This window comes from Pholis gunnellus, assembly GCF_910591455.1.
Source record: "Pholis gunnellus genome assembly, chromosome: 15".
Classification (NCBI taxonomy): Eukaryota; Metazoa; Chordata; class Actinopteri; order Perciformes; family Pholidae; genus Pholis; species Pholis gunnellus.
The window spans coordinates 1,331,198-1,403,286 of NC_136542.1; the positions used below are offsets into that span (position 1 = coordinate 1,331,198).

At 43.0% G+C, this 72,089-nt stretch overlaps 1 protein-coding gene across 1 annotated transcript; it reads right to left on the bottom strand.

The window, feature by feature from the left end:
* Positions 1–13,221: 13,221 nt before the first annotated feature.
* arhgap5 (Rho GTPase activating protein 5) lies at positions 13,222–49,226 on the bottom strand (the record flags this gene model as incomplete). Its single annotated transcript, XM_079174436.1, has 7 exons — positions 48,995–49,226; positions 40,700–44,633; positions 38,742–38,895; positions 19,831–19,908; positions 17,453–17,584; positions 14,466–14,571; positions 13,222–13,540 (listed from the first exon to the last, which is right to left on the bottom strand). The coding sequence occupies exons 2-7, from the start codon at positions 44,519–44,521 to the stop codon at positions 13,222–13,224; spliced, it is 4,611 nt and encodes a 1,536-aa protein (XP_079030562.1). The 5' UTR covers positions 44,522–44,633; positions 48,995–49,226.
* Positions 49,227–72,089: the final 22,863 nt, after the last annotated feature.

Here is a 72,089-nt window from a genome sequence, read left to right on the forward strand (position 1 = left end):
AAGACTTGAAACTAGAGATTGAGACCATAAACTCATGTTTACAATGTTTACTGAGGTAATAAATCAAGAGAGAAGTAGAGTCATTTTCTCATAGACTTCTATACAACCAGAGGAGTCGCCCCCTGGTGGACACTAGAGAGAATGCAGCTTTAACACATGAAGCTCTGACTTCAGTCGGTAGAACCGGAGGTTGCCTCCTGACACTAACGCTGGAGAAGCAGGGCGTCGTCTCTGCAGGGAGGCTACAGAGCGGACCAGCATGCACTTCACCAGGTCAGCTGTTACAGTGAAATGAGCTCTGGTTCTGAAGATTGCACACGAACAGACGCTGCACTTCCGTCACAGCGAGTCGAAAGACAACATCGACGTCAGGAGAACAAACACAGACGGAGGAATGTCAGTAAACAAGAGAACAAGTACAGACTTTGCTCAAGAAGAGATGCTTGTTTAAATAAAGCAAATTGTTAGAATCAGCCACAAACAAACATATTTATGAACCACTCTGCAAGAACTGACATTCAACAGAGAGAATTATGACTCGTCTGGCAGCAAAATGATGAAGCATTTTAGTCTGAAACGCCTCCAGATGTGTTTACCGAGCGCTTCACGAATGAACTGGACCGTCAGTAAACACTTAAACACTGTACATATATACAGTAAACACTATAAACACTGTACATATATACAGTAAACACTGTAAACACTGTACATATATACAGTAAACACTGTAAACACTGTACATATATACAGTAAACACTGTAAACACTGTACATATATACAGTAAACACTGTACATATATACAGTAAACACTGTAAACACTGTACATATATACAGTAAACACTGTACATATATACAGTAAACACTGTAAACACTGTACATATATACAGTAAACACAGTAAACACTGTACATATATACAGTAAACACTGTAAACACTGTACATATATACAGTAAACACTGTACATATATACAGTAAACACGATAAACACTGTACATATATACAGTAAACACAGTAAACACTGTACATATATACAGTAAACACAGTAAACACTGTACATATATACAGTAAACACTGTAAACACTGTACATATATACAGTAAACACTGTAAACACTGTACATATATACAGTAAACACTGTAAACACTGTACATATATACAGTAAACACTGTAAACACTGTACATATATACAGTAAACACTGTAAACACTGTACATATATACAGTAAACACTGTACATATATACAGTAAACACTGTAAACACTGTACATATATACAGTAAACACTGTACATATATACAGTAAACACTGTAAACACTGTACATATATACAGTAAACACTATAAACACTGTACATATATACAGTAAACACTGTAAACACTGTACATATATACAGTAAACACTATAAACACTGTACATATATACAGTAAACACTGTAAACACTGTACATATATACAGTAAACACTGTAAACACTGTACATATATACAGTAAACACTATAAACACTGTACATATATACAGTAAACACTATAAACACTGTACATATATACAGTAAACACTGTAAACACTGTACATATATACAGTAAACACTATAAACACTGTACATATATACAGTAAACACTATAAACACTGTACATATATACAGTAAACACTGTAAACACTGTACATATATACAGTAAACACTGTAAACACTGTACATATATACAGTAAACACTGTACTGCTGGCTGATTACAGACGGTCCTGAGGGATTATGGAGGAGCAGCTCCAGTCTCACTGGTTCCTCTAAACCAGCTCTAAAGTAGGAAAGAGGAGGCAGGAGACGAGGGAACAAGTGCTGGAGGTTACAGATTCAGATCTCGGGGCGAGTCAGCAAGAAAACAGCTTTCTTTAGAAATATAAACTGCTGAAAATGCATAAAAATAGTTCAGGAACAATAGAAACTAAGAACGGAAAAAGTGTAAATCTCAGCAGGTGGGTCCAGAGTCTGCAGGAGAAGGTCTCTGCTTGAGACCTGCAGGTCTAGAGACCTGGTTCTAGTGTGGGCCGAGTCGTCCGGTCCCGTTTCATCGGCTGTGTTCAGATCAGTTCCTACAATCGTATATATTATAATGAGAGTGAGTCCATCCGGCTTCTTCTGCTCACACACAGACGTCAACGATCCGACTTCAGCCATGAAATCATGTTAAAAATAATCTGAATGTGAACAAGGAGCAGAGACTGAATCCTTCAACACCACTAACACACACACTGTGATGTTTAATCTGCCTCCAGCCGAACCAAAAGACTCCAATCAGATTTAACATCAGCTCAAACACAAAGAGTGAGAGCGATACATGAAGGTCAGCATCAGTTCGTCCACTTTAGTCGTGTTTCTTTGTCTCCGTGAGGCTTCGGTCTGTAACGGGAGACGTCTGCACTCTCACCCTCCCTGCTGTGTGAGAGTGACATCACTTCCTGTGGATCTGGGCCGTGATGACCTCACACTGACCGGAAACAACTTCCTGTTCTTCATCGTCACCATGTTAATGATGTCATCAACGTATTCCCCTTTGAAACACGTGTCTTCTTCTGTCTTAGGTCCTTCTTTCCTTGCCTACATCCTTCTTGTCCTCCCTATGTCCTTCTTTTCTCCCCCAAATCCTCTTTTTCTTCTCTACGTCCTTCTTTCCTTCCCTACATTTGTGTCTCTTTCCTTACATCCTACTTTCCATCCCTAAGTCCTTGTTTCCTGAACCACATCTTCTTTTTCTTCTCAACATCCTTCCTTCCTGCCCTGTGTTCTTCTTTAGATCTTACATCCTTCTGTCAGGCTCTACGTCCTTATTTCCTCTCCTACATTTGTCTTTCTTTCCTCACATCTTTCTCTCCTTCTCTATGTCCTTCTTGCCTTCCCTATTTCCTTCCCTACATCCTTCTTGCCCTGCCGATATCTTTCTTTCTGTCTTCACTACGGTGTTCTTTTTGACCTACATCTTTTTCCTTACATCCTTCTTAACTTCCCTATGTCCTTCTTTCCCTCCCTCCGTCCTTCATTCTGGCCTCACATTTGTCTCTCGGTCCTTATGTCCTTCTTCCCTTCCCAACATCCTACTTTCCTTGCACATATCTTCCTTTCCTTCCCCACATCCTTCTTCCCTTCATCCTTCTTCCCTTCCCCACATCCTTCTTCCCTTCCCCACATCCTTCTTCCCTTCCCCACATCCTTCTTCCCTTCACTACATCCTTCTTCCCTTCCCCACATCCTTCTTCCCTTCACTACATCCTTCTTTCCTTCCCCACATCCTTCTTCCCTTCCCTACATCCTTCTTCCCTTCCCCACATCCTTCTTCCCTTCCCTACATCCTTCTTCCCTTCACTACATCCTTCTTCCCTTCCCCACATCCTTCTTTCCTTCACTAAATCCTTCTTTCCTTCCCTACATCCTTCTTCCCTTCCCCACATCCTTCTTCCCTTCCCCACATCCTTCTTCCCTTCCCTACATCCTTCTTCCCTTCACTACATCCTTCTTCCCTTCCCCACATCCTTCTTTCCTTCCCTACATCCTTCTTTCCTTCCCTCTGTCCTGTTAAACTGGAGCATATTTGTACCAGTTGGTCTGTAACTGAAGGAAGCGATTAGAGTCGCATCCTTTAAGGAAACATAAGAGCCACCTGAGTCCATCTGAGGACACTTCACTGAGACCTTCGTGAAGTGTCCTCGTTTAACAGAAACACTTCCTCCATATTAATCTCTGAATGTAAAAGAATATAACGTTGTGGTTCTATGACGTCATACATCACAACATCAGCTGCTCGATCCTCCTGCAGCTTTAAAAATAAACATTAATGCTTCCTTCCATTCCTTACTGTCATCCCCTTCCTTTCACACTTCCTTTCCTTACTTCCTCTAAGTCACCTCCAATGGGAGAGGAAACGAGGAAGGAAATCCTCGAGGACAATCCCTTCAGGAGACGACATGAGAAATATCCTTTAAGACTTTAAATACTTTAAATGAATCTGCACAACACAAAGCTGTCAAACGTTGGGAAGGAGACGAGAAGGATAAAAGATGAACTTCAGGAAACGAGAGCAGATGATCACATGTTCAACACGAGTGAGCTCACCGTTAACGTTACTCAATAGTAACTAAACGGATTTAAATGGACAGAAAGATCACATCGTGATTAATCAGAGCAGCAGGTTCTACATGAGGACGAGTCTCAATGAACAGCTGAGGATTTGAGGGAGAAACACAAACAGGAAGCAGCGGAGGAAACATTTCAGGTGTGCTCACTAAATAAAACTTTTCTTTTCAACTTGTCTGCTCGTTTCAAGGCAGACATTTCTGCAAAGTCATCGCAGAAGAAGCAGGTTCACCGTGAAACATGACACTTTACTCTTTCCTTACACCCTTCTCTCCTTCCCTATGTCCTTCTTTCCTTCTCTACGTCCTTCTTGCCCTACAGATATCTTTCTCTCCTTCCTTACATCCTTCTTAACTTCCCTAAGTTATTTTTCATCTACGTTTTGGCCCCTTCGTCCACACGCAGACAGAGCTTTAGGACACGATAACGGATGTTATTCCAGTATCTGTGAGGACGTGTGTCAGGGTGACGATGACGTCATTTCCTGCAGGCCCATTTCCTCACCTCCTCAGAGTCTTCCTCGACACGATGCTGTTCCTAAACGGCCACTGAGATGTCTGAATACTACGTATATATGACGTATAAACTCCCAATAACCATCGTCGTATATTTCAACATGAAGCAGCAACTAAAGAAAACTCTGCCAGAGGTAATAAAGCTCACCGAGCACGCTCACAGTCTTCTTCTGTGGTATTTGACGTATTGTTGACGGAGCCTTTATTGCCACCTACAGGCCCGGTGAGTCGTCATTGCGTTGTAGCGTGGACGGAGATATCGTTGAAGACGAAGGTCGCGTGAACAGAATTATACTTTAACTCGTAGAGCCACTTCCCTTTGGTCGTACTGAGCTGATGTCCCCGAGTCCCCGAGTCCCCGAGTCATCGCTGAACAAAGCAGTCAGAAAGGTGTGACGTGGGAAAGGTGTATCGGACAGTCAGCATGTCTCGACTTTAATTACTCGAGTTCTCCTCGTTCACACGACTGATTCTGTCACTTTCTTGTCTGAACAAACACGCCACGTTGGAACTGTGTGAAAGCTCCGTGATCTCCATTAATACAACAAACAGAACGCTGTTCACCTTCAAGTGTTACCTCTAGACCTACGTTTGCTTCAAGAACAGAAGAAGTTAAAGCTGCGCTCATTCCTCAAAGTTTAAACTTTAAAAAAGCAGAGTTCAGGTTCAGAAACAGTGAGAAACAGAGCAGGATTCGCTTCACCTGCACGAGGTTTGAAAGACTCTTAAAGCAGGTGAGCCAGCGTGGAGCAGGGAGCAGGGAGGTGTTGGCCTCTCTCTGTATGCAGCAGGCAGAGCGAGCTCTTCTGCAGAGCAAGGCCTCCATAACAAAAGCTCAGAGACACACTGGGAGTCTCCTCCCTCTGCCGCCGTCTCCCCGCTTCTCATCCTCTCTTTACTCGCATCGTTCTGCCGGCGTTAGCTTCAGACGGCTCATTAAATCTGCATTCCATGCAGGATTAGGTTTAACACACACACACACACACACACACACACACACTTTCCTCCTTCATATACACATAACACAGGAGGGAGGTGACAGAGAGCAGCTTCAGCAGTACGTACCACATCTCTTCTTCTTCTTCTTCTTCTTCTTCTTGTTATTATGTTCAGTCCATCTCGTTCCCTTCTTCTCTTCCCGAGTGTCGGATGTTGGGAGGATGCAGAGAGAGAGAGACGAGGGAGGGGGGGAGAGAGAGAGAGAGGAGGGAGGGAGGTGCTTTTGATGTTGTGGCAATCCCACTGCAGAGAGAGAGCGAGAGAGCGAGAGAGATGGCGCTTACAGAGAGGACAGCTAACGCTAACGTAGCCACCAGCTCAGTGTGGGACGGTGCGATGGACGGATGGGAGGGTGATGGTGGTGATGATGCGGCACCTTTCAGTATGGAAACAGAGAGGGGGGGGGCTGTTACCTTGGAAACTGAGATGATGTGATGGAGAAGGTGGAGCTGAGCTGTGATTGGCTGACAGGGTGTGGTGCTCCCCTTCCTGAGGGAGGAGGGGGAGGAGGGGGGGGAGGGATGACAGAGCAAAGGCTTCGGTGGTGAGAAGCAGCTGCTCTCTCTTTCTCTGTGCCGGGGGAGGAAAAACAACGCTGCACAGAGACGACAGGAAGTCATCGACGCCACCGACTGGTGACTCCTGGAAGTGCAGAAGAAGAAGAAGAAGAAGAAGAAGAAGAAGAAGAAGAAGAAGAAGAAGAAGAAGAAGAAGCTGCAGGAGAAACAAGAGAGAAGAAAAACTATTTATTTTCATCTTTTAATTTATCAGGAACGAATGATGTGAAGAGACGATATCCAGTGAAAATGATAATTGTGTTACGTGCAAATACGTCCACCCACAATGCATCAAGACTTCCTAAAAATATGTAAACATTATATCAGTTTGGTCCAACGTTTGAATTTGACACTTTTAAAAATGCATCACAAACTAAATGTGTTACACTTATACATTAATGTAAAATATAAAATGATTTGTGTTCCAATAAAACTTTTACTTTTTAGACGATTTAGGAAACGAAGGAAAACACTTGAACAGTAATTAAGAAAACAAACAAATGTGCAGATATTGATGTGCAGTTTGTTAATATTTATTTAAAAAATGTATTATTATTTATATGTTCATTACTAAATATGCAACAAACAAAACAAAGACAAAAAACATCTTCAGGTAGTATTTCTTTCACTCCATGGTGACAGGGTGAATGTGGTTTGGTCAGATTTAACAGCACTTGCCATCAGTTTGTGACAGTAGAAGTATTGAGATCATTTACTTTAGTGAAAGTACTAATACCACACTAGTACTAGTACTAATACCACACTATAAGTCCTGTATTGAAAGGTTACTTAAGTAAAAGTATTCAAAGTAAAACAACTTAATGCAGAACAATCTAAAATAAATATATATTACAAATATTAAAAGAAAAATGCAGCAAATGTTCACATCTGTGAAGCTGAAAGAATGAAATGTTTTACATAATAAAACAGCCAAAATAGTTTAATTCATTTTCTGTAAACTGTTTAATTAAAGAAAGTACAGCATCATATTCTATTATTATCTTAATTATTAAAGTAACTAAAGCAGGCAGATAATGTTTTGAAGTAAAAAGGTAAAATATTTCATGAGAAGTACAAGTACCTCAACCTTGTACTGAAGTACAGTACTCGAGTAAATAGTTACATTCCACTAGTTTAAATAAATATAATACTGATTCATACACTTGTATTTAAAGTGTCTAAACTAAACCACAGCGCCACCTGCTGACAGACTCCACAGTGAAACCAGTTCTGTGTGTCAAACACATAAAACCAGTAAAGACCAGTTTCCTCCACCACAGGCGGAACTAATCTCATTAATGACGACCTGTGTCACTGAGTCGAGCCCTTTAGACAGACACACCGTCATTACGGCGATTCGTTCATGACTTTTACTTGTTCAAAGTATTTCTAGAGTGTGATATTAGTACATTTACTGAAGTAAAACATCTGAATACTTCCTCCACTAATGAGTACTTCACACTAACGTGCAGAAAAACGGTAATTTAGCAACCGGATATGACGATTTGGCTCATTTAACTAACGCTAGTTAACTACAGTAGTTAGCGGTAATTAGGTTACTACATTAAAGATAGTAAATTATTTTTTTTAATATATTTTGATATAGAATAAATTAATTGTAAATCACCGTGTTTTGGTCCGTTGCCATGTCCCTCCACACTGAGGCTCTGACCCACACACGTGTTTATTGTTTTATAACGTTTTTAAAAGGTTTGTAAAAGTACAGATTTATGTTTTTAGGTTCTCAACTTGAAGTAAAAACTCAAACTAGACTCAGAGGTAGTAGGCCTGATTTATATGAACCCAATATAGAGCAGCTTACATCACCATTCAATAGACAGCTTGACTACATTGACTACTGGTTGTTTTTCATATCAGCATTCTTTAAAGTGTACACACACACACACACACACACACAGGTAAACTACACGTTTGATTGCACCAGGAGCGTGTGATCTGCTCGCGGGCGCCACACGCGAAAATCGCGAGATCCCGCGATAATCTGTAAGAACCAGGGATTTATAAAGACAACAACAAACACATAAAAGGGTACTTTACCGGTCCGACGTTGAATTGCTGTTGATTTGGTCACATTTCCCTGTTTTTTGAGAAATGTTAAAGCTTAGATATTTAATCTTCAATGTTTGCGATCAAAGCAAAATATAAGAAGAAGAAGAGAAGTGTAGAAGAAGAGTAACGGAACTACAAGTATGAACCCGACCCGTGGGCTCTCGCGCGCCCCCTTCAGTGAGGCAGAGGTACTGTTTGCTCCGCTCTGTGCTTCTTCACTGCGGTTTAATATCAGATCAGCAAGACTGAATATGTTCTACACACACGTGAAATACAATACATGACCCATTCTATGAAAGAAAGGACTTATAATACAAGTGTCAACAAATATTACAGTGGTGACAAACAATGAGAAAGCAAAAGGCACGCGCTCAACCCGGTTTGTTAGGGATTGCGCAATCTGAGGTGCTGTGCCTCTCGTGTCTCCTCTGTTTGAACAGGACATGAGCAAATTCAGCGATTTTGACTATAAAAATGCTTAAAAAATGATTGAAATCATACAGCAATTACATTTATAGCACAGATCAGTAGATAAATATTATTTATTTTATCATTATTAGTTTTTTACTTTTCATGATGACAGGTGAGGCTCTGCCTCCCCTCACCCACACCCCTGCAGCAGACTGAGCAGAATATTCTATCATTCTGTTTAACAGTTATTTATAAGAGAAGATCATCAAAACCACAAAATAATTAGGAAACGCTTCCGCTCACAGAACAGTTATAAACTGAAGTCTATACAGCCTTGGAAGAAGATGATGATTATTACTTTGTGTAAAGTTTAGGTGACATATTAATAAAACACTTACCTTCTGTGGGTCAGAGTTCTAGGTCAATGCTGCAAACCAAACACTGCTCATCTTTTCTAAACTCTTTTATCTGCAAATATACGAACCTCAAAGATTATGACAACGTTTAGTATCTGCTCACATCGATTAACTCCTCTGATAAAACACATCAATACTTCATAATTAAAGTTTTAATCCGCCTCCATCATCTAAATATGGAGATCTCCACCAGGTGGAGCACTTTACCTTCTCATCACCTGAGTCTGAACCTCCTGAAACACAAAACAACTCACAACACCTATTAACACTATAATACTATCATCAATATAATCAGTAACTGATAACTGTGAATCCTTTGTTTTGGACTTTTATGACTACGGTGCAGCTCAACCTGGGGGTCGGGCTCCTCTGAAGGGCCACAGGACTAATCTGAGGGCCGAGAGACTAGCTGCTCAATCAACACAGAGGAGTAAAAAGTACTGTATTATACTACTGATATGTAGTGAAGCAAGTATAAAGTACCACAAATATTCTACATACTACTTCAAACAGTACTACCTAAAGTAGTATATATAAATATATAAACTAATATAAGGCGTATTTACAAACGTTATAAACCCATAAAGTTCAGCTAAAGGAAGATTTTAATAATACATATTCACAGCAGAGTTTTTGGAAAAAAAGAAACTTTATTTTGGAAACATGATGGAGAGAAAACAGAGTTTTAGAGTTTGTTTCATTTCTGAAAATCATTTTATTTACTATAATACACAGCGATGACGTTAAGAGTCAGATGGTTTGTACACCGGAGTGACTGAGAGCAGATCGACAGAATAAAAGATAAAAAGTTGACTGATTGATGAGAATACTGCAGACGAACAGCTTCTTCTTTATTACCCAGCAGCTGCTGACCCCCCCCCCCCCCCCCCCCCCCCCCCCATCAGGACGCTCTCATAGAGCCTGAAACTGTTGTGTTGTTGGCTGCGTTCCATTCTGAATGTGTGTCTCCTCGAACACACTTTGCTCGTCTCACTCACACCTTTCAAGGAGAACGACGTCTCTCATCCGTCTGCGGCGCGTCCCATTCCAGACGCGTGTCTCCTTCAAAGTGTCCTAACTCTCACGTCTGGCTCCGTTCCATTTCTCTTCAGCTCAACCTTTTCACTCAAATTAAACATAATAAAGAAAGATAATCTACGTTGGCTTGATTCCATCTCTGCTCTTTAAACTTTGTGTCCTCTGACGTTGTTGTGATTACTGTTTTTAAATCTTTTACTTTCAGGTCTAATTATTTCCATCATTGTTTAATCTGTTGATTAAGTTTTGATTTAGCAAAATAAAAGTCTTCAAATATCTTATTTTGTCCGATTAACAATCCAAAACCCCAAAATAATACATTTAGAAGAATAAAGAATTAGATTGTTGAGCTGGAGCCGAACTTCTGGCATTGCTGCTGAATAAATTACATTATTAATCTCTGTTTTATTATTAAAAATAAAAACAATAAAAAAGTGTTTCAGCACTCGTGAGAAGATGAATTAGGTTTTAAAAAATTAAACTAGTTCGTTAAAATAGAGAAATATCTGCAAAATTTGCCAGAAAAACTGAAAAGGAAAAGCTTAAACTGCCTCGTGATGTCATCTGACTCCAAATATCAGCTGGACAGGAAACAGCTGACCGGTTTGAGGAGACACGCGTCTGAAATGGGACACACCCCGGCTCGATACCATTGGATTCGTCCCTCGTCGCTTCATCGAGACTCTTTGCTATAAAGCGGCTGAGTTTTAACCGTAGAGCAGAGCAATGCATTCTGGGTATAAACCGGTTATTGTGTATTAATATGTTAAATACTTAAAGTAGCATTAATATAAACAACTGTCAGTAAAAGTATTTATATAATAAGAACATTAACTGGGAAGAACTGTCATTTGGTGCCAATTAAAAAGAAATAAATAAATATTCATTCTTTGCTCAAACTTTATTCTGGTGCGTCGCTCTCTACACGAGCTGGAGGAAGTATTCAGATACTTTACTACGAGTAGAAATACTACGATGTAGAAAAATACTACAGAGACGTAGGAGCGACTACATGCGGCTCAATAAACGTGTGTTTAGAAGTAGAAGTACAGTAAGTAGCATCGGATGGAAGTACTCGGGTAGAAGTACCTCGATATTAAACTTTCCACCGCTGCAAATAAACGTACTAAATTTAAACCTTTTGTTGTTTGTCATCGATGAAGGAAGCGACGAGCGACGAGGGATTCCCTCTTCTAGGACGAGCCAGAGGATTAAAACCCACAGATCTATCAAACCCCCTCCACACACACACACACACACACACACACACACTCACACACACACACACGATGGGTTTCAGTGACACCATCAGAACCACAGAGAAATATGATTATATCTTCTGACAGATTATAGTCCAGTACCCGGTGGTATTTCACTACATCAGCAACCTCTGCTGCTGATACATTTATATATATATATTTATATATATATATATACTTATATATATTTAAAACTATTCGACATATAACCAAAAATATGATATTAAGAGTTAATTTCTTGCATGACTGAAAATAATAAAAAATATCTTTTCAGTGGAAATGTTCCCTCGAAACCCAAAAACACGTTCAGATAAAATGATGCAGATCTGAACACGAGCTCCTTTACAGCTTCAAAGCGTTTCTTTTTTTTTTACTTTAAACTTTAAACTTTTCTCACTAAGTGGCAAAAAACAGAGACATGCACATTTTTTTTTTAGTTTCCAACAAACCAACAGAACAAAGAAACGGAGATGAAGAAGAGGGAGGCGTCGAAAACTACGAACCGATCGGACCCTGAACGCATCGCGACAAAGTGGCTTTAAAGAGACGAGAACATCGTGAAGAGTCTCTAGTCGAGTCCACGGTTTCTATTCCCTCCTGAATCCCCCTCTTCCCTCTGAAGGGAAGGTACAAACTGACCTCAGGTCAGTTCACACACACACACACACACACACACACACACACACACACACACACACACACACACACACACACACACACACACACACACACACACACACACACACACACACACACACACATAAAGTGGGTAGAAATCAGACGCTACAAAAACAAAATATTAGAAAAAAAACACGTAAACAGACATGAAAATCGTCATGTGGGAGCTTTGACACAAACCGTGCATGTGCTGTCCTTTTGGGGAGGGGGGGGCAAAGTTCATGGAGTGGGGGGGTGAGGATTCATTTAGTCCTTGTCTCCCCCCCCCATCCCCCCAAACATCCCAGAGACTAAAAGATAATCCACAATGTGTTATGTTCCTGTGAGGAGTTCACAGGTTAGTTCTGGTATGAAGTCACGTTCTCCTCGTCTCCTCCTACTGACCGCCTTCTGGGTCAAAGGGCAACAGAAGAAGAAGAAGAGGAGGAAGAAGAAGAGGAAGAGGAAGAAGAAGAATATTTTCCTTTTGCTGAAATGTCAAAAAACAGTCAGTGAGTCAGTCAAACATCTAATAAGTGTTTCCATATTTGAGTTGCAGTCGTGGGGACTCTTTGAGTTTTTACTTCCCTTTTCTGTAGTCTCGGACCAGGACCAGGGGGACAGGGTTTTAAGGGGGACAGGGTTTTACAGGGGGACAGGGTTTTACAGGGGGACAGGGTTTTACAGGGGGACAGGGTTTTACAGGGGGACAGGGTCTTAAGGGAGGGCAGGGTCTTATGCTCAGGACCCCAGTGTGCTCTATCATGAGGGTAAAGGGGGAGGAGGGGAGGAGGGGGGGAGACCCTGCTAGACGATCAAATCAGTTCCATCATCGACTCATTTCAGTCTCACAAAAAGGGGCCGTCGGATCCAAAACATTAGTTCCCAAAAAAAGAAAAGAAAGGTGACATCCGTTTGTAAATTCTCTAATCCGGGGTTTAGCGGCGCAGGACGAGCCGATCTCACGGATTAGTTTAATCCAACAAACGGTGGATGTGTCTCTAAGCTCCTTCACCTCCAAACAGCAGCTGCACCGACGGGTTATTTCATTATTTATTCTAACAGCAGACCGCCGTTTGGAGACGACCTCCGGGGTTAGAACAACCCCCTAGGCTTTTTTTTTGTTGTATTTCCCAGCATGCCTTTTCCCCCACACGACCCCCCCCCCCCCCCCCCACACACCTCCTAGATGAGCGGGTCGTGGTGCAGCGTGTGCTGGATCTGCTGCGGCTGCAGCGGCGGCGGCAGCTGCAGCGGCAGCAGAGCCTCCACCATGCTGTGGCAGTGCGGCGGCGGCGTGCCCTCGCTGCCGGAGCTCTCGGCCATCTCGCCGCCGTGGAAGAAGTAGTCGCTCTGCAGGATGAAGGACTCGATGACGGCCTGGTTCAGCTTGGTGGAGGACAGCGTGTCCTTGTTCTCGAAGTCGGGCCTCATCAGCGTCGGCCAGAAGCAGATGGACAGGTTGTCGGCCGTCATCAGGGTGGTCTTGCTGTGCTGGCTCACCCTGAGGAGCAGAGAACGCTTAGAACGTCACAAACCGAAGCTAACGCTCCACAGACGTCTCGCGTTTCATGTTTCACGTCCTCTGATGTGACGGCTGAGGCTGATTAACTCGTTATGTTTGTGTCCGCTGACGTCTGACAGCAGGAAAAGTCTTCTGCAAGTTCACGACTTTATAATCTCTGAGAATATCAACTTTACCACAAGATATTTGTTGATAAATACTTTCTGCACACTTAACTCTTTCTGGAAACATTCAAAGCAGAGCAGGAAGCTTCAGATGGAAATCTGTAGTGAATTATTATCTCAAATAAGCCACAAACTACAACAAGTTTAGTAAATCCCACTTGGAACACTTCTACAAATAAACCTCCCATAAAAAGAGAGTTATAGGATTATATAGTTACATATGTAACGTTGTTTGTTGTTGCATGAGGCCCAATGAGACACCATGCAGCTGTCTGAACATCGTTCTTTAAACAAAGAGTCAATCTCAGAAACAAATGAAGACTAAAGAGGAACAAGAGGAACATTTCCCTCCTGTGTCCGTCGTCCTGCTCTGATGTTCAGCCTCATCAGAATGCTGCACGTTTACGAGAGACACTGAAGGAATAACCTCAGGAATAACCCCACATGCACTCAGAATCAAAGTGCACGTGAAGAACAAAGAAACGGTTCAGACTCTCAGAACGAGTCGTTTACAGAGTCAGCTTCTAGTTCTGACGCTTCCTGCTGCGATATGTTCACTGTCCACACACACGTACGTTCATTAGAGCGCCGAGGCATTTAGGAGAGTGTGTGTGTGTGTGTGTGTGTGTGTATCTGACTGTGTGTGTGTGTGTGTGTATCTGACTGTGTGTGTGTGTGTGTCTCTGAGTGTGTGTGTGTGTGTGTCTCTGAGTGTGTGTGTGTGTGTGTGCGTGTCTTACCTGTTGAGGTGTGTGATGATGTATTTAAAGACCTGGTAGTTGACGGAAGGAAACTTCTTCACAATCTCACGCAAGACCTGCAGACGCTCGATGTAGTCCACGATTTCTAACACACAACCACACACACAAACACACACACACACACACACACACACACACACACACACACACACACACACACACACACAGGGAGAGAAGACAGAAGGTGTTTAACATTTTACACACACTCTCTCTTGGGAAACGGAAATTATTCTCTCTGGAAAAACAAAAGGCCGAGACGCTGCCAAGAGCAACTCCCACGCTGTGCGCACGCACACGCACACACACACACACACACACACACACACACACACACACACACACACACTCTCACACTCTCACACTCACACACACACACACACAGCTCTATCCTGCATCACGTCTCGCTGGGTGAAATCAAAGGAGGTCCGTTGAGGTTTTTTTGCAGAGTGAGAAAATAAACAGACGACTTCATGAAGTCAGAACCAAACAGCTGATTCAAGACTAGAAATAAAACATAAAACACTTCATATCTGTAGTTTACAGTGTTTCACTGCCTGTGATGTGCAACACTTTAATGTTTCTTGAACTGTTTCTCATATATTATATTATTATTGTCTGTGTTTATGATTATTAACACATTATTTAAAGCCGTAACTCAACAGAGGAACGCAGCAGATCCTCACATTTGAGACGATTTATTCTTATTTATGAAAACGTTTGATCTCCTAAATGATGACTCGGGTATTTAAACAATGAGACTGACGTCAGATTAATAATATTTATCAGATCAAATGAATTAACATTAAAAAGGTCCAGAGCTCATCTTTGATATTATTGATGTTCAAATGAACTGACTCATTATTCGGGATCCTCTCCGGCCCTTTAAGAAGCTGTATTAGTATATTTTAATGCATACAAAGTATTTTAAATATCGCGTATTTTGATTGTGAATCATTTTATTTTGATTGTGAATTATTCGGCTCTTAGTTGAGTGTAAAACGTGAATTAAGCTGCAGAAAAACATGATGTAATATTTAAGAGATATGGTACAGATAATGATATATTATATATATTATATATCATTATATGACCTGATAAAACGTGAAGCTGTGTAAGACAATAACATTGTAAAATGAAGCGGTTGTATATTCCTGGAGAGCGTCTCCGTCTCCTCTCCAGAGATTCCATCACTTTCCCGGAGCTCGTTGGAGCTGAAACTCGCTGATGAAATATTTAAGGAGCAGATGTGAAATAAGAGCTTCTTCCTCCGGATGTCACAACAAAGCTGCTTCTACACGGCTCTGAAGATCCACACGCTCCTGGAGCAAAGTCATGAATCCCTGCTGCCGTGTATCGGCATGAAGAAGAGTTTACCCTCCGCACTGACTTAATCATCCACAGGATGCACCTCACACCGTGTACCCACAATGCAATGCGTTCTGTGCGGCGATAAAAACCGCAGAAGGTTGAGTTTGAGTCACGCTTTCATGAAACTTTAATGATTCCTGCGGAAAGAAACGAGGTCTGGAGGGAAAAATAAAATATAGATATGAAGTGAGCGCATGAATGAAAACATGAATAGAAACAGAGAAAGGACACGAGGATCAGTGAATGAGTGAAGGAGTGAATGAATGAATGATGTGAGGAGTTCTAACAGGAAAGAAAGTCTGTCACTATAAGTCCGTCCAACATCATGTTCTTCCTTTTAATGACGACTAAACGTGACGTGAACTGACGGCTTCTGGCCACATTCAAAGCTCAAATGATCGCAATTCAGAGCAACAGGTGTTTCAGGTTAAAGAGCAACCGTGTTAGCTGGTGACTCTCAGCTGAATGGTTGCTCGTAGTAACTTAGATAAATGGATGATCGATAATAAACACAGATATTTAAAATGTCTTTAACGAGGACTCCTTCGTGTTCTGTTGGTGTTTTAAACAGCTGAGAGTGTCACCAGGTAACACGGTCACTGGATAAACCGATACACCGGCTACGGCTGCGAGCTGTTAAACGTGTCGACTCCTACGGTCCGTCTGGTGACTCGGAGCTCGTAACGTCTCTCTACACGCCGGGTTTATCCACCAGATACACGTTTATGTCTGGACTCCAGGTCTGGAAAGTCACTTTAAGTTTAAGTTGCAAACGTCATCTTGTTTGAATCTGTAAACGCTTGTGAACGCAGCTTCTCTTCTTCTACACGGACACACAGCAGCAGCCCAAAATAAAACACTAATTTCCTGTCCAGGTTCAGGAGGTCAAGAGTCAAACAGTCGATGTCGTCTGAGAGGTGACAGGAGAGAGAGAGAGAGAGAGAGAGAAGGGGAAGAGGGGAGGGAAAGAAAGAAAGAGGGAGAAAGGTATCAAAATAAAAAAAGAAAGAAGTAGAGAGGAACATTTTCCAGAGAAGAAGAACCAGCGGAGTCTGAGTATTTTTGGCTCATTAATCTGCTGTCGTCAGCCTCAGTATCACCAACACACAACCAGGAAACACACACACACACACACACACACACACACACACACACACACACACACACACACACACACACTCATACACACACACACACACACACACACACACACACACACACACACACACACACACAGAGTGAAGATGTGTGACAGCCTGCTGCTGAGGACACAAAGCCTCTTAGAGAGAGTGTGATGTGACAGAGAGCTGTGTGACTTAACTACACTTCTACAGACAGAGAGGTGAAAATAACACGTGTGGTTTTAATCTGTATTTATATATTTTAACAGGAACAAAGTCAACGTCTAAGAGATTAAAAGTAGTTTTGTAAAATGTCATTTTATGTTATTAACTTCATGTCAAAAGTGTATTTTCATGCATATTTATATCAAAGTTCACAGCTTTCCCATCAGTATTTCTTCTTCACTACTTGTTAATTCATGACTCAGCTTGTTTGTGTGTGTATGTGTGTGTGTGTGTGTGTTTGTGTGTTCTTACTTGCGGCCTCCACCAGCTCCGGGTGCAGACTGTAAGGGATCAGCGGGTCGGGCAGGTCAGCGAAGAAAGCCTTCAGAGCTCCGGCAGCAGCGTTCACCGCCACGTCCATCACCACGAAGTCAATACAGGGATCTATAGAGGGGGGGGAGAGAGAGAGAGAGAGAGAGAGAGCGAGAGAGAGAGAGAGACTTAGTTTTTAATAATAGTTCATCTTTACATGGCAACAGAATATGTACAATTGTGCAGAATATGAACAATTGTGAGTATGAATAATTGTATATTATAAACCATAATTAAAACCGTTCTTTAGGGTTCTCATTCATTATTATGAATGTTATTAAATGTGCAGCATGAAAATAATCGACAAACACTGTGCTCATTGACTATAGAGTTCACCTCTGAAGACCGTTTAGGACCACGTGAAACTCAGACCTGGGTCAGATAATCCACGTTGACCCATTCATGACTTCACTGGCTCGGTGCTTCAGTTTGAGAGGATATGAAGGAGCTGGTGAGCAGCTCACAGCTGAGCTTTGTGTCTGAGCCGCTCTCTGCTCTCAGCTAACAGAGGTTAGCGTCCGTCTGTCCGGAGGCACAGAGGCCCGAGTGTGTCTCTGATGCAGCAGCAGGAGCTGGAACCCGAAACACGTCGGATCAGAACAAGAGATCTTCTGCTCTGTTGTTCCAGAGAGGGAAAGCTGTCGCCGTCAGGACGAGTCACACGACCGGTGGCAGCTTTCTAGTGAACCCTGAGTAAAAATATACTGTGTACCAGCCAGCAACCTCCGGTTCCACCGCGTGAAGCTGATGCTTCACGTGTTAAAGCTGCATTCTCTCTAGTGTCCACCAGGGGGCGACTCCTCTGGTTGTATAGAAGTCTATGAGAAAATGACTCTACTTCTCTCTTGATTTATTGATTTATTACCTCAGTAAACATTGTCAACATGAGTTCACGATGACTACGTCCACTTCTTATGTACATCTGTGGTAATGAATGCTGGTAAACACCAGAGATACAGGAGGACAAATTCATCTCACTTCCTGTTCTGACGCGGTCAAATGGTGACGGGAAGGAGGAGGAAAAAAATAAAAGGAGGGGAGGAAAGGGAGTGAGAAGGAGGACAGAGCGCTGAGGAGACACGACAGCTGTCACACTGAATCTGAAGACTGCACGCACGCACACACACACACACACACACACACACACACACACACACACACACACACACACGGAAATAAAAAGATATTAAAAACAGGAAATGAAACAGAAGACATAAACTACACGATGTGTTGATAGTTTGTGTGCACGAGCACACACACGTGCACATCTGTGAGTGAGTTCAGACTACAGTGAAGGAGCATTCAGTCGTAGTTCTGTCAAAAATAAAACGTCAATCTTCATTTATGTCTCCTCCTGTTTTCTGAAATCCTTCTGAGATGCACATGTTTTAGGTTTCACCACAAACTTCCCATCGAGGTGTAAAGAGGAGACAGAACGTGTCCAGAGGGAAACTGTTGGGCAGCAGCAGCACAAGTCCAATAAAAGAGATAAAAGAGGAGAACACACGAAGCACGAACACAAACACCAGATCAACCGCTCTCACGGGTCAGAGAGACGAGGACGGAGTCTTTACGACACAAATACTGTTCAAGTATTTCACTAACAGTGATGAAGTCTCACAGTCTCTTTTAATTTACTCTCAGCGAGTCCGTAAAAAGTGAAGCCGACTTTATATTCATGTGATAAACACACAAACGTCAATCAGAAGATACAGAAAGAAAGAGAAACTAATAAATAGATTTGGTTATAATATTGTGACAGACGTGACCTCTGAACATTCATTATTATCTTCCTCATCAGACGGATTCTTGCTGCTGTGAAGCCTTTTAAAGGTGTTTCTCTGTGTTCCTGTGATGATTTAACACATTATTATGTGAAGGTCGGTGCTCTTCATGTATAATCTGTCACAGCGACACCAGAGATAGTAAATAAAGTGATCGTAATGACGGCGGGGCTATTAAACGGTGGGCCCGCGGTGACTTTATTTATTCTAACAGTGGGTTTGCTCAGCAGCTCAGCGGCACCTCGTGTGCAGGTTCCACTCTGCTCCACCATGTGTTTGTGTTTAAGCACTTCTGGTCAGCTTCTCTCTCTGCCGGCTGAATTTATTGCACACATCACTCGAAGCGCTACTCGATTGGTAACATGCGAGCTCCAGAGAACGTTCATGGGAAAATAATTTAGAAATGTGAAGGAGAACTATAACGAGGACCATCTGTGCTTTGAAACTGGGGTTCCCCGTGTGCTTCCTTGTGAAGGGTTCTAGGTCTCTGAAGGTGTATTTATGAGGTTCTGCAGGTTGTTCTGAGGTTCTTACCTTGATCAAACTGCTTCTGGATGTTGTCCTGGTCCGTCTTGTTGCCGCTGACGCGATACAGACCTTCTGTGGTCAGACCTGCGGACACAAGACGCCACACGGCTTCAGTTACAGACTTCATGGACCGTTACAGGGAAGATGAGTTCAAACAGATGGAACAACAGGAGCAGCAGTCCAGGCTTCTCTGGAACCACATGCTGAGATTGTTTTGGATCGAGTCTGAAAACATTCAAGCCATCGAGTTTCCTCAGGACTTTCCTCTTCCGAGGTGTCAACAGGAACCACACTCGCTGGTTATCCGGACTCATTTGGGCTTTTTTTCCCCTCATTAAATCTTGAGAACGCACGACACTCCAACGAGTATCGGACCCGACCACCAGCTGATCCACATGCTGCAGTGATCAAAACACAAACACACAAATACACAAACACACATGCGTGCGTTCTTTTCTGAGCCTCGAGGCATTGGGTCGAATTATTGAGCAATAAAAAACAGGCAACGACGCATCAACGAGTCACATCGTGAGTCGCTCATAAATACTTTGTTATTTCTACATCATGTAAAATGTCCCGACTCTGGAGCTTCTTAATGATCGTATTGTGAGCTCTCTCAGCTTTCTGCTCGTTGCTGTAATCATTATTTTGTGCCTGTTTCAGGTGCATTGCTAAAGATCGATATTTTCATTTCTTTCCATATAAGACATCACACAGCTGTGGTTTCTCCAGCACGTGTGGACAGATGTATTCATAATTTAACGTCTGGAGAGATGTCGAACAAGACAAGCAGCCGTTACTTATTTACAAGAGAGAGAAACGTCAACGCGAGGCAAACATTCATCCTGATGATGTCATCGATATCCACAGAGAATCTGACGACAGCAGCGAGAATCATCAGATAAACGGAGAATAAAGCGTTCGGTGTGTCTGAGCCTTCAGCAGCATGTGCACACATATGGAGACAGAGTGTCTTAATTAGAGCTATAATGTGGCTGCACACACACACACACACACACACACACAATCCATACAGGTTGTAGTTCTGCTCTGTCGCTGCTGCAAGGTCATCCACACTGCAGTATGCATGTCTGTGTGTGTGTGTGTGTGTGTGTGTGTGTGTGTGTGTGTGTGTGTGTGTGTGTGTGTGTGTGTCCCTGCAGAGGCAGTTAAGCAGAGACAGTATTATGTAAATTCAGCTTTAATGGGTTCAAGTAAATCGTGTCATATGTGGGAGTGTGTGTGTGTGTTCATTAGTATCTGGCTGTTTATCCGTGCATACGTGTCTTTGTGTGCGCTTTTACACGTGTGTGTGTGTGTGTGTGTGTGTGTGTGTGTGTGCTCTACATTCTATAGGTTTGGATTACTACACTTGTGAGGACTGACTTGCAGCCCAGAAGCTTCGACCTTCAGCCCGATGACGCTCTGATATCAGGAGGAGGAGGAGGAGGTCCTGCTTCACACGTCTGAATCATGAGACTTCTCTGCAGATTGTGGTCGTTCTGAACAAAGAGACGAACACGGAGACGTCGACCACAAACCACAAGAAGCATCCACAGAGAAATGGCTCAAATTTAAATATGAGCAGGACAGCTTGATTGACAAAGTATTTACTAAACAATACTATTTACTAAACAATACTATTTTTAAACGCACAGTTTGGGTTCCTGATTGTGATCAGCTGAGCTGCGTTGTTCTCAATGACTCTGTAAACACACAACAGTATCACTGCATCAATATGCAAATGAGTCACCTGTTGTTACACCGCTGAAATAATGGAGAGAGATTAAAGAGCTGGAAAAGTAAAAAAACAACAGAGCAGATGGTCTGTTTGCTGATCATCCACCTGGACGAAAAAACGGTGACATTCAATGAATGTACAAAAAAAGATGGCGGCAAAAGAAATAAAAAAGATCAGCTCTTTATGTTTTTATCTTCTTCCAAAGCAGAAAAACTAAACCAACGATCTGCAGTAAGCTAACCGTGTAGCTTTAGCTAGCTAGGATGCGTTTATGTGTATATTCGCTACATTGTAGCTCGATCACTCAGAAACTGAGCTACAATGTAACAAAGAGTGACAACAGCTAAATAGTTACACTTGTGCTTCAAGTGTAACTGTAGGAACTTTATTCTCACATAAGTTAGAGTTCTGCAGAGAGGAATTTTTAAGAATTCTTGTAGCTAACAGGAAGTTAGCTTCGCGCCGGTTCCCTCGACAAAAGGAGCCGATCGGATTCTCACATTTGAATTATTGCATAAAATAATCTGTGTCAAACAAACGTTTACGATACTTAGTTTGTTCATCAAGATAATCTTCACGAATGAAGTCCACTCTTATGATGTTTGAAGTGTAAAGTAAGAAGCTAACGTTTACTATTTACCAACTTAACCCTATTTCCTGTAGTGTTCATGAACTGTTACTTCAGAGTTCATTTGTACCACTCTACCACGCGCCCTGAATGCAGCATCACTCACTCACCTCTGACCTTAAAATGACAAAATGTCTCCACCCTGTAACATCTCTCTGTCCTTGTGAGGACATTTGATTCTCAACAGGATGCACACGCACACACGCACACACACACACACACAGACACACACACACACACACACACACACACACACACACACGCAGATATCAGACCTGAGAGGAAGGAAGCTAACAGAGGAGCTCATGTTTGCATGTTGGGATCTGATAAGACTCGTCCTGCTGAGATATGATCTCATATCCTGATACACACACACACACACACACACACACACACACACACACAGTACACACACACACACAGTACACACACACTTACTGTATCACAGTTCCTCTCATCACTCACTATTGTTTTTCATCTTTATCTTATCTCAAAGCTGCTTCACTGTCTGTCTGTCTGTCTGTCTGTCCGTCCATTGGCCAGTTAGTTTATTGCCGTGACAACAATCTGCTGTGGGAGGGGACAGGAAGCCAGTTCAATAAGCGAAAGTCAATCATCGTCTATTTTTAACTCTTATTTCACCGGGCAGTGTGTGTGTGTGTGTGTGTGTGTGATTGATGGATTATACAACTCCTGACTTCGAGGCCTGATTGATGAAGTTATTTGAAACTCTACCTGCAGATTAAAGCTACATAAACATGATTTAGACTATTGTGACAAACGGGAATTAATCACAATCATCACATTTATTTCCCCCGTGTGGTAAAATTAATAACATCATTTTCTGCCCACAATAAATGTTCCAGAAACAGAGCTGATGTGTTCAATCCTGCAACATAAAGAGAGAGAAGTGTTCACTGAAGTCGATGAATGAAATAAGTGTGATATTGTTGAACACACAGACTGACTGTTGTGATAACAGATCAAACACACACACTGTACGTTAACAATCATCCCCGTTGTTCACAAACCAACATCTGTGCACGCTGACCTCTGACCTCTGCAGTCAGATAAGGACTCATCAGACCGGTGTTTACGTCTTTATAAAGAGACACGTTACTCACATTAAGATGATGAGTTTCAGGTGTCGAGATAATCAGATGAAAGAAAAAGTAAAAGAACACGTAAACACGGACTCTGTGTCCGACTGTTCACCTCCAACAGGAAAGCGTCCACAACGAGATCTAAGAATGTTTTATGAACCCGCCTTCATATTTCCTTTAGCTCTGTTAGTCCACATTGTGTGGTCACATGGTGTTGGGTCTCTGATGTGTTTTATCTTCTCTTCAAACGTTTAGGGTTGAGCATCAAAAATGTATACTTTGGGTTCAGATAAATCACATGAAAACTCTCAATACAACAATGAAAGTATCCCTCTAATACAAAGCCTCGTTTCTCCTCTTCCTCTGTCTCATAGAGAGACATTTAATGCCACTAAATGTGGATTCCTCCGCCGCTGAAAATAGTCCACAACAAACGCACTGAGAGTAGCCCATTGTTGTTTTGGTCTTTTTTAAATGGAGAAAAGGGTTAAAACACATTTGTATTACCTAGATTATCATATGGAAGAAGGTATCGCCATGAAACCAAAACTGGGGCACAGATATTAAACATTTAAAAACAAGTGCCTTCAGCCTGCATTCTCTCTAATGTCCACCAGGGGGCGACTCCTCTGGTTGTATAGAAGTCTATGAGAAAATGACTCTACTTCTCTCTTGATTTATTACCTCAGTAAACATTGTAAACATGAGTTTATGGTCTCAATCTCTAGTTTCAAGTCTTCTTCAATACAGCATGATGTTCATTTAGTAAATGATGGTCCATTTAGAGTCACACAGACCATAAAGCAGGGGATGCTTTAGGGGCGGGGCTACACAGTGATTGACAGGTCGACATCCCGGCCGTTGTCCAGTCTGAGAGTTGCTAAAGTTCTGTTTTTGTTGCTACTAGCGTTAGCTTGTTTAAAAACCTGCTGGTTTCCACTTCATATCAGCAGATCCCAGCCTCACATGTTCCAGCCCCTCAAATCCAGGACATTAAGGTCTCATCCCCGCGCTCATTATGAAATGCGGTCTGACATGCGAACATGCACCGACTCCTACGAGGAAGATGAATGTGCAGGTAGGAGCTGTTTTCTTTGTTCCCAGAGGACACTAAAACACAACTTTTCCCACAATCCATTGGCTGAGAAATGAGCTGAGCTTTCTGGTCTGGAAGTCATTCTGCTGCCGATAGTGTGTGTGTGTGTGTGTGTGTGTGTGTGTGTGTGTGTGTGTGTGTGTGTGTGTTTCTAACACACAGCTGTGGTCTGGTGGAGTCATCATTTTCTCCGTTGGTGTGTTAATTTAATGACCGACCCTACACACAACCATGGGTCAATATAAATCAATACAAAGGCTGCAAGGAGAGTGTGTGTGTGTGTATGATTTAATATCTGGGCACCTTGGGTAACAAGATCCATACCCCCGCCACACACACACACACACACACACACACACTCTCAGACAACATCTGCAGTCTGCTTTCAGCCTGAAATCGTTACAATAGAAGAATCACAATTCCATCAAATGTAGACTTTGTCTGATTCTTCACATCGCTCTGAAACTAAAATCTGAGCCACAGAGGAAGTTTCAGCAGATTACAACTCAAACTTTCAATAAATGAACGAACACGATGAACAGAAGGTAAAGAGGTTACAGCTTTGTGTTGAAGAGATATCTACTGTGGTTAGCATGCTAACCTGCTAGCTCCAGCCCGTCCCGTCTTGTAATACCACGTTTAACCTGGAGAGGCGATAGTGAGACACTGTAGCGTTTGTGTTTAAAGCCTTGAGTTTGCCGTCGCTAACTTGGTTTACGGCCGTCGCCGTGTTGTTATTGCCCAAAAATCGCAGCTTTTTTCAGATGTAAACATGATTAAACACGACTGAGTCGTCGCATAAACTTCTCATAAAGTGAGTGAATAAAGAATAAATGAACAAATCCTACAGAAGAATATAAAACACCGACATGTTTAACATGTATGTGTGACATAAACACTTCATTTACATTTAATATTGTGTGTCGCAGACAAGACAGCTGTTTAAAAAACAAACAAAACTTAAATAATTACAGGAATGAAGAAGTCACAACATAAACACGCCAGCAACAAAGCAACACACACACACACACACACACACACACACACACACTGACCTGAGCTAAGTGTAATCACAGTGTGTGTGTGTGTTGACAGTAGGACAGATGTCCAGCTTTCAGGAAGCGACAGGAGCAGCCGACAATACGCCCACACCGTCTCACACACACACACACACACACACACACACACACACACACACACACCTATTTCCAATGTAAGAGAGACAGATGGGCCAGTTTTATAAATAAAGACATCAAACTGCAGCTACCGAGCTACTGCTCTATTCACACACACACACACACACACACACACACACACACACACACACACACACACGTTATTTGCAGCAGAATGTGATGAATGATGATGAGACCTAATTTATATATTAGTTAGTTATATTTCAACACAAACACACAAACTAACAACCGACTTCTTCTCTCCTGCAAACTACAACATGAGGAACACATGAAGAGATTCGACACGTTTGAGGATTCTGTGTTTCTTGTTACTGAATTTGCTGCTTTGTGAGATTCAGCCTGTTGTTACTCTGACGGGCTGAGATTCTTGGATATGAGAAAACCAAAAAACAACCTCAGACACCTCGGATGGAGCGTTGCTTTAGACAAACATCTGTGTAGAAACTCCTTTAAAGTTCACTGTGACGACGAGAAGATCAATACGTTTCACTAAATGCACAAACATCTGCTACGACTGTGGACTGAGAGGTTTAAACGCCAGCATTAAACGCCAGCATTAACAGGTCAGCTAACACACACACACACACACACACACACACACTTAGGGTGAGGCTAAGTGACGACGGGGGAGAAGAGGATGGAGAGATGAGATAACGATGAGATGGAGAGGAGAGAGGAGAGATGGAATGAGGAGAGCTTCACAGGAGACGGATGAGAGGAAGATGATGAAGAGGAGGCAGAGGAGGAGGAGGTAACAGGAGAAAAAAGATGAAAAGATGAAAGGAAAGAAGGGAAGATGAAAAAGAAAAGGGATTAAAGAGGAGACAAAGAAGAGGAGAGAGAGAGAGAGTCAGCACCTCGTGTTGTACAACATGGCCGACTAAACGCTCTCCTGAGACCTTCATCAAAGCCTCTGCATCATCAGAGACACACACACAGCTACTGCTGAGTGTGTGTGTGTGTGTGTGTGTGTGTGTGTGTGTGTGTGTGTGTGTGTGTGTGTGTGTGTGTGTGTGTGTGTGTGTGAAGCCTGCAGCAAGGTGCTCTCTGAGGTCAGTGGCTCTCAGGAGGGCGACAGACTGACGTGTCTGGAACAGCAGGACTCCAGAAATCCTCTCCACACTGTCCCATCAGCAGCGACACGGCCCAGCTGTTAAAGGACTCGTACACTTTATTTTACTTTACAATCCTGAACCAGCATTCTGCTCTCAGACCTGGAAGTAGTCCATCACTGTGCCTAAAGTGCTGACGGCTCACATTTCTTAAATTCAACTAATTATGGGAGTTTCTGTGGTTACGCAAGAACCCAATTAAAAACGATGGCAGCTGTAACCAGAGTCACACACAACAAACACTCACCAGAGGAATCTGAAACTGAGCAGAAACAAAAAGCCCAAATCTGAACCAAACTTTGATGTGGAAACGATCATTTAAATCACTCAAAATGATGCTGAACGAGGAGAACTGAAAACACGGCGACTCGCTCCTGATTGGCTCAGAAGGAGACGACAACAGAGAGGCGGGACATCTTTACCGCCCGAGTTCATTTTAACAACTCAAATTCAGCTGAATGTTTAAAAAAAAAGGATCGATTTGATCTACGCGTGACTGGAGCTTCTCCAAACATCAGTTCTATTAAATACAGTTTACTGGCGTTTACGTGATCGTATGATTACGCAATAATTTACTGATGTATTCATGTGTTTAAAACTATTCAAACTACCTCATTGGGAGTCACTATGAAAAGTAGAATGAAACACGTCTATTTATAGACAACGTGTTGCACCAAAGTTAGGTTTTTAGCAGAAAACGGCTCGATTAAAGCTGTAATTTAACACCAAACTAAAAGGAATACTCGTCTCTGATTGGCTGGCGGGTCCTCAAACACACGTCGAACATGAGATTATCAGAGCTTAAAGTAGTCGAGTAACGACTCATCTTTACGTCACGTTCATCGCGTGTTTGGTAACGTGGGACGTTTCGAGCCACTAGATCTTAATCAGGAAAAAGAAACAAGAAAGAATGTTGCTTCAGCTGCAGGAGAGAGAAATATCTCAAAACTTTGGCAAAGAACTTTTAGCAAAAGAAGATGAAGTGAGAGATTCTCTCCGTTTGTAGTTGAGTCCGTCTGTTAAATGGCCGGTGATGTAATCCAAGGTGCCCCAATTAAACGGAGCTGGCAGAGGGAAGGACACTCTGATTTACCTCTCGCTCCACTTCACACATTATCTCCTTATTGCTCACATTGAAGTCCACGCAAGCAAAGCGTGGGTCACTCTCGCTCTCTGCTGCCGGTTGTTTTCAGCACGCTCACATGTTGGCTGGCGGCGTCGAGGATAAATATAAAGATATATATATATATATGTATAAAGATATAAAGAAGAGAAAGAGAGGGAGAAGGGCAACATAAGGGCTTTTCAAGGCAAACTAATGGACGACTGGACTGCTCAAACACAGCCACACACACACACACACACAAGCCCCCCATTAGACCAGATGACTGCCTCGGAGCCAGGTGGCATCGCACTCGCCTCTATCTTTCTCTGCACACAATCTGCCCCGAGGACACACACACACACACACACACTAGTCCATCTTAACACCACTCACACACTCTCTCTCTGCCTCCCTGATGTAGCCGCCGGCCCGGCTCAAACCGGCCTCGTCTGTCCCCCATAATGCTCTGCTGCTGCACAAACGCTCGCTGGAGGCCAGAACCGATCGGCCTAATCTAATCCTCACATCCCCCCCCCCTCACCACCCCCCCCCCCTCACTTTAAGAAACACTGAGAGAGACTTCATCCACAGAGTGGTTTTCAGGAGGATCTGTGTCCACACTGAGATCAACTTCTTCTTCTTCTTCTTCTTCTATTCAGCAAACACAGTAATTGTTCATCACAGCCAACATGATGTGAAATAGAGAAATGTACAATAAGAAATGTGAAAAAAACATGAAAAACATGAAAACGTATCCGCTTTAAGGTGGAAGAGATGTTTGTGTGAAACACTTTGAAGTGCTTTAGTTCACAGTGTGAAATATAAAGTTTGAGAATATGTAGTTGATGTAATGTATTACGTCACAGCTCAATGTAGCATCCAATGACACAGAGAAGCTAAAACAAGCACATTTGTTCAAGAAATGATCTTTAAAAACAGTCTCCAGAAACATCTGGAGACTCATTGTTACGTAGATCGGCCTCTCTGTGATTTGAATAATTTCTTCAACTTTAAATACAACTGAATGTACGATTTAGTTACATGTTTCTGTCGACTAGACAACTGTTGAGATGAGAAACTCACAGAGATCAGTCACGTCCGTGGTTTGTGATCATGTGATCAGTGTGTTAGATCAGCTACAGAACAAAGACAGCAGCAGCTTCTCTCTGGAGACGATCACAACAAACACACCAAGACAAGAGCGAGGATGAAAGAGGCTTCACCTATTCACCAGGAGAGGGGGGGGGGTAATGGACACACACACACACACACACACACACACACACACACACACACACACACACACACACACACACACACACACACACACACACACACACTCTCTCTCCTATCTCTTGGTGTCTCGGAGTCGGTGAGCAGGAAATCCAAAGGGAAGAGATTAAGACTACAAGCTGGGGAGCAGGATGTCATGCAGAGTGTGTGTGTGTGTTTGTGTGTGTGTGTGTGTTTGCGTGTGCATACATGTGTGTTATGAAGATAAATGTGAATCAAAAACTGTAAATGTGCTTCAATTTTGAAGGAAAAACTGAACAAAAAACGTAATCAAGTAGAGACTCAAGAGCCTAAAATTAGGTTGTTACGTAACACACACACACACAGACACACACACACACACACACACACACACACACACACACACACACACACACAGTCATGTGTCAAAGCCATGACGTCCTCTGTAACCGCTACAACCCAGACGCAGCCTCACCTCTGTGAGACCACAAGTACCACAAACATCCTCACACACACACACACACACACACACACACACACACACACACACACACACACACACACACACACACACACACACACACACACACACACACACACACACACACACACACACACACACACACACACACACACACACACACACACACACACACACACTTTAAGCTCCAGTTCGTCTCAGACAGCAGCCGGTGACTCAGACACCTGAAGTGTTGGGAAACGTTGGCGTGACTCAGCTTCAGTTACGACATCGCTCACAACAGAAGAAACGGTCGAAGGTTCCGGTTTATCGGCGTGTAAACGGGAGCAAACACCTGCTGGGCGGATCCACGAGGAGACTTTGTTCTTCCTGGTTCGCTGGAGAAATGTTTTGTGTGAAGTAAAAAAACAAGAACAAGAACTGGAATAAAGTCTTTGTGATAATAAAGCTGGAAACTCCTACTTAATGAAATACGCACAGGACAAACGTCAGCGTGACTCTAATAAGATAAAAACACAGCAGATTGTTGTGTTAACATGTTTCACATTAACACAGGAAGTACAGTCTCTAAGCTAGCTGCATGGTTTTATATTTATCACACAAACATGCAGCATTTAGGACCGATTATCTCCATCTTGTCCTATTATTCAGTATAGTGTACATAATGTTCTTTATTTGTTTACTTGTGTCGGCATTAAGAAGTGAAACACAACTTGTTTTTAACTGCACACACGACAATAAACTTGAGTTTGGACTGAAATACGTCGACGTGTTGTAAATTCTGCAGCGTCGTGGTTCAACGTGGCTGCAGGTTCATGCTGACACACCCGTCCTTCACAAACAATGGATTAGCATAATGCTAACGTGAATGGCTAGTCTGTTAGATGTGCCGTCGCTGCATTATACGTTTTATTTATTAAAAAGACTGGATTTATGCAACGAGCAGAAGTTGATCTCCTTATATAGAGAAATGGGGGCGTGGCTAAATGACAACTGGCCGCCAATTCTGCATGCAGACTTGTGTTCTGTGCAACATTTATCCACATTTTAGAGAATTAAGCGAGTTTCTTCTTCACACCAGAAGACCGCAGACAAGTGACGACCATCCCACCGGGCTGCTGGGAGCACTGGGCGCTCTGACCCGTGAACAGGAAGTTTCCATTGGACATGACGTCAGCGCAGCAGCCAGCAGAACACACACAATCAGACCCCACACACACACACCCCCACACACACACACACACACACACACACACACACACACACACACACACACACACACACACACACACACACATAAAGAAAATGTGAGAGGAGGATGAATGGAAGCGTGCCAGCAGCCAATCAATTTCCAACTTGAACTCTCACTTTGGCTGATTCCTGCTGCGGAGCTCCGAGAGCTGCAGGCGGAGACATAATATATATATAATAAATATATAATATATAATAAAGAGAAGTGGAGAGACGTAGTGTATACACAGTACTTCTTCTCTCCTGTCAGATTTTGTACCTCTTACGTCACTCTGAGCGCTCTCCGGACGACCTTTAGGGTCCACTCAGTGACGACATCCTTCCATACGTACTCGGAAACCTATGAATTATGTTTCATAAAAATGTAACTTCACTCCAGAGGAAATCCTTCTTTTCATTCTGTCAAAGTGGAGACTGGTGATCCGACTTCAAAGCAGGCTGAAAACAGCCAATAATCAGCTTTGTGTGAAGACATGGCGGCTGAATTATTCTCCTGAGCTCAGAGGTTTAAAACCGGTCCGCTGGGTCCCGACTTCATCCAGAGCCACCGGCACTAACGGGTACTAACGGGCACTAACGGGTACTATATATATATATATATATATATATATATATATATATATATATATATATATATATATATAATTATTATATATGACAGAGTGAGTGAAACACACCAAAACGAAGCTTTAAAATGTCATTTTTTATCATAAATATTTTATTCTACTTTTAAAATCTCGCCACAAACAAACCCTTTACTTTAATGAGATTCTGTGAAAAACATTAAATTGTGAGCTTCTCTGAGCAACTATGAAGTCATGATTGACTCATCTGAGACCAACAGTCAGGTGACAACAATTCAGAGAAACTTTGACTGAACTTCAGGCTGATGAGCACAAAGAGAGGAGAGAGGAGAGGAGAGGAGAGGAGAGGAGAGGAGAGGAGAGAGGAGAGAGAGGAGAGGAGAGGAGAGGAGAGGAGAGGAGAGAGGAGAGGAGAGGAGAGAGGAGAGGAGAGGAGAGGAGAGGATGTAAACATGTGAATAGTTCAATATATATGGAACCTCTACTTGTGTACACTTGACTAAATTTCCAAAATTAATTAAACTTGCATTTTTTCCTTTATTATTTATGATGGAGTTATATTGCACAACTTAAACGTTTCAGTTCTCTCTGCTTAATTATAATTATTATAAATAATAATTAAGTTAATTAAAACGTGTTTATTAAAAAGACACAAATGTTGGTAATAAATCTCTGACTCTGATGAACCGATGAGAAATTGAAGAATATCTCTAAAGTGAAACGATTTTCTCTGAACGGTTTAATTCTGTTATCAGAGCTTCTGATTAAGAAATAAAAAAAAACTCAAATGAATAACGGACATAAAAGACGAGTTTTATTCAGTCAAACGATGGAAGTTCTTCTGAGGAGCTGCTCTCCTCCCTCACATTAGACTAAGAGCTGAGGAAGATAACAAGCAGTGGGACTTCCTAATGCATCAACATCAAAACGCCATTTAATCATCTCTCTCTCCCCCTCCCTCCCTCCCTCTCTCTCCCCCTCCCTCCCTCCCTCTCTCTCTCTCTCTCCCTCTCTCTCTCTCTCTCTCTCCCTCTCTCTCTCCCCTCTGGGGAGGAGGAAACATTTAATAAAACGTCTCTAATGGAGTCGGGCAGCGAGGAGCCGTGTGGCCTCGTCGTCTGAAAGGCTTCTTCTGCGAGACCCTCGGTTCCTCTAAAGGTTTCATTCTCAGACGCCAGACGGACGTTCGGAGAGTTCCTCGTGTGTGCAGAGCGGCATTTCGGCATTTCGGAAGCCAAAAAATGAAATAGACGGCTGGATGGTTACATTTTACTGAAATTTAAAAGGCAGCAGTTTCATAAATACAAGATTTAAATATATGCAGCCTGAACTGGTGCAGACTGGAGCCTGGAGCGCGTGTGTGTGTGTGTGTGTGTGTGTGTGTGTGTGTGTGTGTGTGTGTGTGTAGGTGTGTGTGTGTGTGTGTGCTTCAGCAATTTTTTTAAAATACAAAGATGTCAGCGATTTTGGGGGCGAACAAAGAGGAAGAAAGCAGGAGAAGCCTCGCTTACACTGTTTTGCATTTTCCAGCTTTCAGATCTTTTATGAAGCGTTTTACCATCAAGACGAGCGGAGGAAGAGAGAGAAGCTGTTTTCCATCCGAGGAGACACACAGACGTGGTTTTATTTGTGTTAAATAAAGACAGAAGTATTGTGCACCGCGCTGCTGGTCGGCATATTAAAACGTGAAGAATGTGCATCAGTGAGCACTCGGATCATTATTCACTGCTGTGCTGCGTATTCATTAAACGGTTTCAGGAGGAATATTCAAATCAACAGTCTGTACGCTGGAACCATCTCTATACTTCATTTTAATGCCAGAAAGATTCAGATAATCCGTCTTCTTCTGCCTCAACAGACAGCTGAAGACGGACGTCCCCGTGTTGCATTCGAGGACAGTTGGATGATGAGACTTCGGCCCTGTAATCAGTCCGGAGGATTTCTTTTTAGCGTTTTCCTACGAAATCCAGCAACTCGTGTTAATTTCTGCTCGTTACATGCAGACCGTCTTTTTAAAATAAACTTCTGTCTTCAAGAGGGAACTCAGTTTAGGTTTAGGGGACAAAACCACAACGTTGACTTCTTGTTCCTCACGGGGAACGAACACATCGGCCTCCTGGAGTCCTGCTCCTCCTCCCACTCATCCGTGAACAACATATTTTCGGTAGTTATTGCTGTGAATACCGGATGAGACCAGCCTGAAACACGTTCAACTCCAGCAGAGTTCCTCTTCACCAAAGAGGTCGTTTCTCAAAAATCTACAACTGCCGTGTGAACGTGTGTGAGGAAACCTTCAGAATACCTCGTGTCACCTTCTCTACACGCACTATTATAAAGGAAGCCTCTTTACTCGAGCCTTCATTCCTTCTCTCTCTCTCAGGAGCGTCATCGGGTCTCCTTCATATTGGCTGCTGGTAGAAACCGGAGCTTTTGTCCCGGCGTTGAGCTTAATGCTGGAAGTACAGAGCAGAGATTGGAGCTCCTGACCTTGTGGAGTTGGTAAAACGCCGGCCGTCTCAGAGCCTGATCCTCCATCGCTGCTGCGTTTTTGCAGAAATGTAAAAGGTCAGGACCCGTCACTGCGCTACAAAGAGAGGAATCCAAGGCAGAGGCACGCTCAGTCCTCCAGAGACCAGACCAAACAAATCCTCCTTTAGATCTCCGCTCGCACGCAGAAAAACACTCATTTACTCCGACACGCGTTCAGAGAATAAATGTGAGGCTGACGACACGCTGGAGAACCAGACGGGGTTCATCTTTGGTCACTCAACACTTTGATGCTTCTCCGATCATTCAAAGAGGTTCTTATGCTCCTGACTGCTTCAGATCCGGGTAAGAAACCAACAGAGGACATCAGGATGCTTCACATGCTCACTTCACTTCAGCAGCTTTCTTTCCCTTTTTTCTTTCACTCTCATTTCTAGAGTGAATCCAAGGCAGAGGCACGCTCTGCCTTGGATTCTATTTTGCAGTGATGTCAGTGTTATTACTCTGTTGTTCATATCTGTTTGTATTCTTCTTTGTTCTTATTCTTCTGTTGTAATCTTTGATCAATAAAGTTCCTTCTTATCTCAGTGAAGTCTTACAATCGGTCGTGTCGAACATGATCACACGCAGATAAAACGATCTGATGTTGAACAAGCTGATGCCGTCAGCTGAAGAAGAATCCGATACTAGACACATGTCAATAACCACGCTGTCAACATTAAAACGTGCTCGTCACTGTTTACAACCAGCCGTCCAATCACAGAGGAGGAGGGGGCGGGACAGACACGAGAGGACAAAGCGTCACATCCTACATGTCGGCAACAACAATGGAGGACAAATTAAGACGAACCGTCCTTTGATCCAGAACAAGTTCTCTCCTTGGTGCCCACATTTTTTACTGCGGCTGATATTCCTCATCACTGCAACCAGAGCAACAAAAAAACAAAACAATAAAGCATATGAAGACAGCTGTGATCCACTGCACAGAGACGTACTAACACGTCTACTAACAGCCCCACAGAGGAAGGACATTATGGACGTGTGTCCCAGTTAATACGTCCCCATCTCACTCAGACACAAAGATGAACCACGTGGACACATCCGGCTGCTCACTTTCAATTTAAAACGGGCGTTTTTTAAGGCCACCTGTTCTCTTTCAGGACCCTTGAAGGCTTCAGTTCGTTCTCTTTTCTGTTGCAGGGCTGCGAGGCCCTCTGGGAGGCCTGTGAGTTGTGTTATAATTAGAAAGTGGTGACTGGAGCGCACTAAAGAAAATGATAACAAGCAGGAAACAGAACAAACATCATATTTATTTAATAGGCAGCATTTTATCTCAAGAGTTCACTTCCACTCTTAAAACAGAACTCCTGACACACAGACGAGCTCTTAATTAGCTCGTTCCTGGAGAAACGCCACGTCGAGGTTTCACCATAAAACCTGAGAACGTTAGATGTGCACACACACACACACACACACACACACTTATCAGCCACACAAATGCCAGCAAATGAAGGTCTCTCTCACACACACACACACACACACACACCACAGCTTCACGCCTTCAGTCACATTTACAGCCACACTCACATAAAGTCACAGCTTTTCCTCACACACTCTGAAACCACAGACACCATCGTCACCTCGCTGCCTCTCGGCCGACTACATGCGGTGAAACCAGACCAGGCGGCCGTGTGGCCTCCACACAGAACTCAAACCTACGTTCTGAGCATTGTGGATATACGTCTGAATACGTTTCTGTAGATTTGAAACGATTAGCCGATTCATTTCGTTAGTTTACCGACAAAAATATTAATCAGGAATGATTTTTAATAACAGCAGACTCAGCTCCTCAAGTGTGAATATTTGCCTGAGCTGGGATGTATTTCACTACTAGAGATAGATGCTATAGATACTGTCTGAGACGAGGCTTTTTATGAACTTTACTTTGTGAAATATGGAGTTACGTTTTCTACAGACGACCTACAAACCTGTCTTATGTTAAAGAAACGTCTAAACCAGAGCAAAGCTGGGCCAAACCATTAAACAAGGAGACAGAAACGCTATGAACCGGTCCACCGTGGAGGAGAGGAGAGCGCTAACATTTTGACTCTGACCTCCAATTAGAGTGACAAGTGTCTGTTGTTAGATGGGGAAAAAAACAGCAATAACACGACATCATGGGGAAGTTTTAATGGTTCCCATCGGGACGGAGTCTCTCCTCCCACCACGCTCACAGGTCAGACGTTAGCAGACGTTAGCAGACGTTAGCAGGGTGGATGTCTGCAGATTGAAAACTGAGCGTAATGCCAACACCCACCATCACTCTGTACATTTCTCAGGAGGACCCCACCCTCTGAGCTATGGACTCAGATATGTTCTACAGGCAGATTAAAGACGACACAAACCTCCTCCTCTCACTCCGACAGAGAAACAGCCTGAAGGGCTTTTAAAAAGCACCTCAAACAACAACACTTTCTACATCTGGTGAGAAATGAAAGCTGTTAAATCCAACAGACCGTCTGGACTTAGAGGGTTTCACGGCACTAGCCATGAAATCTCCAATACACCACTGTCAGCTGGCAGGCGTCCACACACACACACACACACACACACAACCACACGCACACACACACACACACACAACCACACACACAGCGCTGGGATTAATCCGAAATTTGGTTGGCAGCCACCAGCGGAGAGAGAGGGGGGCTCATGTAGATCCAGCTGAATATCAAAACATATTCGAAGGGGGATTTTCAGGACAGGAATTAACGGAACCAGAGCGAAGAAGAAGAAGAAGAGCTCAGGCTCAGAGCGCCGCCTTCAGAAACAGAAGCTCGCTCACGGGCAGAAACACAGGAAACGCTGCCTTTAATGTTGGTGGTGTACGTTTGCTGCACATAGGAAGGAGGCGAGGTAAAGGGAGCGCGGTGATAAGACGTGTTTTCAGTCTTGTGTTGAAGGGGTTTATATGTCGAGGGCTGGGGGGGGGGCACACTGTGTACAAATACACAAAAAATACTACCTCTAAATACCTTAAAAGAGACATTTTGTCACTTTCACTAAGACCACAACTGATCCTGAATCGAGCCCCTGAATGAATAGAAACTGACCTGAATACACAGCAGAAAAACCTCAACAGGAAGCATTACATCATCGGATATTTTGGAGAATCTGACTGGGGGGGGGGGGGGAGTTACTTGGACGTCTTTCTGCACTTTTGCTTCTTAAAGGCACTAAACATGTAAAAAAGAGCACTGGACCGAGTGTTATTACATTATGCAACAAACTCATGCAATATTAAATGTGTCTGAAATATTCATTTCAGTGGTGAGAGTTTGGGTCTTTAATATGCTGAGGGGAAGCTGTTTTTGGGGTCTGGGTTGGGGGTTTGAATCTCACTGCAGTCGTCCCTCAAGAACATTTTTATTGCACTTTCATATTTAAATAAACAGAGCGCTGCTTTCACTTTGATGTTGTGCTACATTCCTCATTCACAGAATTTGGGGGTTTGGGTGTTGAACTTCAAACCCGTTCGGTTGTACTTTGCTCCACCTCCTCTTGTGTCATTTCTGGTTCCAAAAACAAAGATGGCGACGGCTAAACAAGGCCAACGAGAGGCTTCAAAACCGTAAACCCAGCATGCACTGCGGCGGCCAGTTTGAGCTTCACATGTCCAAACTGGTCCAAAGCTTGACTCATCCAGAAAAGATCTGGTCTTCTGACACAACCACTGACTTCTGCAGTTGTCTTATTGCAGCTTTAAGGGAGCTGATGGGGATGATGAGCCTTGCTCAAGGGCATCTTAACCATTGTTGGGATGTGTAGAAAATGTATTTCACACTGACATTTCAGACTCTCTATTAATATCACCTGCAAACAAACCAAAGTGCATTTGATGTACTTGAGGTATTCCTTAAAGTTTCTCAAAACTCTTGAATTTGAACTGAGGATTTGAACTTGCAACCCTTAGGAGAGAGTAAGAGTATGTCTGACTGTGCAGACTGGTGCACCCAGCGATTGTTTTCATTACTGCCAACCAGCATCACAATTTCCCAAAGCAACATATTCTAATAGCTCCTTTTTGTCCATTTAATAGTCTAAATACCCAAAATATTCACTTCACAAATAACACAAAACAAAGAAAAGCAGCAGATCCTCACATTTGAGAAGCTGGAGCTAAATGTGGCTTTTTTTCCTGCTACCTGCTGACATGTTGTACCTTAAACTGATGGTACTTCAGCGTCGTTCATTTTTCTGACATGTTCTTACGAGTATCTCGTGTTCTTTTCTTGGGTAAATTAAGGGACGGCACGTACTCGAGTAAATCTCTCCGCTGACGTTCCTTAATCAGTTTTCTTTGATCACGGTAATCTTTCGCCATCTTATTTTGTAATCTTTCCAGCAGTGCTCTGGCAACACATCAAACGGCGTGCCAATAAAGCTCATTGAATTCAAATTGACTTGTATCGACTGGCAGCCCGGCAGGCTGGTTGACGGACCAGACAAAACATGTTTGGTGGGTGGTATCAGATCCGAGAATGAATCTCATAATAATTTAGATTCACTTCCCACTCCCACCTCAAATCATCTCCCCAGCCCCCCGTCCCTCCTCCTCCTCCTCCTCCTCCTCCTCCTCCCGCATCATTACTCGTTTGGAAAGACATGAGAGGAATTTCCACGGCAAACAACAACAAAGCTTTTGCATGTAAGAACAAACCAGCTTCACTTTGCAAGAGTTACAAAACACCAGAGAGAGCCCGGTTGCACCTGAACGCACAGGCAGGAGATAAAAGGAAAACAGACAACAAGAGAGAAGAAGAAGAAGAAGAAGAAGAAGAAGAAGAAGAGTGAGAAAACAATGGAAACAATGACTCACCTGTGCGCTCGATGTAGTCGACGCATTTGTCGATGAAGAGCGGGATGGGTCGGTCCGAGGTCACCAGGTTCTGCAGGGGAACGCCAAAATAGTTGCTCTCCCAGGTTCTCCTGGTGGGGGGGTACAGAGGCTTCGGGGGCTTGGAGGATTTTGGCTATAAAGTGTTGGGGGGGGGGAGAGGAAGGGAAGAGGAGAGAGCAGAGGAGAAAGGGGGATGGAAAGGAGTAAGAAGGGAAGTAGGGAGGGAGAAATGAGGAAATAGGAATGAAGGAGAAGTAAAAATGGAAGAAATGGGAAATTGCAAATTGAGGGACAGAATTAGAGGAAACAATCCAAAAGGGATGATGGAGGAGAGACGGTAGGGACGATAATAAAGGACGACGAGAAAGAAAAAGGGAGACAAGGGAAAGATGAGGAAAAACAAGAGAAAGGGAAGAGCATGAAGAGCATTAAGAGATAGAAAGAAGATGGAGAAAGGAGTGAAAGAAGAAGGAATTGAGGAAAAAGACACGGGGGAGAGCAGAAATGAAGAGAGGCAGAAGATAGAGAGGAAGAAGAAGAAGACGAAGAAGAGGAGGTCAGTTGGGGAATAGATCAGACAGAAAGTTAGAGAGGGAGATACAAGAGGGAGGTTCATGTGGAGGAAGATGAGAAGAAAAAAAAAGACAAAACCGTTATTTAGGACTGAAGCTGGGACGAGGCGGCTTTGATTTCCCACACTCCTCTGCTCATCAAAGTGTTGTCATGCCTACAGCGGTTACGGGACGGCGACTAAACACCTTCCATTTTGTACCTTGTGGTTGTCCTTTCGATTTTCCCTCTCTGATTATCAAAGACAGTTTGAATGTTACAACAATGCCCTGCATTCATGACGCCCGTGCAGCGCCGGCGGCTGTTCCTACGCGGATTTTGCAGACCATTATCTAACGCTCGCTCGCTCGTCTGCATGTGTGTGTGTTGCGTTGTTGTTGTCCAATCGGGCAACGGGACACTTGACAGATCGTGCACGCTGTGATTGTTTTTGCTCGACGCTGCAGTCGCTACGCACAGTTTTGGTGTGGAGTCGTCATTTCAAGTGACTACAAACATTTTCAAACGGATGTTGCTGCCTAAGAGTCGTGCAGGGCCTCAAGTTAAGTTATAGAAAATAAAAAGGGAAAATAATGAGGATCCATTCAGAGCACTGACTTTAGAAATGGAAGCATTCGTATTGCTATTTTACATTTCATGTATGGATCTCTTATGCAAATATACATGAAAGCTGTTTTGTTAGGACTGGTGTGTGTACCATCCGCTAATGTTTGCTTTTAACTGCATTATTCAAAAGCTGTTTGATTTGTCTTCATTTGCATGAGTGTTTTTCTACAGGAAAGTGCGAGCTGAATCGCCACGTGTGTGTGCATACAGTATTTGTCTTAGATGATAGGGGCTGTATTAAATGCTTGTTGCTTATATATTTGTGTGTGTGCACTAGAGAGCTGTTGTGAAGGATAAGCGGACATCTTATCTCAGATGCAGCCTCTGCTCTGAGATCATACAGACTGTCTGTAACAGTGCGTCTTCTTTATCAAGCTTTTTATTGGTTGTCTGGGGCCTGAAAGGTGGGGAGGCTCATAAACCATTTCAGCAGTGGGTCAGATCAATCATTTATCAACTTAGTTTATTCTCACTATGAGTCCCGGGCCTATTAACACAGAAATCTGCACACACTACTGTTCACAATCTCTTCTGCTCTCATTCACACTCTTTCATTCTCTCTCTCATACTCAAAGCACTGAAGCTCAAAAAAACAAAAACAGCTTTGGCTCAGTGTCTTGGAGGCTATAACGTCTCTTTCTGTCTTTTGTTGCTCTATAAAGATAACTTTTAAACTACCCTGTTTGCTAAAACAAAGTGGATAAAATGTACCTGATATTAAATCTCTGCATACGTCAAGATTCACGACGGACAAGACTCACCTTCTTGGGTTCCTTTGGCGTCTTCTTCTTCTTCTTCATCTTCTTGTCCTCCTGCTCCGGGTCCGAGGTGATGGCGGGGTTATCTATCCCGCCCTTCCAGGGGTCGGCGGGGGAGAGCAGTGGGTCCTCCTCGCTGCCCCGGTGGGCTCTTCCCTTTTTCTTTTTCTGCGTGGCGGGGCCCGACTCCTCCCCATCGCTGTCGGACTGGAACCGTCTTTGGTAGGCCTTCGTCTTGCTGAACAGGATTTTAGAACGATGTTTGTATTTCAACCCCCGGCGTCCGGCCTGAGACTTCCTGTCGAATCCGTTCTCTTCCTCTCCTCCTCCGTGGAGGACGTTCATCCCGCCGAAGGAGTTTCTTATTTTGACCAGACGACTGTGTGCGTCATCGGGCACAGCGTAGATGTCGTCGTTGTGGAAGCCCCTGGACCTCAGCAAGGTGTCCACGGGGTCTGCATAGTTGTCCGACGCATCCACGTCCTCGCCGTGCGTCATTGGGCCGCGCTGCATCCTGCGGTTGCTTCGCATGCCAGCCTCAATGGTTTTAAGCAGGTTGGGGTCTAGCTTTTTGACATTAGGTTTGGGGAGCAGGGGTTTGGGCCGGACAGGTGGAGGCACTTTGTGGTTGCGTTCATGGTCTCCCACAGGCGTGCTATGGACCGGGTACTCGTTGCCCTCTAGGTCGATGCGGTACTTGGCCCGCTCGCTGGGTGTGGGGAGAAGCTGAACGTCATCGCCTATTGGACTGTACGGTGGGGGGGCCTCGTTATCGTCATCAGATTCTAGGTAATAGGTGTTGTAGGCCGGGGAGTGGCTGTGGGGCGAGGTGGGGAAGACGTCTTCACTGGCACCGGTGGTGCACTCACGTGACGAGCTGTCAAACAGGAAGGAGCTCTCAATGTTCGGCTTTTTCTCCAGCACTTCATTGAAAAAGGGCGTGAAAACCTCCGTCTGCCGATGATACTGCGACAGCGAGTAGAGCGCCGTAAACTTGGCGGCAATCTCTGTGGCAATGTGCTCCCCCTCCGTCATCAACTCCTTGATGGCATCATTCTCAAAGAAGTCTGCCTGGCTGTCTGTAATGGCCACCATCTGGACGGGGATCACGTCCTGGACTTCGGCCAAGAAGGCCCGCAGGGTCGCCATAGAAGCCTTGCGTTTGGCAGAGTAGACCAAAATGTAGCCGTGCACCAGTTCGTCTTTGCGGACCCCGATAGCAGTGTGGTAGGAGAGGACGGTGACCTGGATCCTTCTCCTGCTGTCCCCGATGATCTTGTCCAGTATCAGTGTGTTGCTCTGGCCCGGCTGACCCGCGCTACAACAATGCGAGTCCAGGAAAGGCGAGAGGATGAGGTCGACGCTGAAAGGATCCCAGCACATGGCGCACATGACTATCCTGAGGTCCGTCTCTGACATGTCTTTGATAGAGGGCAGTGGGGCCAAGACATCAAAGTTATGCTTTAGCCCATCCAGCGCTGCGCGGAGACCCTGCTTAATTTGGAACTCTGTGAATTTACGTGGAAAAGCCCCGGAGGGGATGTCGACAAAGGTGCACTGCAACTTGTTTGCCAGCTGTTGGCCCTGGTGCCTCAGGATGGGGATGTTTTTGCAAACACTGTCCCTCTGATTCGCCAGGATTAGAATGAAAGGTAGCGGCTGAGCAAACCTATCTCTCCGACTCTGTGCCATCTCCGCTCTGATCCTGCCTATGCAATCTCCAATACAGTTGAGGGACTCGATGGAGTTGAAAACGCAAAAGCAGCCATGTGGCTTGAAGGTGGTGACCCACGTGTGGCTGAAGAGCAGCGTGGAATTGACATCCACGGCCAGAAGCTCCAGTTCGTAAATTTTACCGTCCAGGGTGTACTCGTCGTCTGTGGACTGAGCTCGGATCTCATTGGCTAGTTCCTGTGAGAGACCCTCCCTTCCCAGGAGGCAGAGATTGATCTTATCGATGTTGGCACTGCTATAGTAGAGATTAGAGCGCCCGTGGTCGAGCTGCACCAGCCTGTTTGCTAAAACCTGCTCCACTTTCAGATCCACACAGTTCTGCCCACTCAGGCATGTCTCCTTCGTGGGATGGTAAACAAACCCAATGTGTTTGAGGAGGAGCGACTCTCTATCTGGGGCGAGTTTCTGCAGTGCTCTGTATCTTGGCTCCTCATTCAGCACACAGTGAATTTCGCTCATCTTGTCACAGCTGGGGGTGGCATTCAGATCCAAGTCATAGAACAGCTCAGCGTGCTCAAAAAGCATTTCCTGAAAATCCTCTTTGGCCCTTTCAACTATTTCCTGCTGGTGTCTACAGTAAACATCCCTCCTATCTGATTCTGTGATGTACTTGTAGGCCTCGTCCTCCATGACAAAGCACATGACTTCCTCCCAAGGCTGCCCTGCACTGATAAAGTGAACCCTATCCAGCGTCTTCTTGAACCGCTCTTTCATCTCCACCCTCCTCTTCTCTGAGAGCAAGTGCTGGACGTGGTTGTGGTAAATTCTCTCGCCGTCGAGCGTGTCGAGGAGGTCGAAGGGTATCCTGCGGTCACTCACGGCGATGTGGTCCGTCTCGTCCCACGGCGTCTGTTCCAGGACCACAAACCAGTACTGGAAATCCGGCCGATTCCGGATCACACTCTGTGCCTCGGGCCAAGAGAGGTGTTCGACCTCGTCCAGGTTATTGAGGAGGTTGTTAAGGGTTTTCGGTAGTGTTGTCAGGTACTCTTCCCTCCGCCTCTTGATGTGTTCCTGCTTCAGTTGTGCAATGTGCTTTGTGAACATGTTGCGTGCTTTCTTGGAGCCCTCCAAGGTGATGAACTGGTCATAGTCAGGCTGGCCCTTCATATTATTGATCACCGTTTTCCACGTGATGTGGTAATCCCTAACGTTGTGCACTATCAATTTCTCAAATCTATCCGTTGCCGAGGCGACAAGCTGCCGTTGCACTTTATATGCCTCCAGGTATGACACAGTTTTTGGCTTCCCCCTCGTTTTATCCAGCTGCTGGATGAGGGCGTTGAAGCAGACCTCTGCGTTGACGTTGGAGCGCGCCGACGTCTCGATTAGCAGCAGGTTCTTCTTGCTGGCAACGAAGGCTTGCAGGTCCCTCAGGTGCTGGTCCACACCCTCGTCACATTTCGTGGCAGCAACAACAATGGGCCTCTTTGACTTGACAATTTGGGAGTAGATGCTGTTGACGAACTTCATTTGGTCGTCAAACTTCCTATTGCAACCCTTGCTGACATCGATACAGAGCAAAAAGCCGTCGATGTTCAGCTTCCCGTCGGGCATCTGCTTCTGGTCAAAGTCCTGCTCCAAGCCCAGCTGGTCCGTGCAGATGTACATAAGCTTCTCTGCCGACTGGAGCTTGGTTGCCGCCGCCCTTTTGGTGTACGGCTGCAGGTTCGTACTCCGATGCGGAAGAAACGTCTGGTCATCGATGAACTCCGTTTGTTCGATGACTTGTATTTTACAGTCCAACCCGTCGTCCCCTCGGTGGGACACCTCCCCCCAATACAGGAAGTGGTCATTGTTAACCACACGTCCCCCAAAGTCTATCGTGCTCAGCACCGAGGTGTGCTCCGAGTAGTAGCCGTCGGCAGTGGGGCGAAGATACCGGTTGCATAGGCAGGACTTGCCAACGCCACAATTTCCCTTCTCTTTCTCCGTCCCCGAGAGGCCAACCACACTGACGGCGTATGACGGAGGCCGCGCATCCTTGTTCTTGGCCATTATATTCCCCCGCTCATCGCTAACTTGGTCACTTCCAGGAAAAAGGGTCAAGATATCATTCCAGTTCTGGTCGTCAGTGGTACAGAGGCACATTCATCCTGATTTTCCCTTGGTAGTGGCGAATCCCCCTCCAACTCTCTCAGCTTCTATCCTGGGTCTTCTTTAAGCTGGGATAGAGCAGCCGGCTTCTCCTTCTATCACCTGCCTGCAAGACATGGAATTTACAATTAGGAAGAGATAAAGGCAACACAAACATATTGGCACTGACTCGTCCTCAGAGCACTTCAGTCTCCTTATCACAAATAACATAATTAGCTTTTGTTTGGCAGCATATCCCCCCCTGGGACATACATGTACATGTATGCACGGTCTGTGAATTTAAAACAACAAATCAGACATGTTAATCAGGCTTTACAGAGTTATCAGGAATGAACACAAAAGGTACACATTATCACACTTGTGCAGGACAAAATAATCCCTCTTAAACGGTAATAGCTTAATAAAAGGTTTTTGATCTGCCTTTTATGTATTAGAACAAGAATGCGCTGGTCTGAAAACACAATAGGTGTGTAATTTAACTAATGTGATGATAAAGCCAGCTGCATTTTTTATTTAAAACAGGAACATTTCTATTAAATGACTGCAAGACAAAAATCAAAACGTGTGACAATAAAACGTATATAAGAGAAAGGGAGAGTAATTCAATCACGGGCCGAGAAAAAGAAGCGCTTTCAACCAATTTGTGCCGAGGCAGGATAAAAATGGCTCGCGACTCCAGCCCTTTGACAGCCACTGACCTAGAAATGATTTGCTTCACTGTGAGAATGAAACAGAAAATAAATCAGTTCACAGAATCCGTCATCATCATCGGCACGACCTACGGCTACATGATTAGGGCTAAACGTATAATCCTGGTTACTGGGCCCGCCGCTCTCCTAATATATATTTTACCCGACATCCCGTCTCCGATTATTAATCCTAATTGGCAGTTTTTTATTATCTGTGGGATGAAATCATTATGCTGCTTGCTCATAATCTATTAAACATTAACAACACGGTGAAATAAAGTGTTTCACTGTTGACAACAGCAACATTCAGCAATAACAGATTGTAGAAACTAAAACTCTGGTCTGTGACGGACCTTTCAAACATTATCATCGCAGATCGCCACAGTCAAATGAGCCTGAACCCGTCCGTAACCTAACTAGAGGCTGATAAGCGATAGCTGCAGAGAGAATTGCAGTCACTGTTGTGTTTTACAGAACGATGGCAATCAGCCAGTGAATTTGCCTGCGTGAGCTGGAACCGCTCGCTGCAGCGCGGCGGCATGCTGAGCCTGAGAAACTGCACCAGAGAAGGAATTCGGTGCGCCGACATGACTCGCGCAACGAGGCCCCCCCCCCCCCCTTTGTGCAAATAAAATAAGACTTTTGGAAGTTCAGCAGATCTACAGAGACCTTAAGAAACAAGCAACATGTATTACACATTATCTAACAACAATCATTGCCCTCTTTGTGAGAGGACACAGATGACGGTGAACTAGAGGAAATGACCTGCAGGAAATGAGCCCTAAATGTTAAGTCAGCTCATCTGTAATTTGGGCGCATCCAACCAGGAGCTCCGCGTCGCTTTAAATACACCCACGACATTAGATGAAGTCATAAAGCACACGGACCAGCAGGTCCGTCAGGTTTACGGATCTAACCACAAGCCCCTACAATGACTCCTGTTGCTGCTGCAAGGGCCACACCTGACTGAAGCAGGAAGTCAGGGAGACGTTCACCTGAGCTCATGAACAGGTGAAGCACTGTGCATGTGCACGTACACACTAATGCCCGCAAGCCAGGTATTTCCATTACTGACTGATCACAAACTAGCACAGACTAACGATTCCTTCAAAACAACAGCCAAACAATCCGAAATCTTGTCATTTCTAATGTTAAACAGTACACGAGTCGCTCTTCTCTCTGCCACTAGGAAACACTCGTTGGCGACAGACGAAGGCCATCAATTACAACAACTGAAACCTATTAATGTTGTGTTGATCGACTAACCCACCGCTTCTTACAGCCCTGCATTCCTCCCCCTGATCCCCGTCCAAACCACCAATGTTGAAGCAGATCAGTCACCCGAATCCAAACATCTGCTTTGCATTTCTGTCAGCCAGAATCCAAGTCTATCGCTCCGCTGTCAACGCACAGGGTCGATACGAGACTATTGAATAAATGTTAAACATGTATGAAGAGAGGAGCGGTGCCACTGATATACAGTTAGTTTACTGTATAAGACCTGGAGCCTTATTACTGCAAAAACACTACAGCCAAAACTACATTAGTGCTGCAGTAATAGCTAAAAGTAGCCTCGTGCATCATGATTAGTCTATTCACCGTGGGGCTGTGGGGGGGGATTAAGGTATCACTTGGCAAGCTGGTTTTAGAGATGACTAAATGCGCTTAAGCCTGAAACACAGCAGCACACACAGCCGGGGATGGTGGACCTTCTAAAGCAGCACCCAGCTGGGCTTTTGGTTTTTAAATAAACTTGTTTATGTTTTTTCAGCAGGACTCCTGCAGAGGAAAGGAGGTCCATCGACTGTAAATGAGGCGCCACTGACTCATTGTGTTTCTCCAGAACCAATTCTGATCTCGTGCACAGACGGCTCTCCTTCCACAGGAAGAGATGAATCAAAACTTAAGCAGAACAATTCAAAAACTGCCTCCTATTAAGCAAAGAGCGAAAGAGAAAGATTCATTCAAATGGTGCAACCTTTCCCCCTCATGACACCCAATTCATTCATTTATTTTCACCGTTACCTGTCACTTTCATTTTTCAGCTGCTAGCTGTTTTGGGTTGCGTAACGCGGTTTTAAATGTCAGCTACCTCATTGTGAGAGAAACTACAGCAGTGATACAACGAAACACAACACAAGACACGACTCAAACTTTCTTAAATGTCAAAATGTATCCGCAAATATTCAGCCAGTCTGCTGCACGTGTGTTATAAGAGCTGAGAGCGTCTTATCATATGTGGAATATGTGTAATTCTGCTGGAGTTAGTGGTGAAAGTTTCTTTATTTTAAAATTCACTGTGCAATTTCTCAACAAAAAGTCTTTGTCGCTGCTAAAAGCTTTTGAATTAATTGATTTTTTAATTCAAAACTATGTGAAGAAGCACCTGGCTGGTGAAGAAACAGAGATCTCGTCCCCCCCCCCCCCCCCCCCCTCCAAGATTCAGGTCCAGACCTGAAGCCGAGTCTCACTCATCTGACTTCCCATTCCTGAGGTATCGATGATGTAACAATCAGTTTATAGGCCAACTCATCAGACCTGCAGTCACTCAGAACAAAGGTCCTTGGAATCAATCCGTGTGTTACGGGTTGAAGCCGACACTTATATTGAAATATTCCCCACCATATTTACGCCAATATGCATTATCGTCTGGTTTCTTAAAGCTGTTTTTAGACTATATATTCAGATAAAGCTACAAGCTTCTTGTCAAGATGACAAGAAAATAAATGCTAAACATTTCCTCTCACACATTATCTGAATATTACACGTTATGCCTATGGGCAACAACACATGTATGCATGTGGAATAACATGCATAACAGCTGATAAGGAACATCCAACTCAATATTGTCAACAAGAACCTCATGAATACTCGATGCCCTTAACAATCTGTGTGTTTGAGGAATGTGGCAGATGTTGTAAATATGTAGAGACTCAGAGGACTGGAGAAAAAGATAGAAGCCGGACTAACCCTTTAAAGAGAGTTTTGGTTAAATGTCATGCAGAGCTGCAGCAGGACAAACCCACTGACCTGACCGACTAGCTGGACACAGAAAACTGGCAACCCAGCAAACTTCTAAATAAACTCGGAACAGGTTAAAAAGAACATTTAAATAGTGGATAAAAAGCAAGGACCGTGTGAAGGCTTTTAACTCGGATGTCAGTGTGTTAACATATTAATATTCTATGTATTTCCGTTTGATCCGTGAGAATGAAACCTACTGAAAAGGGTGGATAATCACGAAAAAACTCCTAAAAAACGGAGAAAAGGGAATGTGAATTAAAGTGAGTTATTGTTCCGGTTAATGAGTTAAGTTACGGTTTAAAATTAAACCAACATACGTTTATGTTAATGCGTCAATGCACCGTAGCTAACAATCGCAACCACAGCATTTGATACGGTATTTATTACCCTCCTCTCTCCAGGGAACAGGACGTGAAACCCGGCCTGAGAGAAGAAAAATATCCACCTTTCCCAAAATCCCTATTAGCTAACATTAGCCTAGCTACGTTAGCCTCGCATGCCAAAAAAGTGGGGGTTGATGGGTAGTAACGTTAGCTAACTAGCTATAGCGTTAGCAGCACGAAACCGAGCCTACCATTTGGGAAGAAAAGCAGTTTAATGGGGTTTAGTTTAATTTAAACCAAGCCACACTCGTGTTATTATCACACCTCAGTTTCGTAATTTTAGGGCCCAGGTTTTCGCCTGAAAAAAAAAAAAAAAAGAGTGCTAGCAAAGAAAAAGCTAATGGAAGTCCCAAATACATTCCCCTACCCACCTAATAACATGGTCGCTCCCAGAATCCACATACCACGGAAAAAAAGAGGAGAAAGCATTCCCAAATTTTACAGGGCAAAAAAAAAGGAAATGTAAATCCACAATCTGCGGCTGTTAGTGTCCGACAAGATCCGAAGTTGGGGTTCGGTTGACGGTGTAGTCCGACGGCCGGTTAGCCTGTGTCTTTAGGTGTATTTCAGTGTTGTTCAGTGTGGTATGCGCCTGTAAGCTGAAACCTCCTCCCCTCTCAGCAGCACTGCCAGGCAGTAATGGCGACTCTCTCTCTCTCTCCTCCACTCCCCTCACTCTAAGTCTATGTCGCTCTACCTCTCCATTCAGCCTCTCTCTCTCTCTTTCTCTCTTTCTCTCTCTCTCTCTCTCTCTCTCTCTCTCTCTCTCTCTCTCTCTCTCTCTCTCTCTCTCTCCACACCTGTCTGTCCCTTAATGTCATATATTCAAATATGTGGCATTAATTAAATATAAAGTAATTATATTAGTAGTAAGCTACTTTTATTATTCATTCTATATGAGATAAAATAACTTCCATTAATCCAGAAGGAACTTATTGTGCCAGAGATTTAAAAAAAGATTGCAGCACAATAATAAGTAAAAACAAAAAGAGTAAAAATATGAATAAATATCTACAATAGAGTGATATTCAGTGAGCACTCCCCTCACTCTAAGTCTACATCGCTCCACCTCTCCATTCAGCCTCTCTCTCTCTCTCTCTCTCTCTCTTATATTGTCTCTGGTGTACACTGTTATGGTTGTTGGTGTCATATTACTTTACATAAACTATACTTTGCTGCTGCTTTACTTACCACACCGTGTGACACTAAAGTACACTTCTGGTTGTGGGTACTGTCTGGTTGCTCTTTCTACTTTTATTCTATTCTCATTTTTATTTCATATACTTCCAATTATTTGTTTGTTTTATTTTCTACCTTTCTCTATGTACTTGCACTTATTTATGTCTTTGTGCTGCTGCAACACCCTCATTCCCCCTCTGAAGATTAATAAAGGTTTATCTTATTTTTATTGACATGCAAAATAGCAAATTAAGACAAAAGAAATACAATGGGGAGTTAACTTAATTGTAACTTTATTGTGCCTAAAGGATCATTTAAATATAGAACACAGACATAAGACACATAAAACATATACAATCCCTCAAATATTTTGTATGAATTATGTCAAACTTATAAAATTATGCTCAACAAGGCACAACCACCTCTCATCATCCAACCTGCCTCCCACTACTGCATCTAATAATTCATATTTAGTATACAAAATTGTTTATGTATTATAGTTATTAATGGGCAAACTTAATTATTATTATTCACTGCCTGTGCTTGTGATATGGTGTCCTGAGGCTGCTATATTTTCAGTTTTTTAATGTGCTTTATTGGTGCATACATAATTAAATTGGGAATAAAAAATCTCTGCTCACCTGAGGAGGAAAAACACAATTTGAATAAAGATGTGAAAACCTGCATGCTGTCCTGCTTACTGCTGGTGTATTTATTAATTTTCAATGACGGTCTGCTTGACTGTCATCAGGTGTATAAATGGTATGATGTATTTGTTTATAAGTTCATATCTTCCTCAGGTATGTAGTATAATATATAATAGGAAGAGCAGTGTGGATTCCATGCTGGTTGTGGAACAGACCTCTTTTCCATCTCAGGGTTGAAGGGAGTTTGGCCAGTTAGTCTTCATTTTTGTGGACTTGGAGAAGGCTTGTGATCCGCGGGGAGTCATGTCGGGGATATCAGGACCTTCTGAAAGAGTTGTGTGTGTATTCTTGGCAAGAAGTGAAGCCGGTTTTCAGTGGGTGGTGTCCTTTGTCACAGATTCTGTGGGTAGGACCTCAAGGTGCCGCCGGGGGAACCACAGAGTTCGACTCTTTGCAGACGATGTGGTCGTGTTGGCTTCAGCAGACCGTGACCCGCATCCGAGTGTCTGAAGCGATCAGGAGGACAGTCAGCACCTCCAGGTCTACTCAGGCCCTGCATGGTTTTCTGCCAGGAAACGGTGGATTGTTGGAGGGAGTTGTTTTCCCAAATAAAAGAGTTCAAATATCTTGTTCGAGAGGGAGCTGAGCCAGAATGCAGAGCTTTTCAATTTAGTTTTAAATGAATTGGTCGTGGGCTGTGGGTTTTTGTGTTGGTTCTTTCATCAAACATCTAATCGACTTATCAAGTAATTGTTTCAGAGCCACTGGCGGAAAAGAAGCATCTGTGCTGCCAAAAGAGAAGATGAAGTAAGAAGTTAAGACATTTTACTAAAATCTACTTCTGGCAAAAACAAAAAGTATGATCAATGAGCATTAAAGTTACTGTGAGAAACTTTTAACGAGTTATGAAAATATAACACTGACGCCTACATGACCTACATAAGCAAACGGGAGCCAACAGACTGTCAGACCCTGCTGCAGCACAATGAGAGGTTTTCTAAAGGACTCTGGTGCTCAGAGACACGACCGCTGTAGTCCACAGGGACCAACAGAACCAACACTTCAGGTGACAGTAATGTGACAAACCTTGAATGTTTATGACCTATGCAGCGTATCAATATTCATGCAACAGCCCAAATGTTGTAATAAAGTATATTACGTCACATGTGTAACTTTGCCTCTTTCTGTGTCTCGTCCTGTTTGTATAGATGTGTCTCTTTCTGTCTTTGTGTGTCTTTTCTCCGTTTCAATAATCTTCTTCATTGGCATGAATGTTAGATGAGAGATGTTGCCAAAGCATCTAAATTAAAATTGAAATCCCTCTCTCGCTCTTACACTCTCTGTCTGTGTTGTAATTATATTGCGGATTTCTTTTTCTCCACAAAACTTGTTTAATTACGTAGAATTTTCCTGTAAGAAAAAGCTAATTTGCTAAAAGTCCTACTTTTGTGATATCTAATACAGTTTATCATCAGAAAATTAATCCATTCCAATTCTGATCAGGTTTTGTAATAATAATTTCCATAATAAGTAAGTTAAAACAACATTGCAGTCACAAATCTCGACAGTAATGAAGAGAAACATGGCAGCCACTGTTAGATAACGACGGGCTGTGGGTGGACAAAGGAGTCCTCGGTGAAACTCCTTCATTTATATTTCAGTTGCTCTGGTTTTGGGATCAATACGGGCTGCTGGTTCCAGTGGATTCCCTCGAGTGCGATGCTGTGTTAATGAGCCTGAGAGCTCAGAAAGACTCCACTCACCCAGATAAGAGTGAACAGACTCAGCGGGGACGGGTCACACGTCTAAAATTAAACCCAAGGATAAACTGGAATCAAAAGACTTATAACGCAGAAAACGTACAACGTTGAAGATACTTTAAATCGCTCAGAAAAAGCTGCAAAATCTCCCAAAACAGTCAAAACCTGCAGAGAAGAAAAGATGATTAATGGAGATGCTCTGTGTCCGTCTGCTTTGGTGCATTGTTCATTTCTAAATATATCCAGCAGCCACACTGGAGTCTGATACCAGAAAATGTTTCTGCAATCTGAAATGTAAAACAACGATGAAACCTGTTTGGGGTTCATCGTGTCAGGATTAAAACAGGTTCTTTCTTTCTAAAGCTGCCATTTTGCACCAATGATGTAACAATCCCACAGGGACGAATCCACCAGAGAGGAAACAGAGAGCGATGTAGCTCAGGGACAACTGTCCCAAAGAAGAAGATGTGCAGTAAGCTTTAGTTACACGCCATTCATTAAAAAACATTCTGTTTTAGAGCTGAAATGGTTCAAATCAATCAATTATTCTTTAGAAAGTAAATTACAACAATTTCCATAATCAATAAATCATTTAAGTATTTTTTTAGAGGAAATGTGTTCACTCCCTGGTAGACAGTTTGATAATAAGATCAGTATCAGTCTGTCAATTCAATATAAGGCTACAGCCAGCAGCCAGTTAGCTTAGCTTAGCATAACGACCAGAAGCAGGGGGAAACAGCTAGTCTGGATCTGTCCAGAAGTAACAATATAAATACGAGCACCTCTAAAGTTCACTGATCTTTATTTAATCCGTTCAAAAACAAATTCAAATCAAATCGGATCTGGGTCCGTCAGCGGTGGACCAGGTCTCTGCTGGAGGATCTGGGTCTGTTCGCGGTGGACCAGGTCTCTGCTGGAGGATCTGGGTCTGTCCGCGGTGGACCGGTCTCTGCTGGAGGATCTGGGTCTGTCCGCGGTGGACCGGTCTCTGCTGGAGGATCTGGGTCTGTCCGCGGTGGACCGGTCTCTGCTGGAGGATCAGGACTACACTGAGACTGTTTAATTTGTGATTCACACCTGGTAGTGAAGGTATCTAGCAGCAGTGTGTCGTGTGCTTCAGAACCAGAGACCTGCAGAGAAATCACGTTAATAAAATACATTTTATTTGCATGACATGCATCCTCCAATCCATCCATTATCTAAACCAGCTGATCAGGTTTGTGGGGGGGCGAGAGGAGGGACACACCTGGACCCTCACATTCACATCTGCGGATAATTTATACAAATGCATCTAACCTGCATGTCTTTGGACTGCTTGAGGAAACTGGAGCACCAAGCGGAGATCCACGCAGGCGATGGAGAGAACCTAACAATTTATATTTGATTGTACATTTTTACAAGAATAACAGCCTTTATTTTAGCAACTGCATACAGGTACAAACACAAAACACATGCAAGCTTTTCACACACTCTATATCAGGAATAACTCAAACTCACACAAAAGTAGAAGTTGCTGAGAAGGTTGACTTGTGTGTGTGTGTGTGTGTGTGTGTGTGTGTGTGTGTGTTTGAGGAGTTACAGAGCCCATGCAGTGCAGTCAGTGCTGCCACAGGCGACCCCTGCTGCAGGCGCTGCACCATCAGCACCTCCATATGGAATCTGCAGATATTTCACTTTCTGTCAGCCTTTCATGTTTCACACCTTTCTGGTTTGTGAAATCCTGACAGGACGTTTTTTCTGTTCTTTTCTCAGCGTGCATCCAGATCCTTCGGTTCTCTCACAGCCTCAGCGTTTGTGGAGCTGCAGCACAACATCGTCAAACTGGGACGAGTGCAGCAGCAGCAGCAGCAGCTCTCCTCAACCTCTGCTGACAAGGTTCCTCTGAGCAAGGCAGGATGTCTGTGGTGCATCTGCTGTACAACCAGCAGCAGAAGTTGAGTTTCAGGTTAAAGTAGCTTTATTCTTTAATCATTAATTACAGCGAGTACAAGAGGAACGAAACGTAGTTCCTGTGGAAGCACAAGCTGAGATTCAACAAGTAGTTAGAAGCAATAAATTGATCACAACAGTTACAACAAGAACAGAGTGAATGTTTGTGTTCAGGAACAAACACGAGACACATGTAGGAACGTAAGATATCCTCATGAAGCTCGTTACATGAATACAGTTTGCAAACCCACCAATGTGCTCCAGTCTCTTCTTTGTTCTTTAAACGTTTGCTGCTCTGGAGCTGAGAGGAACCTCATATCATATAGCTGCTGGAGGACACAGACGTTTTAACTTTTAGAAGATAGTTCATCTGGTTTTGAAGGGTGTTTGTCCTCTTCTGATGGAAGTCTCTCTGCAGCTCTTCATCGCTGGCTGGATTCATGTTTTTTCTCCACATTTCTTTGATGGCCACAGCTTCTGTGTCGCTGTCTGCTGGATGCATGAATGTGACGTCTGAATATAAATCTCCTCGGACAAAGCTGCTTATTCACAGCAATGAGAGATCTCGCTGAGAGTATAAAAGCATCTGGTGCAAAACGTACACACGCTGTCTGACACATTAAATCATAAGCATCATAAATGTAACGCTCTCTGCTGAGCCGCGAGCTAAAAGAGACAAAATGATTCCTGCAGAACTGAGAGGTGTGATGAACGAAGCTCCGTTCAGCCTGAAGGAACTCTTTAAATCAAAGTCCCTCATGTGTTCGCCGAACGCTGAGACCTTTAACCTTTCCTTTACACAAATATACAGTTAATAAACAAATATTAATCTATTTTATATTGGATGTTGTATTTTATCGCTTTATATCTCTGGATTCTCTTTTTTTACTTTAATGAGCATCTTCAGAGGGAGCCTGAGGAAGATTTTTATTGCAAATGACAGGTAATCATTGTTAAACAAATAAATAAACATTATATACGTGTTATTGACATTTCATCATGGAAGCTAACGTGCGATATTTCAATTCTATCCTCAGGTAAAACAATAGCTGCAGTTACAAGCTCAAAACACATTTCACATGTTTATCACACCTTTAAATTACAGGCCAGAAATATATGAAATCATTTGCATAAGTATAAATAAATCACATAAATTCATATGATGTAGGCGTGTTTGATTTATGATAGATTCACGAATGGGAACGTCACATTTTTTTATTTTATTCTATAATTTTATTACAGTAATGAAATATTAATAATAACATAACATAAAGGAAACTGAATGGTTGATTTGAAGGTGAATAAATAACATTATATTTAATTAAACATTTCTACCACAACATACAAAATAAACAAACAGGAATCCAGACTCCGGGTTGAGCTCCGGGTGACTCTTCTTGGTTCTCGCAGGCAACAGAAGGCGAGTCGTCCGTCTCAACACATCTCCATCAACACAGACAACAAGACAAACAGCATTTCATACGTGATATTTAACCAACCCCCCCCCCCCCCCCCCCCCCCCCCCGGGGTCACATGGTCTTTATCATAATATGTGCCGGCTGGTTCTATATCAGACGTGGATGCAGCAGCTCTGGATGCTCTGTAGGTCACATCTGGAACAGCTGCTCCACCAAAGTCGTCCCTCCGAAGTCCCGAAGTCCTCGCCTGTCTCGTTGACTTTGAGCGAGAGAGAGAGAGAGAGTCCTCTTTGTGCTTTGAACCAGATCTCTGTCGCTGACTCACTCTTCTGCTGCGGAGTCATCGGCAGCAGAGCGATCGCTGTGATGTGTAGCGATGCTCATCGCTGGCCTGTTGCTAGGAGCGGCACGGCGATGGTCACCAGGGTCAGAGGACCGGTGCTGAGTCACAATCCATGAACAGAGAAGTAGTGAAGCTTCAGTACAAGAGGAGTCAGTGGAGTCACATCATGAACAGCACAACTGAAGGTTTCTGTAGAAGTAGTACTAGAAGTATAGAAGTAGTAGTTGCTGCCCAAATTAGCTTTAGATTCACAAAACAGGCAATTTTGCAATTCATTACAAAACAATGATCCGTGACACGTGATGACAGTTTTTCCGTTTTTGCGTCACCAAAGAGAAAAGGGTCCAAAAACAGAAACAAGTAAAAGATATCGTCCTGAAACTTCCCTCGTTGATGACTTACTATCAGACAAACCTGAAGATGTTGTGTTTACATATGCAAATGAGGCAGATTATTCTTATGTTAACTGTTTATCTGGCTTTGTTCTGCTTCTCCTATTTGAAAATGAACACATAAATAAAATAAGGAATATATTGTAAATCTTTCTTTTTGGCCTTTATATAAAGTTTTGTATGCTCGATACATTTGATCAGTTTAGTGTTTTGTCATCAAAGATCTTCTTTATACACACTTTTATTTCTTTGTAATTTATTCATTCACTTGTTCTAATTTAATTTCCAGGTTAGATCTTCGTGTTCATTTTTTTAAATGTTAATTTCCTTCTGCTCATCTTCTGTGGAAATGTTCTTGCAGATGAGGTGTTATTTTCTAAAATATTTGCTAATTTTCATACAAATCCAGAACAGAAATCTGAACCAAGACGTGAAACATTTACAAAACGATAAAAGAAACATGAAGTAGTTTGTATAAAGCACCTTTCACCAGAAGGTCATTTGAAAAAGAGCTGTTTTTAGATTTGACTCTTTATTTATTATTTTATTATTATATTACATCATTGAGATACCCTGTCACTAAAGATTTGACTCTCCGGCTGGTTTTAATCGTGAGATTTACAGATTTATCAGCTGATTTCCTGCCCTGCTTCTCACCCCGACCTGTTCCTGGAGAACTCACCAATAAAAAGATTAAAAAGCATCAGTGAGGACAGACAGAGGCTCCTCCAGCCTCCTCTCTTCCTCTCTCACATACATCATTCAATGCTAACACTCCAGGGCCTTACCAAACACACTTTCATTTTTTTTCTAGTTGGGAAAATCTCCTAAAACCCATTGTGAAAGTGAAGGCCTGAGGGTGTGAGAGCTTTGAAAGAGAGAGACGTCAGATGTGCTGAGAGGACGTCCTGTCCTCCCCTCCAGCTGCTGCCGCTCTGCTGCTGCAGCTCTGGAGCTTCTTTACGGACTCGGCTGGTGTTTCATAAACGCTCGTCTGTGTCCGCTGCTGGCCGGCTGCTCCTTCGCCCTCACGGCGTGATGTCATGTCTCACGCGTCTTTGTTTTAGACTTAAACGCTCCAACAGTTATCTTAATCCATCTGTTTCTCAACATGCTTTAGTTCTGCTGTTTTTACTTGTTTGACTTTATTACGAACATATTGATGTGTTTATGAGAAAATCTGAATCTGTTTACTTTTACTTCCAGCTTTCACAATATCAGATTTTCACGACATGAAGATTGAGGCCAAAAGAAGGAATGGTAACAATGTATCGCAATAGCTACAGAAAAATAAAGATGAATAAACATTGATATTAATGATATTGTTAAATGTAAGTTTTGTCTAGTTTTTGGCAAATTAATTACAGTCAAAATATGACTGAGTCTGTAACCACGAGTGTATAATCACAGTTATCGTACCTGTAGACCCGTACTGTCACTACTTCACTGCTATAACAAGAACTACTGCCGAAAACTGCTCATAGAAAAAGGCCAGAAATATCATTAATAGCAGGGATACAAATAATCACAGCAGCAGTATTATCTGTCTGTGGTCACAAGAGCCGAAGGAGACAAGTCCAACGTCAAGTCCTAGTCCTACACAAGTCCAACAGTCTTGAGTCCTGAACAAGTCGCGATGCACTCTTCACCAAACGATATTTGCATCTCCATCATTTCAAACTGCATGCTTTGCATTCTGCAAACGTTTCTTTGTTAGCTACCACATATTTATTCAAATGAAATTACCGTTGATATGTTCCTGCTCAGTAAGGTAATGTCAGTTCTTCATGGTTCTCTCCTGCAACACATAGTTGAAGTAGTACTACAGTAGTACTAGTACTAGTAGATCGTAGCAGTACTCATAGGAACAGAGTTTAGATTCAGATGTGTAGAAATCAGAGATTCTTCTTCCCTCATGACTTCATTAACTCGTGTCATTTTGAAACACAGCTGACTCTCCGTCTGTGTGTCCGTCCTTCGGTCACGCTCTGAATGAAACCATGAAGGTCTCCTTCTCCTTGTGAGGGTTAATCCTCCACCAGGGCCTCCCTCAGTCCGGACCGGTCTATTGTGTCTGGGTGTGTGCTCAGCTGGGACGGCTGTAATGCTGAACCCCAGCAGGGCGAAGCAGGAAGCTGTCTGAGTATTTATATCTCCCTCCACTGCAACAATACAAGTCCAGCAGGATCTCACACCGACTCACCAAAACCCTCACAAGACGCCGTTAGGCTGCGAGATTATTATAATGTTCACATTTTATCTGTGTTGTGCTTTCGTCTGCTATTCTGTGGACAAGGTATTTGGAATTTACCACATAAATATGGTTCTTGAAAGTACAAGGAAGATGTTTTTGTGTCATTTAGTTTATTTGTATTGTTGTTTTATACTTGGTAAGAGTTTTATAATCAAATGTTTTGCATGACACAGAGATAAAAGCTAACTATTAGCTTAATATATCATTATAAATGTTTTTTACGTCAGTTTTTTTACCTTTTCTTACTTTATTGTTGTATTTAAAACACTTTAGTTTAATTATTAAATGTCATATTCGATCTTTGGAATCAGTCCTTTGTCGTCTGAAAACGCCGAGGGAACCGCAGAACCTTATTAGTGACAAAACAGATAAATAAGAAGAAGAACAGTGAGGCTGAGAAAGAGGCAGCCAGCGTTGTCTGATATGTTAATGAATCCTCCTCAAAGGTCAGCACAATCTGAAGGCAGTCCTCCCGTGTGAGACACAGAGTCAGAGTCCTGAGATATTGAAATGTTTGCCTCGAGGCAGTGAAGTGTAATGAAAGTCCTCCTGTTACCAAATCAACACCTGTCGCTGCTCCTGCTGAGTCGTCTGATGAGAAAACATCGAACTCCAGTAACCCGCCTCGTCACTTCAACGAGACAAACGAAGGATCAACCTGAAAAAGAAGTGAAACGTGGCCAATTAAATATGTGTGAAACCACAAGTTAAGGATAATAGACTTTATGTATGAAGTAGTCATGGACGTCACTCGTTGGTTTGTGGATGTTTTGAAGCCTCGAGTTCGATGATGTCATCATTGCCATCTTGTTCTTTTTGCAACCAGTGAACAGGAAGTGACCATATCTGGACTGAGGAGGAGTGACGTAGAGACGCCATATACGTCTCTGGTAGAGACCTGTCAATCACTGTGTAGCCCCGCCCCTAAAGCATCCCCTGCTTTATGGTCTGTTTGACTCTAAATGGACCATCATTTACTAAATGAACATCATGCTGTATTGAAGAAGACTTGAAACTAGAGATTGAGACCATAAACTCATGTTTACAATGTTTACTGAGGTAATAAATCAAGAGAGAAGTAGAGTCATTTTCTCATAGACTTCTATACAACCAGAGGAGTCGCCCCCTGGTGGACACTAGAGAGAATGCAGCTTTAACACACTTCCAAATTGGCTTCATTCGGCAGAACCGGAGGTTGCCGCCTGCTGCAGACACACTCTACATTAAGTACAGAAGGTGAAAGTTGAAGCAGGAAGTGGACTGTTGGGTTGTTTTGTTTACGTCACCTCATGTCACCTCATTACCACGTCATCTATTGGATGAACTTAATGAAGTCTTTAACACACACAGGCTGATAAAGCATAGATCAGGTGATGTTTAAATGTGAGAGGGTTCGTTACGCTGCAGCTTTGAAGAGTCTTTCCTGAAGCTGAAAGGTCACCAGCGTGAGTCCGTCAGGTACAGCGACCCCCCACCTGCACTAACAGTGTCTAAAGTGTAAACGCAAAGCGTGCAGACTGTACGGTGAAACCTCTCCCAGATCTCCTGATAGCAGCAGAGAGCGTTTCATCAGACTGGATCAGGGGGGGCTGTCTCCTAACTTCCTCTCTCTTTGATCCTGAAACCCTGCAGTCATATGCAAAGCAGGCTGGGAAGACGCGCCGCCTCGCTGGGAGCGACCGTACAGAGCAAAGACTGGAGTAGACTGGGTGCTTTTACTCTCAGAGGTTAAAGTCTGTCGGTGAGCTTCAGGCCGACACACCGGAGCTGTGAGGTGTAACACGCCCTCCTTATCAATATTATCCTCTGAAACAACGACACGTAAAAGATCCTGAAGCTAGTCAACGATTCCATACAGTGAGCTGACATCATCATTTACTTTCATCAATCTCTGACTTCCAAGAAATTATTAATCTTGCGGTTTCTTTTTCCTGTAATCTTCCTATAAAAATGGCCGACGATGACGCGTTCACGTTAGACATGCGTTCAGTCAGGTGAAGTTAGCTTGAAAGCTAAAGTGTGACGCACATGAAGAAGTTACAAACTGACGATGAGGAGTGAGCGAGGTTCATGATGATGAAGATGATGAAGATGATGATGTTAACGCTGAGAGAAGAAACTCGGCTTTCTTGAATCTTCAAAGTTCCCTCTGATGGATCCTCACAGCTTCAGTCTGGTACGGATTGTAAAGCCCCCGCTGCTAAGCTAACGACAAATAAAGATACACTCGTCTTTAATACAGAGCGCTCAAACACACACACACACTCACACACACACACACACACACACACACACACACACACACACACACTCACACACGTACAGCAGTATGAAGACAGCGAGGAGAGAGGAAAACATTTGGTGACCTATTTAGTTAATTTCATCAGGATATGACGACTTTATCAGCTTAGTATGAGGGCGGAGGCAACACACACACACACACACACACACACACACACAGACACACACACACACACACACACACACACACACATACACACAGACACACACACATACGCACACAGGTTTAACTGGTCTCCATGGGGGGTCTTTGCTGCAGAGGAAGGAGCAGCTGGCTGCCTCTGATACTATTTAAAGAAGAGAGAGAGAGAGAGAGAGAGAGAGAGAGAGAGAGAGAGAGAGAGAGAGAGAGAGAGAGAGAGAGACAGAGTGGTGGTAGGAGTGCAGATCTTTTACTGAAGTAAAATTAATACCACAGGGGTACAAAATACTAAAGTAAAAGTAATTTTGTTGAATTATATATATATATATATATAGTTGGATTATAATCACTTTAACATTGCAGCTGGTAAAGATGAAGAATTTTTAATAACTTTATATAGAATAATAGTACATACAGCTGATTTATATTTTGTATTATCAATGGAGTAAAAAGTACAATATTTCCCCCTGAGATGAAGTAGAAGTACAAGAACCGTAACGTTTATAAGTACTTGAGTACGGTTTGGGAACGAATGAGTGTGAAAGCTGAAAGAGAGAGAGAGAGAGAGAGAGAGAGAGGTGACAGTCAGAGGTGAGAGAGGAGGGAGAGGAGGGGGGGGGAGGGAGGGAGGGAGGAGAGAGAGGCAGAGGTGACATTTAAAAACACAGAAGAAGAAGAAGAAGAAGAAGAAGAAGAAGAAGAAGAAGAAGAAGAAGAAGAAGAAGAAGGAGACGTGTTTCCTTCATCCACTGATTATTGAAGTCATTTCAAACAGTGAATCTAATTTCTTCTTTGTTTCTGAGATGTCTTTTGCCAAAGTGCACCATGGGAGTCGTAGTTGACTTCTCACCATCGGTTGTCATGGACACAGGCATGTTTCGTGCATTTTCCCACGAAAGTCCAGCAACACGAGTCAATCTACGCTCGTTACACGAATACAATCTATAAAAACCTAATAAACCTCCGTCTTCACAGGAAACCACTGAGTTAGGTTTGGTTAAAATAACTACAGAAGTTAAAATAATGACAGACGTGCCGTCACTGAAGTACAGAAGTTAAGTGACATAAAAATAAGCGTTGACTTTCTGTTTCACACGGGGATCAAGTCGTGTCCGTCGGTTTCTAGACACGTTGGGAGGAAGACCGTGTTGCTAATTATTAGAAATATAAGTTTGATTTTGGATTCTCCAGCTCCGGTTGCCAGATGGGGAGCACCGGTTTGTTTTTGGTCTTTGTGCAGACACAATGGTTTGGTCCAAACCTGGCAACCTCACCGTGACGGACAGGAAGCTGCACACGGTGAGTCACTGCACACTGCTGTTTGTGTGAAGCTCCGTGTAATGAAACGAGACTGATGTCCATCTTCTTGACTTCCAGATAAATGTGTTTCCCGAAATGTTGAACTTTCCCCTCAAACCATCTGATGACGTAACGCTGACGAGACACTTTCTGGAAACTTCTGCTGAAACTCTGGTTTCTCAGCGTGAGCATGAATAAAAAGTAACTGACAGGAACAAACCGATTGAGCCGACGCGTACCGGAAGAGTATAAAAGAGTGTGTGTGTGTGTGTGTGTGTGTGTGTGTGTGTGTGTGTGTGTGTGTGTGTGTGTGTGTGTGAGTGTGTGTGTGTGTGTGTGTGTGTGTGTGTGTGTGTGTGTGTGTGTGTGTGTGTGTGTGTGTGTGTGTGTGTGTGTGTGTGTGTTTCCAGAGAAGGAAACAGCCTCACAATCGAAACAAAAGCTTGTAATGAATCACGTCTCTCTCAGCATTCAGTTGGTTTCTTCCTGTAATGAGTGACCAGCAGCTCCTTCACTCACAGCTGCAGCAACAACAACAACAACAACAACAACAACAACAACAACTTCACTGACGATCTTCTTCTGGGGTTTTCCCTTAATGTCTTAAAAACAGACTTAAACAAAAGATCCCGTATAATTAATTCACAGACGTCCTTTAATGTGTTTGTAACTTATTAACCAACACGGAGACGTCGTGTCCCAGCTGCACATCAAAACTCAACATGATCACAATCAGTCATGTTTTTAGGTGCAACAACTGCAACGTTCGCCCAATTTAACGTCGACGTTATTTTTCACAAATGCATCAAAACGTATGTCAAACTGTAATGAAAATGTGAATAACACTAAAACAATAACCACACATTCATATTAATCACATGTTGGTCACAAATGTCTTTTCTTTTCTGATTTAGCTAATTATACAAACAAACTTTTCCATCAGGAGGAATCTGTTCCTGTTCAAGTGAAAAGAGCAGAATGAGGAAGTGAGAGCAACATTAAATATAAAAAGAAGAAGAAGAAGAAGAAGAAGAAGAAGAAGAAGAAGAAGAAGAAGAAGAAGAAGACTCTTTTCATCACTAGGAACCTCGGAGACGACAAACAAACACCGAAGAACTAAATACTGAAACGTGAACTTCCTCCTGCAGTTAAAGCGCTGCAGCCTGCGGCGTCAGCAGGAGGAACAAGACGATGTCATCAACCAGATCCTCTGCATCTTCATCATCTTCATCATCCTCAATGTGTGGCCTTAATAATCCTGCATTGTACATTTTTATACTTCATAATAAAAGCATGTTTTCTGTTTGCAAACTGAGTAAACCACCAAACTGCAGTCGAATTTTAAACAACAGTAATAACTCAGTTCATGCATCATTTAGTTTATATTGTAAATGTAATTTCTTCAATGTGTCTTCAATATGTGTTGAACCTGAACCGTAGCTGTGTGTTACTGTTAAAAGGTTAATGTGATTATAGTGTTGTTCTGTTTTATGTAATGCAGTGATTAAGGGCTGATGTGTTCATCGTTTACAACTTTTTAGTCGTTGAAACTGAACAAACTGACCTGATTTTATTCTGAACAGTATGAATGAGGATCCAGATATCGACAACATCTTCACAAGTTTAACCATTAATAACCTGAAACATCCACAGAACAGCATGTTCTCTGCTGGTGTCACGATTAGGCTTTGCCTCTGTGTTCTGTGTTTGTCTACCCTCCTCACTCTACCTGTCAGTCACTCCCTCAGCTTATTCCCTTCACCTGCCTCTGATCACTAATCAAGCACTTCCCCTCATCAGCACAACTCCTCTCACCTGTTCTTCCCCCTACATAAACTCCTGCCCCTCAGTCACTCCTTGCCAGATTCTTGTATTGTCTACCCGCCCGTTCGGCTTGTCCTGTTCCCGGTTTTCCCGTCTGTCTTCCCTGTCCTGCTGGAATTTCCTCCCTCGTCTCCTGTCTGTTCTGTGGATCCCCTGCCGATTCCTGTATGGTCTGCTATTTGGATTGTTTTGCTCATTAAATATACCCTTTCACACTACTCTGCCTGGTCTGCGCCTGAGTCCTCCACCATGCCCCGTGACAGCTGGAGGCGTACACCCGTACCCCGTACACCCATACACCGTACACCCGTACACCCATACACCGTACACCCGTACTGTCCCTCACAGTACACCCGTCCATTCGTCCGTCCGTCCGTCAGCAATATTTCATGAAGTACTTCAGCTCACCTATATCGCCATAGCAACCTCAGCCTGTTTTTAATTGGAGCCTGAGGCCATCTGCATCCCTTTCATCTTCACAGACAAAGACACACTGGATGCAGCTCTGCTTCACGGAGACAGATTCACACTCACACTCACACACACACTCACACTCACACACACACACACACTCACACACTCACACACACACACCTACAGAGTGAAGTGGAGTCAGTCCTCACTCCTGATGTCTGAGGTTCAGATCTGGTTCGTGAGTCGTCACTTTATCTCTGTTAGCTTCTCAATCTGTCGACAGCAGAACGAACATTGAAACCGTTTTTTTTTAGATGAGAGATGAGAGATGAGATGGAACTTTATTCATCCAGAGAAGAATCGTTGTGCAGCGGGACAAAGTGCAAATAGATAAAGTATGAATAAGTGTGACTATAATATACGCAATGACAGAGATATGTGCAGGTTAAAGGAAGATATATGAAGCTATGTAGGGAAGTGTATATCTCCATATTTTCTGCTGGATTTCGGTTTCACTTTGAAACACGTGGTTAACGTTGTGATCTTAACACAAAACAAAAAAGGCAATTAACTACTTGGTTAGGTTTAGTAAACCAAGTAGTAACGATAAACGTTTAAACATAACATTCAAATGAGTCAATGTTGACTGTTTTACACTGGACACGAACAGCGGCCTCCTCTGTGAATGTCCTGTGTTTGTAACCCGTCCCTCCAACAAACAGAGAACTCTGTGATGTAACTTGTACGTCGTTATTTTAACCCAAACAACGATCTTTTCCAAAACGTAACTGATTAATTTTGTTGTCTTAAACCTGAGTTGTTTTATTTTGAAAATACTATTTATGTAACGAGCGGAAATTGACTCGTGTTGCTGGACTTTTGTAGGAAAACACACAACAAACGAGGAGTAACATGTTGTGCGATAGACACAAACTGTTGTGTGATATAGATTCTTCTGATTGAAGTGATCCTCATTTTATCCAAAAAAATATTTTACGATCTTTTCCTAAACCTAACTAAGTAGTTATTTACTAAACCTAACAAAATATTTCACGATGTTTTCCTAAACCTAACCAAGTAGTTTTATTTCATAAACCTAACGAAGTATTTCACGATCTTTTCCTAAACCTAACTAAGTAGATATTTCCTAAACCTAACGAAGTATTTCACGATCTTTTCCTAAACCTAACCAAGTAGTTTTATTTCCTAAACCCTACTGAGTTCCCTGTGAAGACGTAAATGTATTGTGAAAAGACCGTATTCATGTAACGAGCAGAAAATGACACTTTTGTAACTTTGAGTAGGATACAAACCGACGATACGTTGACCCCGTATGTACTGAATTAGAAAAATAATTCGTACAAAAGATTTGTTCCGTTCAGTTTTTGCCAGCACTCAAGCAGAGACCACAGTGAACCCAGCCGAGTGATCGTTCATCATCCTTTGAAGTCTGGAGCTCTGAATTGTTGGAAGGCAACATGTTTTCTTGACGGAGGACGGTTCTGTACCTTCGGCCTGTTTCTGTCGCGTCAGCCTCAAGTTAAACCTCTGTTATGATGCTGAAAGTTGAAAAGATCTTTTTTTTTTATCCATTAACTACAAACTACCACACAGCCTGAGAGATGGATGAGACATTTGTACTCCCGGTCCTACAAAGAGGCTTTTTAAGAATGCAAGTACAAAAGATGTATTTCAAAAATGGTATCCTCTCGCCTGCTTTAGGGGAAAGAGAAGAAAAACATAAAACCAGATGGATTTTATAAAATAAAGTTATTTATCGCACGGATGGGTCGTCTGTAACTTTACGATAAATAACAAAAAGTTACAAAGGAAAAAAGGCCTGAAGGTGCTGCTTTAATCGACTCAATGAACACAACTAAAAGAGTTCCAACGAGCTCTACCAGACTAAATAAAAGAAACAGTTAAGTAACAAATCCTCCGTCTACATATAATATAATAAAGACAAGCATGAGACATCAACTTGACCACGAATAAACAGCTTTTCTGAATTAGTTGCATCCTCTGTGAACACGCTGTGTCTTGTTTTAATTTGTACAAAAATGGAAATGTAAGAAAATCACAATTTGTGGTTTCGTGGTGACTTCAAGAGTGCAGGAAATCACTACGCCTGGTCGATGTTCGCCAAGAAGTAGTTCCAGTGAGGTCACTGATATATTAAATAGAGCTGTTGCATACACACATATATATATATATATATATATATATATATATATATATATATATATATATATATATATATATTGAGAATTTGCAATAATATAGAGAAAGATAATAAACTGTGGTTTTCTATATAGCTATAAATTATTCAGACACACGTGTCTGGCCCCGAGGCTTGAGGGACTCAGGTGAACCACATGGCTTATTACTCCAACACGCACACACACACGTGCACACGCACACGCATACATTCACACGCACACACACACGCACACACACACACCTTTAACAAGGCAAAAGAGAGGCTCCCCATCTTTTTGACATGCGAAGTGAACAGGATGTTGCCCTCCATCTTTGTTCGATTTCAAGACAGTGGAGCACAGAGCATCATGGGAAATGAAAGGGGAGGAGGGGGTGGGGGGGGGCAGCGGGGGGGCTGTCCAATTTCCCCCGTTAATTCTGTCAATCGATGTACAACTTTACCAATTCAGTTTATTAGTCGTACAGTCAGTGAAAGGAAAGGAAGCAGAATGACGAAATGTTAAGGAGTAACTGCTTAGACGTGTTTTTAAAACTGCACTTTAACGAAACGCATCACTGCTGGTGTTAATATTGACATTTCTGACCAAATTTATAAAAATCTGCATTTAATGGTTGAAAATGACTCAGAACACCATCTACTGTTAAATCAGCACTTTTCCTGCAGTCGCTGCATCTGCAAACTACAGTTTTGAAGCCTCGAGTTCGACAACTTGGCCGTCGCCATCTTGGCTTTTTTGCAACCAGTGAACAGGAAGTGACCACATCTGGACTGAGGAGGAGTGACGTAGAGACGCCGTATACGTCTCTGGTAGAGACCTGTCAATCACTGTGTAGCCCCGCCCCTAAATCATCCCCTGCTTTATGGTCTGTGTGACTCTAAATGGACCATCATTTGCCATCAGTGTATGTGCGTGAATAGGTGAATGACGACATGTTAAAGCACATTACAAGTACAAATGTCCATTTACCATCTAACATATAAAAGCCCAGTCGGCAGTTCGTACAAGTTCAGATATGTTACGAGTCAACCTCACAGAATTATCAGCATAAAGAGTTCTTTGCTCATTATCTACACAGCCTTGACTTGCATTTCCTCTCCAGAAAAGCAACAATTTTATCGGTGCATCGCTGCATTTTTCTGTTTGTGTGAAGCGTCGGGTTTGTGCTGCTGTCGACGATGTGGTTACAGAAAGAAAAAGAGGAGACGAGACAAGAGGAGAAAATGAGAAAATGAGTGTGGAGAGAGACGAGGGGAGAGAAGGTGGGTGGAGGGGGAGGAGAGAAAAGGGAGGTTTCACCTCGTTCTCCCAGAAGAAGAAGAAGACAGATGAGGAGCGTGGGGTGCAGCCTTAATGAGAGGACACACACACACACACACACACACACACACACACACACTGACACACACACACACACACACACACACACACACACACACACACTGACACAGCACAATTGCAACCAGCTGCTGCTGTTTATCTGGACACAAGCAGAGCGGTGAAAGCAGCGATCGCTGCTCAGGAAGACTTATTGTGAAATGATGAGTGTGAAGAATCTTCTGATCTTCATGAGAAACCAGAATAAAGGAATCAAATTATAAAGTTACTTTCTTTTAAAACCACCCAACAAAGTATAAACACTCAGAAATATACTTTAAACTTTGACCAAGCTTTACTCTCAGAGATCAACTATTGTGTTGTGAAGCTTCTCAACCTTCATAAAACAGCTGCTGTTTGCATTCACATGTTAAGTGTGTTTAGTTTCTTTCTGGGGATACAAACCACAAACAAAGTGCATTTACTCAAGTAATTAATTGAATTAAAATCTACGACTTCTCTACATGTTGGAAGCTAATATTGTGCAGCTGTTTTCATCAAACAAGCTGTGAACCGACCTGCTCAGCAGCAGACAGCCGACAGTTAGAGACTAGCTGGGGAACAAAGTGGAGCTTTTAGCAGCTAAACAGACGAATATCTCCCTCGGGATGATGGTGGAGACCAAAAACAGAGTTAAAGGAGAGAGAATATAGGACTTACATTCATCAGGTGCACACAACACAACTCCAAACTGAAAGAGTCCAGATCTGTTTGTCACACACAGAATAATACACACATGCACATAAAAGAATATTCCATTCACTCACACAGAAACCTGCACACACACGTACAGTGTGTATTTCATGTGCAAATGTACAACATTGACTGAACACAAAGACGCCCAACACACACACACACACTCACACACACACACTCACACACACTCTCACACACACACATGAGGAGGAGGAAGATGGAGAAAGAAGAAAATGAAGATGAGAAAGAAGCTGCCGGATGAGTGACAGACAGGCAGCTGAACTCATGTTGTGATTCGATGCTCTTTGAGGATATTTTAATAATCGCTGTGATCTGCTGCACTGATTACATTTATTTATCATCATTATTTAATCATTATTTTTGCTGTGAGGATGTGACGAGCATGAGGTAAACTTTGATTAAAGCGAAGACGAGATGAGAGCGTTTAAATGCTCGTTAGTATCCGACACGACTCTGATTATCTCGGAGTCTTATTTTATTATTTACTTTACTTTCATATCTAACAACATATGATGTGTTTGTGTGATATAATGCAGAACTAACAATTTACCCAGTAGTACACAAAGTACATTACATTCAAATACTCTTACATGTATTTATTAGTGATGGAAACAGAATATTATAATATTCCATAATGATATGTGATTATTGTGGACTTGTGATACTTTAAGATACATTTTGTTTAATTTAATATGTTTGTGTTTTATTGTTGTAATTCTGACTTGTTGGTTATTTCTCACCTTGATGTAAATGTAAATGTGATCACTCAGGATTTCTGTTTGAGCTGCTGATGAATTGGTTCCTGTGAGGTAAGAAGTTAAAAAGAGTTTCTTAACATAACGTGAATCAATAATATATCTGTTACATTATTCATGGTTCTGCTCTCAGCGGTGACGACTCGCATGCGAGGAGGAGAAGTTATTAAACACATCTTTCTATCTCTGCCAGAGCTTTTCATTTCATAGCCACACTCTTCATTACATTAGTCGACACGAGACGTCCAGGAAAAGGTTGTTGCTGTGCGGATGTAAAGTTTCAGGCTTCACCTCCTCCTCTTCTGTCTGCTTCGTCTCCTGAGTTGAAGGAGGAGTGACTTCCCTCAGAGAAGGTTAAATGAGTTTGATGTCACGTCTCTGCAGGGGGAGGTAAATTAAACATGTCGACTGATGGGTCGACATCCTCGTTCTGTGTGTTCTGCATTCATAATTTACAAAGATCCAGAAGCCTCACGCAGTCACACACGGTGTGAGCTCAGCGGGAGGTTTTTAAGTTTGGAGAGGTGAAGATCAACGTGTGGAGCGGGTAAAGAGGAGCAGATCAGGTGATGGGTTTCTCCCATAACTTCATTTAAAGTGGCCATTCCTCCAAGTCCTGGTTGATTTAGAATTTATATTTGAGTGAAAACAAAGGACTTGTGTCTGGAGTCTTCGGCTGCATCCGGAATTCCATACTAGCTATTTTTTGTGTCCACAATGGAGAAAAACCACAGACTGTATCTGAGAAGTTGTGTAGTCATCGTGACGTCAGCCGTCGGTTTGTGGACTGATGTTCTGAAGCCTCAAGTTTGGCAGCCAGTGAACAGGAAGTGAGCATATCTGGACTGAGGAGGAGTGACGTAGAGACGCCGTATACGTCTCTGGTAGAGACCTGTCAATCACCGTGTAGCCCCGCCCCTAAAGCATCCCCTGCTTTATGGTCTGTGTGACTCTAAATGGACCATCATTTACTAAATGAACATCATGCTGTATTGAAGAAGACTTGAAACTAGAGATTGAGACCATAAACTCATGTTTACAATGTTTACTGAGGTAATAAATCAAGAGAGAAGTAGAGTCATTTTCTCATAGACTTCTATACAACCAGAGGAGTCGCCCCCTGGTGGACACTAGAGAGAATGCAGCTTTAACACATGAAGCATCGGCTTCACTCGGTAGAACCGGAGGTTGAGCCTGAAGAAAGTCGCTGCGGTGATGTTCAACTGTTGGAACACTTCATTGCACACAGCATGTCATGTGACGAGGAACAACCAAACACTGCATTATATTATCTTTTCTTTTTTACGAAAGTATCAGTCTGGTAAATATATGGAGGAGAAGTCAATCATTTAGGTTCAGGACTAACCGGAGCTTCACTATCTGTCCCATGGACTGTTTTTCTTGCTTCACTCTTTCCCTCCATCGACGTCCCAACATGTTGCAAAGGTCGAACTGAAGATGATAAATTGAGCAGTAAAGCTGCTGTGAGGGATTCACGGTGCTGGAAATCCATTTATCTTAGTTTGGACTTTGTTTGCTGTTTACTGCTAAATCAACTTCATCATCGCAGGAATGCAGGAATCCCTCCACGCATCGCGGATAGAAAGGATGAAAGCGGCACGACTAGCGTTTTCTACACGTTTTCATGAACTAAACAGCAAACAGCACTCTTTTCTGGGAATGTCGCCACAGACTTCCAGTTCGTAATGTTGCAAATATATAAATATTGCAACGCTTTCACCGGTGGGCCATCCTCTTAATCACGATCAGGTTACCTCCTTCGCCGCTAGATAGTGACTTAATATTAATTTATTTAAATATTATAAATGATATAGTAAATATTTCCACTTCAAACCAGAAAAGAATATTTTTATTGGCCACTTGGAGCAGCGTTAAGAACCTAAACGTTGACGTATCAGCCTGTCTTTTACTTGATATGTTGAACTTCTCAGCAAACAGTCATGGTGTCACCTGATGAGTGTAAGTCCAATATTCTCTCTTTTAGTCTCTTTAGGAAACAAAACTACATCGTCAGGTTGAGGAAAATACCGCGTCATGGTTGAAATAACTACAGAAGATGGAATCACGTGACAGATAAGTCACCTTTGGCTTCTGGTTTCATATCGGACCCAAACGGCGTCTCCTGAGTGAAAGTCTGGTGTTTTAAGAACCTCGTCCTGATGTGGACTTCATCGCTCTTTAAACTACGTCACCTGTCCCGACTCAGGATGACGTCCGTATTGATGACGTGGTTTATATGAATTGTCGTGCATTGTTTTTCGTAGGTGTAGCTACAAACAGTTCATGAGAACAAACAGCCTGCAAGTCTGGGCAGAGAGGATTCAACGCCTCACTGGTTTAATAAAGAAGACTGAACGTCTTCCACTTTATGAGATGTGCATACTGTAATTCCCTGTGTGTGTGTGTGTGTGTCTGTGTGTGTGTGTGTGTGTGGGGGGGGGGGGGGGGGGGGGGGCTTCACAAGTGAAAATGAAA